Below are 72,089 nucleotides of genomic sequence, written 5' to 3'. Positions count from 1 at the left end.
ATGAGGCCAAGGGAAGAATTAAGAATAAACCCAGTCTGATGCCTGGCTGGCTGCTGGTGCCATCAACTAAAATAGAAAATCTGGGAGAGAAAAATATTTGAGGAGAGTGTAGTAAGTTATAAACATAACATAGATTTGGACATAGGAAGTTTAATATGCCGTTGAGACTGAAGGTAAATATACAACTCTTGAGAGTTAGCATTAGAAAGATGGGGGAGTTATCCACATAGGATTTTGTCTACAATGGCAGTGCCACTGAATGGCTTGGGGAGTGAAAACATGTTAATTCTCAGCCATACTTTAAATTCAAGCTTAAATAAAAAGAATGGTAATTTTTTCCTGTGAAAATGTATACTTTCTTAAATTTATGTAAAGGCCAAATGAAATTTTATAAAATATTAGTATTTTAAAAATTGATATTTTATTGACTATCTTATAGTCAATAAAATGCAGAACAGTGGATTTGTTCTGTATAGTCAATAAAATAGAGGGCAGTATATTTGCTCTGTAAATGCAGCTTCAACACAAGACCCCTGGCTTAGCTGGATTTCTGCCTTGAAGCCCCACATATGTAGAATTTTGAAGCTACCACTGGATGTCTAATGTATACATTTCTAGATTCCACTTTCATTAAGGATATTCAAGACTTTGCTGGATACAAATTCAGTACGTTTTTTTTTTTTTAAAGATTTGATTTATTTATTCATGAGAGACAGAGAGAGAGGCAGAGGGAGAAGCAGGCTCCCAAGGAGCAGGGAGCCTGATGTGGGACTCGATCCCAGGACCCTGGGATCATGACCTGAGCCGAAGGCAGACGCTTAACCATCTGAGCCACCCAGGCGCCCACAAATTCAGTACGTATTAAGAGGAAGTTCTACTTTTACTTACAGTTGGACTAAAATTACAGGGTCAATAGAACAGAACAGAAGTAAAGTGTTATGTGTTTCTGAAACTCAATCTTGTGCCCACCATTTGCAGTAATGTCAGAACTTATAAAATGTCATCAGTTTAAAAATACTTACAGATGATAATTTTAATACTTTATTGACTAGTTAATCAAAGACAATATATGTATTTAGTCATAACATGCTTGCTATGTAAGGTGGTTTTACTACCTGCCTCACTTCTACTTATATCATATTATTTTGTATTCAATAATATGATTTTTACATAAAATTAGGTCATGGGGGGGCGCCTGGGTGGCTCAGTCGTTAAGCGTCTGCCTTCGGCTCAGGTCATGATCCCAGGGTCCTGGGATCGAGCCCCGCATCGGGCTCCCTGCTCCGCGGGAAGCCTGCTTCTCCCCCTCCCGCTCCCCCTGCTTGTGTTCCCTCTTTCACTGTGTCTCTCTCTGTCAAATAAATAAATAAAAAATCTTAAAAAAAAAAATTAGGTCATGGGTTAAGAGAAAGAAAGGAGACTCCTTACTCTATGAATGGAGAATGATTATACATTATGTTTTCAGAATGGTATTTTGTAAAGTTTTCCTAGAGTGCTATGAAATTAAAGAATAATTAGTATGTAACTTCTTTCTTATAAACTTCAAAATTTCTATTGAAGATTCAATTAAGTCTTAGTGATCATTGAAAGCATAATTTCAATAATAATCATTTGTGCCAAAATATCCTCTTCTACCTATAATCTTTCAATAAGCTTTCCTGTATACATATTTGGTCCTAATCTTTTAGCATCTTTCTTCTTATGGAATGCAAGCAAGGTGTCATCTATGGTGCCACTAGGACCCTCTGCACAGCTGGATAGGTGGGACCCTAGCATAAGGGTCAGTCCTGGCTTTACTATGAAACGTTTGACTTCCGTCATTTGGAAAATTATTTTTACGCTTAGTGGTTATAACTCTTCTTTTCTTCTAAGATGTATATGCCCTACTGCACGCTAAACATTTTTAATAATATGCTCGTGTGTTGTGTTGCTTGATGGTAGGGAGTGCATCTTTTCATTTTGGGTAACACCTGGTACAATTCCTAGCATGTAATAGGTGCTTTATAGTATGTGTGAACTAATGGAAGAGTTTTGGGTTTTTTTCATATTTATGGGGTATGATTCTCAAGTTATCTTGTTGCTGTTGCTGTGAATTCTCTGGTATTACAAAAATATGCCCACTTTAGAAAAGAACCACTGGCTATGCAGTTTTAAACTGAGCCACTCCTAAAAATATTTTAACGAATATTCCTTTTTTCCTTTTAGATTCAGCTCAAAGGTTATCTCTTCTGGGAAGCATAATTTTTAAGTCAGAATCAATCATTCACCTTTAGCTACATGGCAAATGTTTAATGGGATCTCTATGTTGAATATTATTCCTGTGGCTTACTCCTTTGCTTTTGTGAGCTCTAATCCATTGAAGAGATCTTTCTGCTTTGATGTAGGTTAAGATTTCTTCCAAAAGGAATGAAAAGGAAAAGAAAGAAGTAGTAATTAGTATTCAAGAGTAGAATGTATGGCAAGGTAATAGTCTGGATTTCAGTGATTGAGAATTGGAGTTTCCAAATTCCATTATGTCTATCATTAACACAGACTTAGGGACCTAGTCCATAGATATTTATGTAAGTTTTCTAGACAGGAAGAGGATGGAGAAAAAAACCTGTCCCTTTCTAATCCTAGAGAAATGTGACAAGAAAAGAGAGAATGGGAGAATATGCTGAACAGATATATCCCTCCTATGAGTAAAGATATCACTGCAAAGAGTAAGGCTTTCCCGATTGAGACTATGGGTGGAGTGGCTCTCATACTCTTTCTTGTACCATTCTGGCTGGGGCTCAGCTATAACAGAGTAATTTTGAAGGCACAGCCTGAAATTTTATTTTTCCAATTCACTCTTACCCTTTCCTGTGTATTATAGGCCCCCTGGGTAGCTAAGAGTTTGACTGGCGACTTGCCAAGACTTGGCAGTGTGATGTATTTCTGTGAGTGGACCACCTAGGCTGGTACTGAATAGGATATTCAGCTCAGTGTTTATAGCAGCAATATGAGTAAAAGTGAGGCTGAACCTACTAGGGGAGCAATCTGCACATTGGAGAAGCCAAGAGAATGGTTCACCATTTACTTGCTCAGATTTCAGCATGGGAGGACCATAGAGCACCCAGAAACTAGGCAATTAAGGAGCATCACTGGGAGCTGGAGGAGCCAGACAACCTCATCCAAGGAATGTCCCCCCACCCCCGCCACCCTTCCCCCACACCCAGATGTCATGTTGGAGAAGAGCCTGGGAAGTGGTACAAAGAGTAAGAAATCTGAGAGACTAAACATTTCCCAGAGTTGTTGAATATTATCCAAACATGTTATTTCTATTGTCATATTGGTCTAAGTTTTAAAATGGGTTGGACAGTTAGTTAATGCTTCTCCCAACAAACCACAGATGGGGCCTCTTGAAGACTAGATTAGTTACAGACAAAAATAAAGAAACTGTATATTCTCTAGGAATTAAATTTTGTAACCCATCTTCATATTTTTATTAAAGTAAGTTAAAATTTATTCTTCCCATATATTTGTGCATCTGTTAGTTCTTTTCATATTCTTTTATAGAAAATGACATATGTATCTGTCTCTGTATTAGCCTGCTAGGGCTGCCCTAAAAGAATACTATAGACTGGGTGACTTAAACAATAGAAATTTATTTTTGCACAGTTATGGAGCCTGGAAGTCCAAGATCAAGGTGTCAGCAGGGTTGGTTTCTACTGAGACCACTTTTGTCGGTTTTTAGATGGCTGTTTCTCACTATCTTTTCACATGACCTTTTCTCCGTGCTTGCACACTCCTAGCGCCCCTTGCTCTTCTCATAAGGACACCAATCCTACTGGATTAGAGCTACTCTGATGACCTCATTTAATCTTAATTGCCTTCTTAAAGACCCTATCTCCAAATACAGTCACATTGAGGGTTAGGTGTTCAACATATAAATTTGGAGGGGACATAATTCTGTCCACAGCAGTCTCCATCACTGTATCAGTTATCTGAAAACAGGGACCTTGTCATTATATTCTGAATCCCTAGCATGGTGACTGAAGATAGTAATGTTTAATAAATGATGAGAAAATACAAAGGAAAGTAATACATGCACAGTGTAGTATAAGGTGGTGAGAAAAGTCACAGACTTTTGAGACTTTGTGTTCTACTTCCAGCTATGCCTCTTATCCAGACCCAGTTTCTAAATCTGTAAAGTAGGCATAATAATAACACCTCTTTTTTAATTATTAGAAGATTAAATGCATGTCCAGTAAATTATACATGCTCAATAAATGTTAGTTATGATTGTTAACATTTAAACATTTCATTTGATCAAACTACTTTCATTTGTGCATCAGCTAAAACCAGCACCTGTCCTGTCTGACCAGCAGGATCAGCACACCCTGGGTTATAATCAAGGGCTGCAGACATGGCAGTAGAGTGAGCATGTCACAGAGCCATCATTCTGGGCCCTTGTTCTCTAGGGACTGTTAGGGACTGTTTCTGTCTGCTTGGGGTTGGTATTTTGGCCCTCGTGATGGGTCATATTCTTAGTGTTTTCAGACAAAGTTAGGCTGAATTAATTTTAGAACTGACCCACTTACATATTTTTAAACTTTAGACTACGGCAGCTGAACAGCTAAGTTGGACAATTTACAAACTGTATTATGGCTTATATGGGGCAGGCTACCCTCGAAATAGGACCAAGAGGCTCAAGAGTCCAAATGAGGGGTTCTTGACAGATTCAAAATATCAATTAAATCCTTAAGCCTTGGTCGTCTGCTGCAAGTCTAGCAGTTTAGAGGGGGAAGTAAAGAAACATACTATACAGTCTGGCTGTGGAATTAAAAACAAAAAATGAAAAATCAAATCTAGACTATCATAGAATAGTTAAATAGAAGTTTGGACAGGTTTCCATTACACTGAACTATAATTACTGGCCAAATTTCGATTTTAATACTTGGATTAATTTGGTAAACTTGCAGGCTTTTCATGTGTTCAGGAAATGGCATAAGACTCATTCTTCACCTCAAAACAATATTTGTGAAATCTTTTACCATTTCCTCCATGAATCTTAAAGTAATCCTTTGAATTAAAATTCTCTCCCCTAAACCCCTAAACTGATTAGAACTTTGTCTGTTCTCCTCATATGTAACATTTATCATTCAGTTCATTTGATTTGGTTTACCTCTTCTTCCTCCCTCACCCTGCTGCCTTCCTGAAGTCAAGGGCGGTAACTGATTTATCTCTGTGTCTCTTGCAGTGATGTTCAGAGCCCTACACATAGTAGGTGCTGAATAAATATTAATGAAATCCATAGTAACCAGCACCTATTCAGAGCTTACTCCCTGCTTCTTGGTCTCATTCAAGATTTTACCATAACATTTTTCCTACTGAGTTGAATTTGGACCTACAATTTTTCTCAACACAGTGCTCCTGGGAGATACTATCTGCCAGTTATTCTTGGTATAAGAACCAAACATCTTTGCTATTCTGGCTCTTGAGTTTCTAGCCAGAGATTTTGCCTTGAATTGTAGTCATTCATCTAGACCCTTGTTAAGGATAAATGAAGTGAGGTGTTTTAAAATGAGGTCAAAGCTATCATTGGTACCTAAAAAATAACTCCTATATTCTATGTGTATTGATAATAGGTCAGGAACATGATTTTATTGTGGGAAAGATGACCAGCTCCTATCAATAGTTGTGACTAAATAAGAGTATAAGTGTGAAATAATTACTATCAAGTATTCTGAGTTATATTAGGTCAAATCAATTGCTTTGATAATTAAACATAAGAATAGCCCTTGTTTTTGATGGTTTTTATTCAGTTCAGTGTGAAATAACTCCATGTTGCCCTATCATTCCCACTGGAGAAGTTAGTTTATTGACCACTGTTTTAAAGATTATGGAGTTTTCCTTTAATCTTTATTTAGTTTAAATTATTTTAAAAGGGAGCACCTGGGTGGCACAGGCGGCTAAGCCTCCGACTCTTGGTTTCACCTTAGGTCATGATCTCAGGGCCATGAGATCAAGCCCCATGTCAGGCTTCATGCTCAGCGTGGAGTCAGCTTGAGATTCTCCCACTCTTCCTCTCCCTGTGCCCCTCCCCTTTTGTGCTCTCTCTCTCTCTCTCAAATAAATACATCTTTAAAAAAGGATAAAAAATAAATTATTTTAAAAGCATTTGACACTACTATAAGGTTTCTAAGAGTAGTTATAGACCTTTGCTTCAAAATAAATGATTTCACTCTTTTAAAAATTTTGGACAATATTTATCCTGCTATTTACTTTTATGTGCATGGAAATCTATTTCTCTTATCTCCACCTCAGGGAAAAAATTGGGATCATGTGTGCATGTCGAGGGGAGTTATGAACACTTGGCCACACTCAAGGAGATACAGGGGAGGCAGCCCTTCCTGACTAGACCCTGTGCTCTCTGTTGATCAGAATTAAGAAGACTACTCTTCCTAAAATTCTTCTAGTCAGTGAGAGCCTGTTTGGGGTTAAGTGGAGAAGGCTGGAGAAATGATCAGCTACTTTCCCCATTATGTGATGCCTTTATACATATAGTCCCTAATGCTATTACTGCACTTGCTAGTAGCTTTGATACAAGAAAGAAATAAAGACAAAAGACTACCTGGTCAAGAAAGAATAATGAAACTGGAATAAATAAATGCTCACAATCAAATCTGAAAGTAGTAGTATAACTTCAAAGAGCTGCAACATACATAGAAGGTTTTATCCATTTTTCTTAGAAGATACAATACAAAATGGAACTATATTAACTACATGTTTACTACCACAAAGAACTACTATATTTAGAAGGAAATTTAAAGATTTAGAATTTTGTTTCAGCAACCAAACTAAAGAGTAAATTAATTTCACACTAGGATTTATTTATTGGCAAATAGTTTCTTCCTGTCAAAATTCTATCAGGATCTGATTTTCTAAGCCTATTAAAAATAATAGGTAAGTCAATAATAATTTAGTGAACTTCTTTCCACTTCAACCTCCTTCACATAAAATGAATAAAAACATTCCATTTAACCACTTATTGAAAGAGAAAGTCATAATTTATTGACATAGAATCAATTTCTCTTGTTTTGCCTGGGTCCTGCTTTTTTATCTAAGACAAGGAGATATTACCATGTGAAAATATTTTAGTTTAAGCATATGTATTTTAAAATTAATTGTAAGGCTTTCTATTAACTAGAGGTAAGTCATAAAAGGGACACTTTATGGCTGCCAACATTCTGCTAATAGTGAATACTGTGGTCAAAAAACCTGAAGTCATACAAATGTTCTGCGTGTTTATCAATAGTATTGAATTAATATCTGATTATGGATCACATTTTGATAGCATGTTACTAGTAACAGCTCTACATAGTTCTAATACCAAGAAAATATTTCAAGGATGCGTTCATAATTATGGTGATTTACTATTTATTATCTATATTGCGTGAGAAACATTTCTAAAATATTTACCAATATAGATTAAAACCAATAATCACTAATGATTGATGGAGAAAATTGCCTACAACTTTGCACTTACCAATGACAAAATAAAAATTGTATTATTAAAAAATGGAAGCATAAATGCCATTCAAAACTAAAATTTCTAAAAAATTTATACAAACCCTTCTCCAAGTGCAGGCTGTTTTTATTCTTAATGGAGAAATCATGGGATAAAAATTCACTTCTTCATTGAAGTATCAGTATGCCACATCTTTTATCTCCCTTAGAAAAATAACTGAAAACTAAAATCTCATCCAAAGTTCCCAACTTTGTTTCTGTAACTGTTAAGAAAATGTAAAGTACTACCTTACTTCTAAGCCTAACGAGACATTTTGAGAGTTTTAATTTATGCTAGTTGTAAAGTTCTATTTGCTTATTATGCATGATGTTTTTTTATAATTGTTTAGGTAGGTGAATGAAACATGTAAAAGGCAGAAGGATCCCAAAGGACCAAAGGACTCTCGAACACCAACATTCAACTCCCCTATGCCTGATACCCTGTCTTGCTTTTAGTCCCAGTTCTATTTTCGGTTCTGTCTTTGTTCTTATGACATATTTCGAACTCCATATGAAGACCGTATGGGGCGTCCATGCATGGAGCATGCCTGCCACATGCTGGGCAAATAGAACTCCCTGTAATTATCTCTATTTTATAAGGGATGAAACTGAGCTGCAGAAAGGTTAAGCCATTTGTGAGAAACTACATATAAGTAAGCATTCTTTGAGATGGAGATAGAAACCTTTAATCAAGAAGAGGTTAAAATGTCACGATTCCAAATCTGAAATAGAGGGTCTGAAATGGCACATTCTTAAGAGAGAATAATTAAAGGAGTTGATGCCTCATTGTCTTTAACGATATTCCTTGCTGTTCCATCAAATCATTGAATAGATAAGAAGTGAGCAGTAAGTTTCAAGCTGATCTTTTGTATAGCCAGATAATTTAGACAAAAGCTCATAGGGATGGTGTGGAAAGTAAATTCACCTACCTGGCCTCCAAACTCCAACTTTCAGTAGAGGGCGAATGAGTGACACCTGGACACATGGAGTAGAAGAAAATTACTCTGTATATTCTGGTTTCCTTTTTGAAATTTGCAGTGTCAGGCCACAGACCATGTATGCTATGATAATTGTAGTAATTTGAGCCTTGGAAACAGAGATTGCTATGCCACTCCTGAATTTTAGGCTGGGCAGATGAACTTTATTCATATTCTATTTTCACTTCACCTATGTTCAGAAGATTTAACCTATAATTATATAAGATGGTTAATCCTAATTCTTTCCTACAGTGGCCATAAGTTTCAGTGTTTAAAGGGTGAAAGAAAATATCACCTTCCAAGCCGGCTAACACATATTTTTGACCCCTCTCTCCATGTCTGGGAAAGTTCTAGATAGGAAATCTTATGAGGCACCTCCTCGCCCCCAATTTAAATTCCGATTACTCTCCTGGGGAAAGGAAATAGGCCATTCCTAAATTTAAAATTTTTGTAACCAGGGAGAAGTAGTGACAGTATATATTTATCACATCTCCTCTAATGGTTCTAATTCCCTGATATTGGTTTTTAATGGATCATTTCCCTCACATCTTTATATTTTATGTGAAACTATACTTGAAAATGATCTAATGTAGTCTACTTCTTCATGGATAAGTCTCTTTTCTTTTGTGCTCTATTATTCTTTAAGGTTTTTCCAAGTAAGTCTATATAATACACGATGGAAATTTATCCTATAGGGCTTCTTATATAAATGAGTATGATAAGCAACTTCATACATATGAGACCTTCTGTGGCGACTGTTAATACATTAAACCTGTTCAGTCGTTCTTTTAAAGAGGTTTTCAGAAATACACAAAGCACTCTTCCTTAGACTCCAGATAGGAAGTGGAGAAATCACCTCCAAGTGAGGATAAGCAGAGAAATGATGATATATCAGTGATATAGGACTCCTTTATCAATTGAGGAATCACCTGTAGACTTTTTCATCGTCTTGGAGTATGATAAAGATCCCAGTGTGATTGCTTGGGTAAAGAGGATAGATACCGCTCCCTTTTAGGGGACTGGACTGATCCTCAGAGTTAGAGTTTAAATACCATCCCAGTCTTACGTATGGATGCAATAAAAATATTTAGAAAAGAAGGGTTCAGCTGCTTATCAGGACACCTTCAGGAGTGGCAGAGGGACACATTTTAAGCACTTCTTTTGAATATTAAACAAGATTTACTTAAAGGGTTTGAGGGGGAAGACCACTGAATTGTGAGCCAGCTGACCAAATGCTAGCTTTGCCTATGCTGCTAGTGCTCTCATAAGAGGAGGGGAAAAATTTTCCCTTCTTCCTTGTAGACATGCTTCTTTTACAATACAAGGCAGCAGAGGGGCGCCTGGGTGGCTCAGTCGTTAAGCGTCTGCCTTCGGCTCAGATCGTGATCCCAGGGTCCTGGGATCAAGCCCCGATCGGGCTCCCTGCTCACCGGGGAGCCTGCTTCTCCCTCTCCCACTCCCCCTGCTCATGTTCCCTCTCTCGCTGTGTCTCTCTCTGTCAAATAAATAAATAAATAAATAAAATCTTTAAAAAAAAAAACCCAAAAACAATACAACATAGCAGAGGGTCTACAGACTTTCTAGAATCCCTTCCCGCTTATATATATTGTAGTATACAAACATCTTCTGGTAAGGCTGTGCGCTTGGAGCTGTGGGAGACATGATACCATATAAATTCTTTTCCAGCTCTTCAACAGCTAGCCCTCCTTTACTTCATGCTATGAAAATAGTACAGAAAATTGAGCTGAAATTTTGAGTCAATCCTGCAATAGTATGCAAGTAAGAACCCAATAATGCTGTCTGATGTGAATTTGATGATAACTACAATACTATATCTTCATGGTCTGTTTCTTGGGCATGCAGATTGCCTGTAAAGAGTGAAATGCCATTCACTCTAGCAATCTAGTGTGGTTCAGCCAGATGTATATGTGATGTACACAAATTACCTAAATAATGTGTGGAAAGCTATCAACTAAAACTTTTAAAATTAAAGTCACAGGCTGATACACTTTTTTTTTTAAAGATTTTATTTATTTATTTGACAGAGAGAGACACAGCGAGAGAGGGAACACAAGCAGGGGGAGTGGGAGAGGGAGAAGCAGGCTTCCCGCAGAGCAGGGAGCCCGATGTGGAACTCGATCCCAGGACCCTGGGATCATGACCCGAGCTGAAGGCAGTCGCTTAACCAACTGAGCCACCCAGGCGCCCCAGGCTGATACACTTTTAAGGAAGTAAAAGGATGAACACTAATTGTGGTATCCTAAAAAAACTGTCTAATTCATAATGGAGAAGTTAAGTTACACGTCCTGTTATAAAAAGGCAAGGGCACTTTCTTATCCACCCTGGCAGAGGGTAAGAGTATTAATATTTACTGAAGTGAGCCTTACAAAATGGAAGTTTGGGGAGTCAATCGATAGTGCCTGTCCCAACACACACATTTACTCACACAATGAACAAACAGGCACAATTCAACACACAAGTTTAAGCACATTGCAATAAACTTCATGGGTCATAAGAGTCAGATTTAGAAAATTAAAAAGGACCTTGGGGATCGTCTAATTGTTTTATGATATTGAAATTTTATTTTAATGAGAGAACATGACTAGAAATCATATTCTCATTCTGTGGGAGCTAGGGATGTGAAAGAATTTATGTTTAACCTTTCTGAGGGAATTACCAAATTAAAATAAGTTTAAATTCCAGAAGTGTAGAAAGGATATTATCAGATTCTTCCTATCCCTGTCTGTTTACCCTTTAGGCCTCTAGAAACTTCTTAGGTTCTTTTGGGTTATTTTGGTATGGTTTGTGTGAGTGTTTTTCAGATGGGCTTATGGGATTTGGGGGTGGGAGACAGAAAAATTGGGAGTTGACATCTCCAATGGAAAAAAATACAACATTTACAACTCTTCTTTCTCTTCTGTGGTTATTCAAGTGCAAAGTGAACACTGTAAGGTACTGTCTTTAAAAGGAAGTTACACAAGCAAAAAGAGAAGAAAGCATTCATTACAAAAGCAATAATATCTAGTGAATTTGTGCTTTGAAAAGTGTAATATTTTACAAGTTTATTTATTTATTTTTAAAAAGATTTTTGTTTATTTATTTGTCAGAGAGAGAGAGGGAAAGAGAGAGAGAGTGTGCACACACAGCAGGGGGAGCGACAGGGAGAGGGAGAAGCAGGCTCCCCAATGAGCAAGGAGCCTGATGTGGGACTCGATCCCAGGACCCTGGAATCATGACCTGAGCTGAAGGCAGACACTTAACTGACTGAGCCACCCAGGCATCCCCATGAACCATATTTTAAATAGAATTTTCTTGACTCAAGTGTTCTTTTCATAATGTGCTGCTCTCTCCTCTGTGGATTTTATTGAATTGAATTTATTGTAAAGTGGTGAGTAGATGAAGGGTACTAGCTTTGGGACTAATTCCATCCTTTACTAATTAGCTGTGATGAATTTGGTTCCATTTAACTTAAGCTCAAAAACCAGAAAACTAATCAGTGGTGTGAGAAGTCACCATGGTGGCTACTTTTGTGAAGCAGTTATTGGGAATGAATAGGAGACGGATTTCTGGCTGGAGCACTGGTAATCTATTTTTTCATACTAGTTGGTGGTTAAATGGCTAAGTTCACTTTGGGAAAAATTCAATGAGCTGTACACTAATAATTTGTGAACTTTTCTGCATGAATATAATACTTCAAAAGTTTTGCTTCAGTTGACATTTTTATGAAGATTTTGATTAGCATAGTAAGTTTTTATGAGAATATCAAATGCTGCTTCCAAAATCAAAATAAAAAAGCAAAAACTAATGTAAATTAGATTGTGGCATGAAACGACAAAGAACTCTTTATTAGTTTTTTTCAAAAGTGGAATATGTTGCCTTATGAAGCAGTTTGCTATCACTAAATTCATCTAAGATAAAGATAGAAACATGCCTATTAATAAATCTTTTTTTTAAAAAAGATTTTATTTATTTATTTGACAGAGACATAGTGAGAGAGGGAACACAAGCAGGGGGAGTGGGAGAGGGAGAAGCAGGCTCTCTGTGGAGCAGGGAGCCCAATGTGGGACTCGACCCAGGACCCTGGGACCATGACCTGAGCCGAAGGCAGATGCTTAATGACTGAGCCACCCAGGCGCCCTCCTATTAATAAATCTTAAAAGGGAGTCTTTAAAGGGTGGAGGTAGACAGAATGATTTCTAGGGAGCTTTCCTACTCTAGGAGATACAATTTTAACCCATAATGAATAAACACATGCTCCCAAATGTGTTCTACCAAATAACTTTCCAAACACTGATCATCAGTGAGCAAATCATTTAAACTTTCAAGCTGATTCCACCTGGAAGAACATATATTTCTAATTTCCTTACATATTTTACAATTCTTTGTTATAGGATTTAAAAAATATAGATGACTAAGCTACTGGGTTAAGCAAGAGATTATGTCTAGATTTCTTTTTTATTCTTAAGAAAAATCTAAAAGAATCCAAAACAGTTGGCTACTCTATTGATAAAAGATGATTTGCCATGAGAAAATTTAAAATGATGCTAATATATTTATTCACTGTACCGGGAGTGCCTTATGAAAAATTAAGCAAGTTCTATTTATTTCTCACCTAAATAGTCAGATTAGATATGCATAATGTGTGTATGTGTTCATATAAACATCATCATGTATTTTTCATATTGCATAGCAAAGAGATTTTTATAATGGGTACTGATTCAGTTTGGGCTGAACTTGAGGTGCATGAAAGGGACAGACTGGCACATATTCTACTTGTAATTCACAGGACCGCCTCCTCCTGATTGTCAAATCATCATTTGCAGATATCAATCATTCTTAAAACTTTGGCTCAGAGACCCAGGAAGTAAATTTTGTATACTCAACACAGTTAAATGTAGACATGCACAAATTTAACATATAATTTTAGAGAATTTTCAGATCCTTTGTTTTCCATCCCCTTACCCTGCAAGGTCTATATACCACAGGTTCCGAGCTCCTAGCCTGTTAAACTAATATGTACAGTTGAGACAACTACAGCTAAGCAATGCTGACAGTGTTGCTGGCTTTTTTATAATATTAAACACTATTAAGCACCGTAACCTGCACGGCAAATTCAGCTTAAGATTCTTTAAGTTGTTACTGAGGTATTAGGTATTCATCTTTACCCAAAACTGTGCCAAACATTGCATAAAGCAAATACGTATCTTTGGAACTTTGGGAGAAAGCCATAGTAAATGCTAAATTTTTGCCTATATTAAGTAACCCAAATGACCCATAAGCATCAATTAAAAATTTATTAAGATATTACTAGGTTATACTTGTCTTTGAGAAGCTTTTAATATATTTTCCTTCTAGGGCTAGTGCTGGATTCATCCATACCCCAAGGTAAGAGTCCAGCTTAGATTTCAATGTTCTTATATGTAAAATGAAGTGTTTAGCCTTGATGCTTGCTTGCTTAGCAAACTTCGAACTCTAGATTTCTTTAACTCTGTATTTATACGTTTTTATTTCAATCAAAGGAGTTTAAAGCGCATTATTTAATCCATATAAAATAAGCACTTGGTGCTTGAATATTATACTAGTTTTTCTTTTGTAAATTAAGCTAAAGAATGAGGATGCTGCTTTTGGTGACAAACTCTTCTGCTATAACATGATCAATTACCTACACTGAATCATTCATCTCTCCATGGGATAAACGACACGTACCTTTAAAAATTTATCTTCACCTGGCAAAATTTCCACTTTCTGCTGATTTATCTGTGCATCCTCTATTGGTAGATATGCACCTTTACAGAGGATTTTTTCCAGTAATTGCCATCTGATGAGCCAACCTGTGTCTTTAACTAATAGTCCTTTAAAATACTAAGTATCAATATTAGTTATCAAAAGATCATATAATTCATTTTTATAACTTAGATCAGTAATTCCCAAATAGGAGTACAGCAGAGTCTCTGAGGGAGAGAGAGGACAGTGTAAGATGTTATATGTACCAAAGGCAGCAAAGGTTAAAAAAGGTTGAGAGACTCTGTCATAAAGAAAAATTATCTGGACACTCTGGAGATCTTTCATCAAATGGAAAAAAGAAAGTTCAAAAAAGTTAATTGATTTAAAAAAATAAACTGGATTAGAACAAATGAATTTTAATGTCTATTTTTTCAAAAAAATGATTACTTTGTTAATTTTGAATTCTAAAGCTAAAAGTTGGTGAATGTATGGGATAATATGGAGAACACTGGACTCAAAGCAAGAGAGAGCTGAGATCAAGTCCCAGCTCAGTTACTAAATGATGGGATCATCATTGTTTCAGATTTCAGTTTTCTTATGTGAAAGTGAGGGGACCAGCCTAAATGATCGCTAAGTGCCTTAAAGTTCTGCTACTCTATAACTCTACTAAATTTTTATGTCATTTTTTATAAAAGTTATTTTATAGACTCTATACAAAAAAAAAAAAAGCACAGGGGTGCCTTGGTGGCTCAGTTGGTTAAGCGTCTGACTCTTGATTTTGGCTCAGGTCATGATCTCAGGGTAGTGAGCTGGAGCCCCACATTGGCTCAGTGTGGAGCCTGCTTAAGATTCTCTCTCTCCCTCTGCCTCCCCCCACCCGACTTGTGCGCATGTTCTCTCTGTGTCTCTCAAAAAAACAAAACAAAACCCCCCCAAAAAACCAAACAAACAAAAAACAAAAAAACCTAAAACAAACCGCATAATACTTGAGGGATGATAGCTATGATTCTTTCTAACTAGAACATAAGTCCCTGACTCCTTGACCCTATAGGGTCCAAAAGACTCACAGATCATGCATCTTCACCAATCTTTAACAGAATCACTTGTGCATTATCACCAACCTGGAAGTTCTATTCAGTGCTCTATTCGGTAGATCTGATGATGCACCTGAGCCTGTGTAGTTTGAACACCTCTTAGTGATTTTGATATGTATCTTTGGTTAAAAATCACTCTTCTGGGTTCTCTTTTGACAAAATATTTCTTGAGTTTAGGTTGCAAAGATTTATGCCAACAGGAAACAAATGTGACATTATAACTAGTCTCAAAAAAGATTACTTCTTTCTTAGCCATCTGTGGATAAACTCAGTATTTCTTATTTATGACTTCCACTGGATCAGTTTACGAATGCTAGATATTTCAAATTTTCTGGCTGTAACAATAAAATATCAGGTAACAGGAACTCAGTTAGCATTGAGATAGAATATGTATTAAGCAAGAGGAACATATATGCATATTTTAAATTATATATGTTTAAACATAATGTATAAGCATGTAATGATAACTGAATAATAAACTTTTAATTTCTGATATCTTTGTTTGATCCTCCAAATCCACTTGCTACTTTTTTTCACCCTTCTCCATCCTGCTGTCTATACCAGGAGGCTGACCTGAATGAATTGTTATAGTCCCCGTAGCCTCTGGCCAATGTGTAGCCCTGGTAGGACATCACAGGAAAGGAGAAGAGTAAGTTCAGTGTATTTTTGTTCCTGGATCTCTGTTGGCAAGGTCATATTTGGTTGGCAGTGTCCCTTGACCAAAGATCATTGATCCTCTTCAGCCAGTAGGGAGCTCAGGGCACTCTTTGTTTTTGGGTTCAGATGATTGTCCCTTTCCTCATCCCTTGAAGGATGGTAACAATGCTGATGCGACTGGCCCCCTGTTTACCGCACTAGTCCTTAGGGCTTTTCTGCATTTATACTTTCTAAATAGACGCTTGTAAATAAGCCCTTCTGGAAGGAATTATCTTATTTTGAGCATGATGTTGATTTCCCACTTCCTGGGATCCTGACTGATACAGTCCTTTAAGTTAAAGTTACCTTTGAGAATCTTTGATTAATACAAAGAAGTGGAATACGTGAAAACTTGAGCTGTAGTTTGTTAAGGGAAAAAAAAAGGCCCTAGTTCTGTTAAAAAAAAAAAAAAGTACACCTAAGCAGTTGAAGAAGAGTACGGTACAAGTCATGTTAAAATTGAAGTAGTGGTGGGGCGCCTGGGTGGCTCAGTTGGTTAAGCGACTGCCTTTGGCTCAGGTCATGATCCTGGAGTCCCAGGATCGAGTCCCGCATCGGGCTCCCTGCTCAGCAGGGAGTCTGCTTCTCCCTCTGGCCCTCTTCCCTCTCATGCTCTCTGTCTCTCATTCTCTCTGTCTCAAATAAATAAATAAAATCTTTAAAAAAAAAAAATTGAAGTAGTGGTGAATATGAGAAAATGGGATGTTGATCTGATCTATGATGTGCAAAAGAAGCAAGGTGATGTGAATTTTAACTGAATACAAACACCAAGTCACAAGGCTGAAACCAGTATTGTTTCTTTACATGCTCCAGAGACAGTGGATCTGTGATACTGCATTCATCTGGGGGCAGTTCATTAACAGAATAATATAGGTAAGCTGGAAGGGGTTCATAGAGGAGTAACAAAATGATAGAAAGAGCTGGAGGATTGACATGTGAGAAGAGATTAAAAATCACTGGGCTTTAGCTAAGTGGTGACTAAGGGGGAACATTCAACTGTCTACAATTATGCAAAGGTTATAAACTGCAAAAGAGAGGCAGTGATTACTACAAATCAAGGGAGCAGTGCTCTGGGTAAAGACACAAAGTAAGAAGAGAAAAGTTTAGTTCAAATAATAGGACCATTTTCTAAAGTAGAGCTATTTTATGTCTTATAAAGTTAAGTGTTACATACTCGAGTCTTTGAAAAACACAAAAATCAAATTATAGATTATTACTTAATATTATATATGTGGATTCTCTATGGTCTATTATCTATCAATGTGTCTTAGAAATCAGCCTTTCACAAGCGTATTTAGAAATAAAAATAATGCCTGCCACTGTTACTGTAGGTTTTGTGCTAGACATTTAACATGCAACTCATTTAATTGTTAACATTGCATTTTAACAATGAAAGAAAATGAGGGTTAAAAAGTTTGAGCAAAATTCTGAACATCACCCAGCTAATAAGTAGCAGAGACAGAATACAACCCCAGGGGTCTTTAGCTCTATGCCTCTGCTTGTAACCCTCAAATAGTTAGATTACTTTGGTACATCATTGTATCTGTGAATTTTCATTCTTCAATTTTTTACATGACTGTATGGATTATTGACTAATTCTATAAATTATTTTGTTACTAATTTCTTTGAATACCTAGTGATATATATTGTAGGTACCTCGGAATATTGCTACTCAAAGCTCACGGTCATTAACTTTGCAAGGGATAGCCATTTTCCATTCTTGAACAATACATGAGGTCACCACTCATTCTTGCTATAGGGATGAGGTAAGGCCCAAATAATTTCATTTCCTTATTCTAGACACCGCTCATTTTTAATTTTAAAAAATAATTTCGTGAGCCACTATTTATGCAATTCAAATTGTCCAATAAGTTATAATGTATTTACAAAGCTGTAATTTTAAAGAAATCCCATTGGGCAGCTTTCTTTTTTTTAAAAAAAAATTAATCTCCTTTCACAATTTAATTAATTGAGTGAAGAATAGGAATCTCCTTTCCCCTATGACCTTCAGCCTCTATGATCAGAGATAACCACTGCTAACAATTTCTTTTGTCTTTCTAGGAATTTTCTAGGCACATATCTGTGCACACTTTCTTTTCTCACTTACCAATTCATCTTAGTTATCTTTCTGCATCAACATATAAAGTGCTACGTTAGCCTTTTTAATGACTATAAAACATTTTATTGTATGGGTGTCACATTTTTTATCCAGTTTCCTGTGGGTGGATATTTGGATAATTTCTAGAGTTTTTAAAATAATCAATTGTTATGAACATATATCTATATTTATCTTTGTATACTTACAGTGATAGGGTAAATTTCTAGCTGGAAACTTTCAGGGTCAAAGCATATGTATGTTTAAAATTTTTTTTATAGGTATTTACATGATTGTCATTCCAGAGTGGATTTTACATTAACACAAAAAATGTGGTGGTCTAAACAGGCTGCTCACACTTTAAAACTCACATCAAACTCCAAGATGTCATGGTATTAACTTCTGTTTTGTGGGCATAAAAATGGCAGTTTGCCAAAGATGAACACTTTATTCTACTTAAATATTTCACTCCTGGGCCAGGCCTACCATTGCCCATTTATATTTTCAAGGCAATAACATATTACTTGCGTATATTTTTCCATAGATTAATTAAAAGAAACTTACAAATGTTTAAAATAACAGATTTGATTAATTATTTGTTCTAGGCCTTGGCGCAGTCCATTTCTTCCACCTGGAAAATCCACCTCACTCCAGCCCTGCATGTCTATATCCTACCTACCCTTCACGGTTTATTTCAAATGATACCTTCTTCATCTAAATCATGTTTCCTCAGGACTCCCAGTGCCTCTATTTAACCCTTTTATAGTTCACATTTTACATTGAAGGTCCCTGTTAAATAGTAGCTATCATTACTATTAGGCACTGGATTCTTCCCCACTCTATAAATGCTCTTCTTTTCTCCTGTCTGCCCTTGTCTGCTACAATGGATTGATTTAGCTCAAAACTACATGTTAGTATTGGATACTACTTTTATTTTCTTTAAAATAAGGCGTCCATGTTTTTATTTTTAAGATCAACTGGTTAAAACAATTTTTTAAATTCTAAATAGAGTTTCAGATTTTTCAACACAGCAAAAAATGATTTAAATTGTCTTTTTGGAACTCAGCTCATAAACACATGCAAATTTAAAAACAGTTAAATCTGAAACATACTGGTGAGAGTAACATGGATGCTATCATATTAAAGGCCTTTGGAGGCAAGCTAGCATAGTTTACACGCCATTGGACCTATTTATAGAGCTGACTCCTCTCTGCAATGTCAACTGTAACATAATACTTATTTTAAGCCTCAGTATCTCAAATATCAGCCTCTACTAGTTGTACAGTCCTCCCTTATTTGATATCAGAGAGCCCAATGGAGCCTTCTGAAGAACCTAGTCAGATTAGCAAAGATAACTTTTTAGAAGTTCCTAATTTATCTGATTCTCTTTCTGAAGATGAGGAAGTTAAAGCTACTTTCAAACCTGGCTTCTCGCCTCAACCTAGTAGACGAGGTTCTGATTCTTTTGAAGATATGTACCTGGACACTCCATCTTCAGGTGCAAGAAGAGTTTCATTCGCTGACACCTTTGGATTCAATCTTGTGTCTGTCAAAGAATTTGATTGCTGGGATTTACCAAGTGTTTCCACCGGTTTTGACTTAAGGAAGGACATTTTTCACACAGAAGAATATGTTTTATCTCCACTATTTGATTTGCCTTCTTCAAAAGAAGATCTTATGCAGCAACTTCAAGTACAGAAAGCAATCCTGGAGTCAACTGAGTATCCTCCTGGGTCTACAAGTATGAAGGGCATTATTCGAGTTTTGAATATTTCTTTTGAGAAGTTAGTATATGTGAGAATGTCCTTGGATGACTGGCAGACACATTATGACATTTTAGCAGAATATGTCCCAAATTCATGTGATGGTGAAACTGACCAGTTCTCCTTTAAGATTTTATTGGTTCCCCCTTATCAAAAAGATGGCAGTAAAGTTGAGTTTTGTATACGTTATGAAACTTCTGTTGGTACATTTTGGTCAAATAATAATGGCACAAATTATATACTGATTTGTCAAAAGAAAGAACAAGAGCCGAAGCCTGTAAAACCACGGGAAGAAGTTCCTAATAGACAAATAAAAGGCTGTTTAAAGGTAAAATCAAGGTGAGGATCTATCTTACATTCTTTACTCTTCATAATCTTAAAGTCTTTTTATGTCATTCTTTATTTCTTGTGTTGTACGAAGTAGCCATTCTGTTTAAAAATATACCGTTCATCATATATAAAACAATGGTGCTAGGCTTTAACAAGGTCAGTGCTATTCAAATAATAGCACCATGTTATCGCTCCTCCAAATGCAAGGAAAAGTATGGGTATAATTTAGTAGGTGGGGGAGGAGGGGAGCACAATGTGCATATTGCTTGCCTAATGACTTACGAATTGTTAAGTTCAAACCATGGAATCTGGATTCTTAACATGTAACACTTCATTTTGACATTTATAGTATGTTTATTTTCAGTGGGTTTTAAATGTCTATGCAATACTTCAAAACATTTCTGATTAACATAAAACTGTGCTTCAAAATGCTCTTAGTACTCAGATATTCATAGGCTTCCCCCAAAATTTCTTAATGATTGAGTCATATAGGGCTGTTTGGAGTACATGTTAAGGTAAATCATAAGAGCTATGACTTTAGTGACAAACCAAGAGAAAGACAAAAGTATACGAGTTATGTATAAATTACACACAAAATTTTATAGTTACAACCAAATATAATATTATAGAACACAAAGAAGTATAAGTTAGTAAAAGCAAATGGAGAATTTAAAAAAAATGACCCAAATAGAAATAAGTATGTACAGCTTCACAGATTAGAGATTTGGGATATGATTCCTCATTAGTAACCCTGCTCTCCTGTTAATATAAAAAAAAAAAGAAAGAAAGAAAACTGCATTCAGCTCTCTCTATTGTAGAGTTGGCTAATTTCCATGACACCGGGTTAGCAGATAAAACATCCAGGAGGAGATAGATCACTTCTGCTCCTCAAAGTGTCTTAGTGGAAAAGTCCACATTGCTCCACAAGTCACAGGCAAATGTTGGACTGTCCTCTGGGTGGTCCATCCTAACTGTTACTAGACCTAAGATTCTAGCAACTGCACCAGAAATACTGTAATATGATGAAGAGTGAACTGTATTAGGAATCAAGACACTGAGATTCTAAGTGGAATTTAATAAAAACATAAGGAACGACATTGGAAAAATTTTAGCCTCTTTATGCTTTAATGCCTTGATCTATTATATGACAGTAAATAGTAACTACTAAGTGTGTTAGTCTCATGCATTAATGAACTAAATATAACATAGGTGGAAGCAATTCAATCATATAAAATATTTCTATTTTCATTATCCTTTAAAGTCATTTGAAAGATTGGCTTACTCAACTTTGTGAATTTTGCCAACTTTCTTAGTCCAAATAAAACTTTCTCAGATTTTAACTGATGCTATTAAGAGAATAATATAAACATAATCTCTACATGTGCTAAAATAGTAACTTAGATGTTTATGAAATTACTCAGGAACATGTTAGCTATATAGACAAAATAAACTCAATACTATTTAACAAACTGATTCATATACACAAACGTACACATTAAATACTTTACAAAAGAGATCATCAGTGAATATCTATTAAATGTGCTGCAACTTGTTCTCTTTGTTAGAGAGAAGCAAAATTTAGAAAAGTCATAGCCTTATTGTCAAAGAGCTAATAGAAGAAGTAGTGTTTAACTCAGAGGATTTTTCTGAAGTTAAAGATGCAGCTTTAAAATTACAAGCAATACATACTGAACTGGTAAAAATAGGGGATTCCTTTGATAGGCCAAAGTTGACTTGATTCCAAGAACAAAAATGGGCACTGATAGGCCTAATCTTCTACCCCACTCATGACATTATTGGAACTTCTCCTACTCTAAGATATGTATAACTATATATATCCATACACACATATGTATTCAGAACAGTAATCATTGGATTCAGAGCGGACACTGTTCAAGTTTTAATATTGCTTTGGGGAAAAACCTGAGAAGAACTAAACCACAAAATGGTCTAAAGGCCTGTAAAGTTTCCTAATGAGTTATAAAAATGGAAAAGATCTCTCTCCTTCAAAACCACAAATACATTTTCTGCACTTCTATAACTTAAAAATGACCAACATAATTCAAACCACATTTTGAAAAAAGCATTTGCCTCTGGAGGAGGCCTTTTGTGCAGAGTTTCAGTCCAACGTGAATTTTTATATCTGATTTATATACCACTCAAAATGGAGTGTATAAAGGAAATCCTGACAGATTCTTAGAACAGCATGTGCCGTAATAGAATATTTATACAGCTTTTCCATGATATAATTTATATGCAATGGGGTTTCAAATATTCCTAAAACTCACACAAGAGAGCATTATCAAATTTCTAAATGAATATTGCAGTTGGATTTCATTGTGAAGAATTTAGTTAGGGAAAAATAGCATACCTTATTAGTGTTATTTTACAAAATGTGTATTTGGCTAAAATAAAAGTGAACTAATACTGATTTGATCAAAAAGTGATAGCTTCTAAAACATCCTTCTCCCTCCAAAGAGTTACATAATTTAAATGGGTCTTTTTTGAATGTTTCCACACTTCCTCCATAGCTTAATTTGGAGGTCACTTCTCCCAACAGATAAATACAGAAGAGAAATTTATGTGGATTTTTGCTTCATACATGCAAGTAATTAACAATAGTGGGTTATATAACTCAGAGTTAAAGTGAAAATAAGCTGTCCTAATGTAGACAGTAACTTCTAACTTGAATTCCTCTTAATACCAAAGTTAATTTGCTATTAGTGTCCTGGAGATTGTATCTTCTGAAAGCATCAATAATCCCTTCTAATAAGTACAGAACCAACTGTGGGAATACACTTAGTGAGGTAGGATTTCTGTTGTGTCAATCACCCTAGACACTATGCTTTTTCTATGGAGATTTTTTTCAGGTCAGAATTTGTAAATCTCTACATTTTCTTTGATGTTTGTTAATCCATCCACTTCGACAGAAAGAAATATCTAGAGTGAGAGGAAAGCAGAGTTTGTTACTTGTAGACATGTGACTGAGAGTGACCCAGAGGTATTTAATTGCACCAAAAGGCCCACATCAGGAGATACTTGGTAAGTGTCACCACACACATGGCACAGTTGTATGTGCTAGCAAACAAACTAAGCAGATTGCTGATCCTCATCCCATGGACTTTATTTCAAAATAAATGACCAAAAGAAATAAATGACACAGATATAAATTACCTTAAATGTACATGGATAAATAAGCTAAAAATAGCATTCAGAAGCAGTTAAAATTATGGGCTTCCGAGTTAAACATATCTGGCTTTGAGTCCAAGCTCCACCATGCTAGCAGGTGACTTTGGGCAAGTTAAGCTTGGTTTCCTCATCTGTTTTGGGAATAACAATAGTACTATCTTAAAGGGTTGGCTGAGATTTCTGTGAAATAATACATATAAATTTTTGGCACAGTATCTGGAACATAGTAAATTATCAGTAAATGTTAATCAGTGTAAAAAGACAGGGCTAACTTTAGCTTTAGATGGATCTCAAAAACCCTGGAAAGGCTCATCCTGCCCCAAAATCTCCTTCCTCTTTCCTTCCAAGGTTCCTAAGTTTTCAGCTTTGGAGAGCCACTTCTTGGTCTCTTACAGGACTTTAATCATTAAGCAAAACTAATTATATTCTAACTTTTCCCGAGATGTGTGTCACCTTATATCTGAAACATCTTAAAACTGGTTATCTTAATGACTATTAAATATTCCACATTTACTAGATGATAAAATGGAGGACCAGATGGGAAGGGGTAAAAAAAGGCATGAAGTTTGGCATTGAACAGACTTGTATATTAATCCCAGTAAAATATATACTTATAGCTCTGTGACTGTGGACATACTACTTTACTTCGCAGCACCTCAGTTTATTCATCTGTAAAATAGGGGTAATGATGCTTGACATTGTGATAATTCAATTAACGTAAAATTAGATGTTCTTAAAGCTTTAAGTGCAGTGCTGGGCACATATAAAGTAGTCATCAAAAGCCAACTATAATTGCCATCATCATTATCAAACCTTGTTCAGCTAATTAATTTCTGATTCTTGGACTTGCATTATTTCTCCAGATATCATAGTCTACCTTGTTCAGGTTCCAAAACTCATTCAACAAGTGTTTATTAAGGACCTGAGTGTTGTTAGGCACCAGTATCCATGAGAAACATGGCTAAGAAACATGACCCTGCGAAGATGAGGAGAGGTCCCAAAGAAAAAGTCCTCACAGGGACTGAGAACAGAGAAAGCGACAAAGAATATCAACCCCAATTCTTTGGGTACACAATGGAAGCCATGCTTAAAAAATAAAATAAGAACCATTTACATTATGTTTCAGGTTTTCTAAAATATGTGATCTATAACTGATCTTGTGCATGGGCTAAGGGAGTGAACTTTTTTTCCCTCACCAGCTGCTAAATGTATGTTCCCAACCGTTGGGTACACAGACTGACTTCATCTGGTTTTGTATTTTATTAAGTGAAACCAATTTATTATTTTAAGTAAAGAAATGGCGTGATATAGGTGTTGGATGGTATTTATAACTTGGCCAGGTGAATGCAAATAAATTCCTGAAAGACTTCAATGCCAAAGGAAAAAATTGATCAGTCTTCAATTTTTGTGCATGAGAAATAGAATCAGGCACATTCAAGAAGGGAAAAGAAAGAAAGACTTTCTAAAGCATGATTTTAAGATTACAGAGTTTACCTTTCAGGGTGGTATAAAATCATTAAAATGAGGCCAAGAAAAGCACTGGAAAATGGAGCAGAAGATATGGTAATGTTGCATGTTCCAGTCAGAGGCATTGGATCGTGAGACTTCCTTAATTTACACTTACAGTATAATCTGGGATCCTGGAAATAGTCCAAAGAGGTGTAAATAGCCCCATGAGGCCTTTAGGACTTAATGTATTCCATAACTAACTTGTTGTGAGTCCGTACTAATTGTGGAAGCCAGGTCTGCTTAAGGGGGGGAGCTCTGGCAAGGCCATATGGAAACATAAAACACAGCTGCACAGGACCCGTCAAGAGGACCGTTTGGAAGCTGCCATCTGGTTGACAGCAAGGAGCCAAGTAGCTTAGTTCCTTGGAGATCTACCAGGGCTTTGTGGCTTCCTGGTTTTCTGTAAATCCATCCCCCTAGAAGCCCAGACTCCCTGGTGTAGTTTTGTCACCTTTTCTAAGAGAAGGGAAACAAGAGGGTCTCATCATTCTCAAGCTCTAGCTGAAGGGAATCACTATGGATGCCATTTCTTAACATGGATCCTCTGGATCTCCACAAACTTGAACTTCACACCCGAAGCCCATCTGCAAGGCTGTAAAAATTATTATTATTGTTTTTAGATTTTATTTATTTATTGGACAAAGACACAGAGAGCACAAGCAGGGAGAGCAGCAGAGGGAGAGGGAGAAGCAGACTTCTGCAGAGCAGGGAGCCCGATGCAGGGCTCGATCCCAGGACCCTGGGACCACGACCTGAGCCAAAGGCAGACGCTTAATGACTGAGCCACCCAGGCGCCCCAAGCCTATAAAAATTCTTATAGGGCCCAAGCACTCTGAGCCAGTAAAACTCTAGGCAAGAAAAAAAAAAAAGATTATGAATTGGGACACTTAGTTTTTCAACTTTTTCCAATTTTGCTGATTGTGACTCTTGTCCCTGTTCTAAGTTTTTAGATCAAAACCCCAACAGGAATAATGAGAAATGACTTCAGGAGCAGACCCCTGAGGTGGGCCTGACTGCTTAGTGACCTGATAGACTTAAAAGATCTTCTAAGCTCTGACACTTCACTTTGAAACCATGCCTGAAATTTTTATATACGTGTGTGCGTGTGTGTGCACGTGTGTGTGTGCGCGTGTGCGTGTGTGTGTGTGTTCAGCAGAAAAGGTGGATTCCATAAACAATGAAGCATAATGGAAACAGCATACCCTTTAAAGTGGGGCAGATTTGGGCTTTCAGTCTAATTACTAATTGTGTACACTTGGATAAATTATATTTTGTACCCTTTTTACAAAGGCCAAAATAGGGTTAATAATTTCTACTTGGCAGAGGTGCTATGAGAACTACATTAGCTAACATATATAAGGATCTGTCCCAGTTGATGACCCTCCATAGATACTCAAAATGACATTGGTGATAAATATCGCTTTTAAAACTTCTATATGGCTAGTCCTACGCTCAAGATTAAGGGAGGAATGCTTTATTTCCTTATTATCATTTCTGCTGCCAGGACCCAGGCTAATACAAAAGTTTCAAAATTAGTTGTATTATAGATTCAATAAGCTTTGGGGCACTAACCAGAGAAACTAGTATTTATACCATTGCTGCTAGGGGAAAATGATTCCCAAATTCCAGCAATTTCTGGGTTACAAAAAAATTTGGAACATTGCCTGTTCATAAGTTGAACACTACTTTTTTAAAAAAAATAAACTACAACATGTTTCTTCTTGAAATAGTTCTTAAAATAGTTCTTTTGGACTAAATAAATAAGATAGCTGCACACAACTTCACCTATCATCACTTTATACCTAGAAGGTGAAGTTGAATTTTACATAACTCTTTCCTCTAAGAAAATATATTATACACCATTGCATTTTGCTCATTCCTTTATTTTTTTAAATTTTTTAAAGAAGATTTTATTTATTTATTTGACAGAGACACAGCGAGAGAGGGAACACGAGCAGGGGGAGTGGGAGAGGGAGAAGCAGGCTTCCTGCTGAGCAAGGAGCCCGATATGGGGCTCAATCCCAGGACCCTGGGATCATGACCTGAGCAGACGCTTAACGACTGAGCCATGCAGGTGCCCCCATTCCTTTATTTTAAAGCGTTCTCTGTACCCCACCACTATATAAAAAAAGAAAAAGCTCCTCAAAACACATGTCTCGAATCTTTTCAGGTTTTTATTCTGCGTCTCTAATAGTTTTACTTGGGTAAACGGCATGGTAGTGTTATTATCTATTATATAAGTGATAACTGGTTTTGAAGGCTTAATTATATCATCCTGCTATTTAAAGATTTTATGACAAAATAGAAATCCCTAAATTGGACTGTTATACAGCATTGTTTGGTGATAGAGATCAGTTGTACATTACACAAAGCTGTCTTAGGTAATTTTACTACTCCTTCCCCCTCAAGTGAGGGGGTCTGAAATGGTCTGTCTGTGCTGCACTTAAACGCTATTCGAGTCACAAAGAGACATGAAATGCTAACATTGTAAGACCATGACTATCCTATGTGTGGCTCTGGATTTGAATTTTACTCACCCCTTTACTTACCAAAAGACAAAATATCCCCCAAATTTATATTTGTAAAGCATGCCAAATAGTAGATTCTTTTCTTAATTATGTGAAACAGATTTTATAGCCCATTTAACACTGATGGTATTCTGATTTGTTTTACAGATTTAAGCCATGATACAAATCAAGTAGACTCTAACTCTAAGAAAAACCCCAAGCTTATTCTCATTCTTAAAAATTACTGTGGATGTCTTCACACAATTACAAATCACATAGACTTGTGCAGGTAAATGTCAGCTTCATAAGCCATATAATGAAAGGAAGCTGGGAAAAATACATTTTACTAGTATCTCCTTTTGAGGATAAATACTTACAGATAATTTTATAATGTATTGTTATAACTTAAATCTTCTGGGTATTTGCCAATAGAAAAAATTACACAGATTTTAAAAATCACATTCAGATGCAGTAAAAAAAAAATGTAATTTTCACAAATATTCTAATAGGTGTATAAGACTATTGAGTTCGGGGCGCCTGGGCGGCTCAGTCATTAAGCGTCTGCCTTCGGCTCAGGTCGTGATTCCAGGTCCTGGGATCGAGCCCCGCATCGGGCTCCCTGCTCCGCGGGAAGTCTGCTTCTCCCTCTCCCACTCCCCCTGCTTGTGTTCCCTCTCTCGCTATGTCTCTCTCTGTCAAATAAATAAATAAAATCTTTAAAAAAAAAAAAAGACTATTGAGTTTGGTGTAAATAAAGTTCAATCATTGTTTCCAGTGTTAATACGACACTTGATTTCTGAATCATTTTCAATAAATCATATATTGTAGAAAAGACCATTTAATTCTATTTTTTGCTTTGAGGCAGATTTATTCTAAAAACTACCCAGGCCAAATGGTTATATATTCTCTCCTGAATCATCTTCTGGAAAGATTGTGTTCTTCAGTAATGTATTCTATCAGGAATTCTAGGTCTTTTATATAGCCATTCATATTGTTCTATGTCTTTAATCTTGTCATTTGTTTACTCTGATTCTCAGTTGAATTAAATGTTGGCGTCCCTACCCCTACAAAGTTAAGCAGAATCGTATTGTTTCTGTGATTGTTTCCTATTTTTCAGGTCAACTAACCTAATAACTTTAGATTTTTGCCCTGAGGTCCTAACTAGTAAACTAATAAACTAGTTTGTCATATTTTAATGCAAAATTCAGAGAAGAAAAAACTCATCCCAACTAGATTCTCTGACGGGGGAATGACATGACTATTACAAGGACTGTGCACTACGGGCACTAACATTCCAGGGGCTGCAGGGAATAACAGCAAGCTAGCTAAAGAGCTCTCCCAGGGCGCCTGGGTGGCTCAGCTGGTTGGGCGACTGCCTTCGGCTCAGGTCATGATCCTGGAGTCCCTGGATCGAGTCCCGCATCGGGCTCCCTGCTCGGCGGGGAGTCTGCTTCTCCCTCTGACCCTCCCCCCTCTCATGCTCTCTCTATCTCATTCTCTCTCTCAAATAAATAAATAAAATCTTTAAAAAAAAAAAAGGAGGGGCACCTGGGTGGCTCAGTTGGTTAAGCCACTGCCTTCGGCTCAGGTCATGATCCTGGAGTCCCGGGATCGAGTCCCGCATCGGGCTCCCTGCTCAGCAGGGAGCCTGCTTCTCCCTCTGACCCTCCCCCCTCTCACGTGCTCTCTCTCTCTCTCTCATTCTGTCTCAAATAAATAAATAAAATCTTTAGGGCGCCTGGGTGGCTCAGTTGGTTGGGCGACTGCCTTCAGCTCAGGTCATGATCCTGGAGTCCCTGGATCAAGTCCCGCATCGGGCTCCCTGCTCGGCGGGGAGTCTGCTTCTCCCTCTGACCCTCCCCCCTCTCATGTGCTCTCTGTCTCTCTCATTCTCTCTGTCTCAGATAAATTAAAAAAAAAAAAATCTTTAAAGAGCTCTCCCAGTCCTGCCATCATTAGCTTTGAGTTCTGAGTACTGGAGGGATTGTTGTTATTACTGTACTTCCTATGGGTGCCAGGGGAGAGAATTCAAAATATTTCAGAAGATTACTCGGTTTAGTTCTCAATTCTACCTAAAACGATGGCTGTTAGAATTTTTGAAACGCTCTTAGACAAATAATGAATAATTTCGAATAGCTATGTACTCTATTTTCTAGATATCTAATTTTTTAATAAAATTTCACTCAAGAATGTAACTGTATGAGACACTGAAAAATTTCAAATAGGTTTGCAAAAATCAAATGTAATATAGACCAACTGAAACTTAAATTGGTTCTAAGTGTATCGTTTTGTAGAAAGGTTAATACAATAGCGACAAGCAGAATTCACCCAAATAGATGTTAAATTTCTTGAACGTGTGTGTGTGTGTGTGTGTGTACAGTTTTAACTAAAAGCTATTTGTTCTAATCAAGGAATATGTGCAGAGAACTGGGACAGCCAATCCAGTTCATAATTTATTTAGTAAATTGAACATAGGGAGCAGTTAAGCAATACTGCCCATCTATATTTGAATTATTCTTAATGCATTGCCTTTTTGTGTGGAAAAACTACACACACACATCCGTATATATGAGCTTTTTAGTTAAACCTTATCTTGTTTGTGTGTATGTGTGTTATACATATAATAAAGGCATTCTTCAGATAGTTCATATGTTTTCTAATATTTTCTATTGTCTGTATTAGTAATAGCTCATTTAAAGCTAACTTTGGCAAACCAAGTTAAGTTTTTAGACAATGCTAGTTATAGGGACATTCAAGACATTTGTTTACAAATCTCATTAAATTCATGTAGTTCAACAGGACTCCTAGTCCTATTCCTGATTTAACCATATTATGGGATTGCTTTTGCCCTTATATTGCTTTGTTATTCTTCCTTTAAATTAAAATAATTCTGGCAATATTTTTTTCATGGAGTAGTTATTTCAAGGGTATAAAATAAAACAGCTTTCCTTAAATGAAAGGGTTGCTGTTTGCTGTATTTGCATCTGATGTAATTTATCTATAGGCAAAGAAATTAACATTTAACAAAAGACGTCCTGTTTTTCAGATATTTGTATGTCTGGAAGGAAGAGGACTTCCATCATATGGCCCTCTGTATCTGTTAAGTCAAAATGTTTATAAAGGTGCCATTTATAATAATGGCCTTTCCCTGCACTTAAAAAAACCTATGTGTGTGTCATCTTCCTAACTGGACTGCAAGTTCCTTGAGGCCAGGAATGATGTATTTATCTAAACATTATTCCCCACTGTAACTAATAAAAGGATTTGCATAGAAAAAGCTCTTAAAATTAATAATAAAGGCAACTGGTTTTCTCATTGATAACCCCGAGGCCTAGTAAAATCCAAAAGCACCTTCTGAATAATTGAAGAATGAATTATACTTGTTACAGTTTTAATGATGAGTATTTTCATTGTTTTCACAGTCTTTAAAAATCAGATGCCTTCTGAACATCTCCATCTGGATATCCAGGTGGCAAATTAATTCCCTTAATGTCTCACACCAAAGTTACATATTTCCTCATATCCTAACTCTTCTTCCTTTATTCTATGTTTTGTTTAAAATCATAGTCATCATCCCTGCGATGTAAATAAAAAACTTCAAAATAATAACTGATTTCTCTTTTGCTGGTTCTTATTAATTCTATACCCATATTATATTCTATGGCTATGAGGTAATGATTGTTCATTGGATCAAAAATAAAAATTACTTTAAAAATTAAAAATAGGATAAAATATAGAAAGACTATATTTATAGATCATAAAAACAACAGATAAAAAGGAAATTTGTCCCTGCAATAACCACGTATTTGTTACCTAAATCAACTTAAAATTAAATATAGAAATGAACACATTAACCATTATACAGTCTTATAGACAATCTAAATTTAGATGGTTACTTTCAGTTATTAAGGTATCAATAAGAGATCAAATTGAGAAATAAATTAACATGCCTACTATGGGATACTCTCATTATTGTCTTTCCTTCTATCCTAAGTCTTCTAAAGAGCTGATTCATGGAGTCATCATAATATTACTTTGAAGTAATGTCAAATAATCTTAACATCTCAAATAAAATAAATACTCACGGGTTAGCCTTTGGCTTTCTTCATACCACACTCCAGACCAGTGGGACCAGAACCAGAAAAATCTAACAGGCTGAATAATGAAAGACCAAAGGCAGATATTGTGTGTCTACTGATCAGAACACAGTCATTCATTCTTCCTTCTTGCCAGGGCCAGGATCACGGCCAATATTTGTAGTAGTGCTCATATGATGTTCCCTGATTCTGACACCTGTGGATTCTCGGCCCACCTTCTGTCCTATCTGCTTTTCTTTACCTTAATGTCTTCCCTTGACTGGGCCTTTTGCCTCTACCAGATTCCTCCTGTGTACCTAAACCTAAACTTTATTAAGTCATACAGTACTGTCACCTCTGTCTTGGGATTGCATGCCTGGTCTTCCCCTACAGGAAACCAAAAAACAAAAGTATTTAAGAGGAGTAATGCAATGTGTCTACATGTTTAACCTTAAAACTTAACAAAAAGGAAGTGTGATGGATCTGCTACACTCTACTGAATAGCATGTACAATTTTTTTGGATATAATTTTATATTTAAAGAAGAGTTGCAGGAAGAATATGAAGACTTCCCATATTCTTATATACATGTGTTTTAAAACTATATAGCAGAGGGGTCCAGTTGCATTGATTCTTATAGGCAAGAGCTTTAACTTTTGAAAACTTTAAGTAATGGTAACTTTCTAGTTCACAGGTAATTACTGATTTTGCAGAATATAAAATACATTTAAAGTATCTTGTGAAAATGTTAAACTCAAACTGAAGTAGTACCGTCATCAGACATTACAATGTCTGTATTGTAATTGACAATTATTGACAACTTTAATTCTATGATATTTACTACTTTAATAAGTTACCTTGTTCTTTTTTTAGAAATTTCTAATTATATGTCTACAATTCAATTTTCAAAAAAATTTTAAACTTTAAAAATTATATTATTTTTCTTTTTATGGCAGTAAGAATTGGGAAACCAACATGTTTTAGGAAATTAGCATAAATAATTATATTTTTATTATTGGCAAAAATAATATGCTCCCCTATACTGATATAGGAATTAGTTCTTACATTACCACCCTCAACTAACATCTCATAGTTTTCATTAAGAGTTTTACTATAATTTTCCTAATATCCTATAGAACTTTATTATGTAAAAGCTAAGGTCACAACCCAAGTAAAAAAAAGGTAGGTAATGCATAGCATTTGTAAATTTTTTTTTTAATTTTTATTTTTTTTTACTTTCTATGAAGTTTTTAAATGAAGTTGGCTGGAAATTAAAGTTTTACCATTTAAATTTATTGTTTTCCAATTAACTTTCAATATACAAGTGGAGATGGGTTCCACTGAAATGTTATTTGTGAGACTGAATTAAACATTTTCTGGGTAAGGCTTAGCTGTTGAGAAATTGGGGGGTTATTTTTTTTTAGTACAATAAAATATACTTGTCTGTGATGAATTGTAACCTCTAAGGAAATTAATTTTTTAGAAATCCTTTTCAAAATTATGTTGGCATGATTATAAAGGTCAATTGTGTGTGTGTGTGTGTGTGTGTGTATTCTCCAATTCCTAGGGAATTCCTTGACCACTTATGGTATGAAATTCCTTTCATTCGTCTAATTTTGTATCTAAGGATCTGTAACATTAATTAGAACTTGGCTACAAAACTAGGCAGGACTTTCATGTCATGTATGGACTATACCTTATTGACAACTTTAATTCTATGATATTTACTACTTTAATAAGTTACCTTGTTCTTTTTTTAGAAATTTCTAATTATATAAGCTTAAGGAATACGTGTTTTAAATCTATCATCATTTCTTAAGTGATACAAAGTTATTTCCCATTAGATCACCTTTGTACATTGTAGTAAGCAACACCAGCCCCATTTGACATAAGAAGAGATTTAGGCATGGGCGCCTGGGTGGCTCAGTCGGTTAAGCGACTGCCTTCGGCTCAGGTCATGATCCTGGAGTCCCTGGATCGAGTCCCGCATCGGGCTCCCTGCTCAGCGGGGAGTCTGCTTCTCCCTCTGACCCTCCTCCCTCTCGTGCTCTCTGTCTCTCATTCTCTCTCTCGCAAATAAATAAATAAAATCTTTAAAAAAAAAGAAGAGATTTAGGCAAAGGGATTTATTTGATCAAATCCAGAAAATATTTAATAGAAGAAACTGGGTTTGTGATTTAAATTCTTTAATCTCCTATGGCTCTGAACCACAATGCCTCGATAAGACACTTATTCATAAAGAAATAATAGAGTTCTTATTTTACGTAGAACACTCCTAGGTAGCTTCTATCTTCAAGCATGAATTTGGTTAAGGAATAATATTTATATACATGAAAAGTTAGCTATCAACGTAATGTGTGCCAAATGGAATAACACATACTCAGAGGAAATCACAGGAGATACAGAGCAATAGGCATTCAAGAAAGGACTATTATGCAGGCTGCCCTCATTAGGAAGAGCATCAGAGAGGAACTGAACTTGACCTTGAAATGGTAAAACTTGGGTAAGTGGAGAAGAAGCAGGGGAGCATTACAGAGAGTAAAAAATATGTGTGGAAATGGCAGTGCAAAGGACAACTTGGGGATTTTGTTAGTCAATTAGATTGCCTAGAATGGATGGAATTGTGGAAGTCAAACTTGAAAAATAAAGTTGGTGACGGGTATTAAGGAGGACACGTATTGCTGGAGCACTTGGTGTTATACGGAAACAATGACTCATGGAACACTACATCAAAAACTAATGATGTACTGTATGGTGACTAACATAACATAATAAAAAAAATAAAACAATTAAAAAAAGCTGGAAAAGAACTGTACACTCTTGCTAGGCTGAAAATTTGACCTTTAGTCTCCCTGTTCAAGGATAGAGTAGTATTTTATATTAATTCAGAAAGTATTCAGAGTAAATTAATGAAAAGTATGAACTAGGTTGCTAACTATAAGAAACGAGATTGATGTAATTGTAAGTGTTGAGCATAATTTCCCCAATGTTTCTCTCCTAACATGCTTTCCACTAATCGTGTTTTATGAAAGATTCTTTATTGCCTTGAAAAACTGCTTATGGTACTTAGGAATACCATCATACTTCTGCTTGTGTTTGGGAGTCTCATGTTTAAAAACCTTTTCTATGTTTTTAACCGTTTTTTACTTACTGTCTCTTTCTGTATTTGGAATGGTTAAATACAGGTTTTATCCTTTTCTTATTACCAATATTAGTTATTTAATTTTGCTAGAGGTCATCTTTAATATAAAAAGCAGATATGTATGATGGCATGCATTTTTAGGTATTCCTATACCTATTTCATGGGTGACTCATCTTACTGCTCTAGTCGTGCTCAGGGAAAATTTCTTTTTGTAATTAGTTTATCCAAATTCTTCCTTTAAAATCTAAGGTTTATGTTTTAACTTAGTGAGAAAGATTAGTCCAGGCATCTCAATGTTTTTCCTTGTGGATGGGTATATGGAAATTACACTAGTATGGTTCCTTCTAATACCAGTGACCTCAAGATTGAGAGAGTATGTGTCTTGGTTGACTTGAAAGAAAAAAATCATCAAGATACCAGTAGCAAAGTTCTTACTGTGTCCTTTAGCTTGTGCACTGATAGAGAATAAACAAACAAAAACCACAAGTGACTGGAGAAAAGAATAAAGGGTCTTCATGCATTCAACCACAGTTATTGAGCACATACTATGTGCCAGGTACTGTTCTAAACGCTGGGGATACATTAGTGAAAAAATGACGATCTCTTTCCTTGGTTAGATGAAATTCTAATGGAAGGGAAAACTAATAAGTAGTTAACATAAAAAATAAGTAAGTTATGTTAAAAAATGGTAAATGCAATTGAGAGTACAAAATGCAATACCACAGAAGAAGGAGGAGTAAAGATTGCACATCACTGAGAAAATGACAGCTGATCAGAGACGTGAAGAGAGTCAGTCATGAAGAAATCTGGGGGAACAGGGTTCCATGATGAACAAAGCCACAAGGGCAATACTTGAAGCAATTTCAAGTGATGGACCTTTCCCCTCTGTTTGCATTAGGTGCTCATGCTCCTTATGCCTCCTATAGATTCTTGGGCATACCAGTCACTACCTAGCCACAGGGTCTCATGCAGGAAAGGCACAGAAACAGTTTCTCTTTGACACCAGACCTCTTTAGGATCCCTTTCTCCTTTCTCTGGCTGCTCTCTGGCTTCCCAGAGTCTCATTCCTATCTTTCTAGGTCCATCTTTTCCACTGGTGCACCGTGTTGGAGCTGAGCTACAGTTAATCAAAGAAGGAATTCAACATTTGAGTTATTGGAGTTAAAAAGTACTAAATAATTTTATCTATCATTATTTTTATTTTCCATTATTGTGATTATCCTGACTATAGATTTCTGCAATCTGCAATCTGCAGAATAAGCAAGAGTAGGAACATTATATAGGTATCCTGATCATAGTATTATACATATGGAATAAGCTTATGTAAATTGAGACATGTAAAAAGAAATTTTTTTCATAAAATCAACACTATATACATATTAATGAAGCAAACTGTTGTAAAATGCTGATCCTCAAAGATAGGAAGTGCAATCTTGCAAGTGCCCTCACTTACACACCAAATCAGGAAAAAAGAAGACCAGAATATATGTGGTTGTGGTATTTTTATATGAAACATTCTCTTATACATGATAAACTCCAAACACATTAAAATACCAGCATTATCCACAAACTTATGTTTAAACTATTATATTGCAAGTTCTACCTTTTTCAATAACTGTCATCTCATTTCTATTATTTTTACCTCAAGACTCTAATTGTTTCTTTTATAGGATCTAACCTACTAGTGTCCTTGGCAATACACTTTATGGTGTTTGCATTTGCAATAATTATTTGGACAATTTGCCACATAGTACAACCGGAAAACGTTTTACTAGTTCAGGTCTAAAGTCTTACAAAAACTAGCAGTTTTATAATGAGCAATGTAGCTGTGAAAGTAGAAACGATGAATGTCTTTTACCCTAAACAGCATGTAGGTTTCTTTTCAGTTAAAAAAAAAAAAGTAAATTTAAATGCACTGAAGTATGGGTGGGTAATCTCCATGATAAATGAAAATTGTTTTATAGACTTAACAGTAGCAAAAGTACAATTTGTATAAAATTTAGGGCGCCTGGGTGGCTCAGATGGTTAAGCATCTGCCTTCGGCTCAGGTCATGATCCCAGGGTGCTGGGATGGAGTCCCGCATCGGGCTCTCTGCTCCTTGGGAGCCTGCTTCTCCCTCTGCCTCTCTCTCTCTCTCTGTCTCTCATGAATAAATAAATAAAATCTTAAAAAAATAAAATTAAAAAATAAATAAATAAATAAATAAAATTTACATTAATGCTAGCCCATTTGATTATGTATACCTTCTTCTCTCCCCACCCCATGGAAACTCTTAATAGCAGAGTATTTTTACTGGAGGACTTAATTTCACACTGACCATACCTTTGTAGAGTAGAAGCCAGTGTGGAATAGTAGCGTAAACCGGTGTTTTTCAAGCTTGGCTGCACACAGGGAAGGGAAAAATAAGAGACCCATACACAGGCCCCACTGCAAAGACTAACTGAACTGGTCTGGGGCAGGGCTCAGGCATAGGTATTGTTTAAAAATCTCCCCAGGTGATTCTGATGTGCCCCAGGATTGGGAATAACCAGTGTAAACAAAAGATCTAAACACAGGTGTTCTGAATTACAATTATTAAAAAAAATTGGAAATCATTTAGTCTCAATACGTACCAAAAGAGTAATACTATTTAAACAAAAAGAAAATCAGTCAATCTAAATGAAATAATGCTTTTGCAGGTATGGTGAGAGGGTTAAGCAAGAGCAGGAACACTAAGGATCAAGTTAATTGCCATTTAGGATGAAGTCAACTTTTAAGAGTTTTCTTTTAAAACAGTTTTCCTTCTTGAAAAAAAATGTATATTTTAGGATTCAGAAAATCACGCTTTTAAATATGATCTGCAATCAGATTGCAGGATCTGACCTCCTTCCAGTCTGACGTCTCTTTACAAGCCCACATATGTGCCAGATGCTACTGCCTTCATTGAGTTTGGGATAGTGTTCCTAGTATTTTTTTCTGTAGGGCCCCATGCTTCCCCATTCGTGAATGGTACAGTTGTGATTTTTAAACTGCTGGTTTGTATTTATCTTTCTTTAGACTGTAAACTTTATGAAGGCAGAGCTTGTTTAATCTTGGCTTGTGCTCATGGTTTAACTTCTAGTATAATGCCTAGCAAATATTAAATATTTGTTGAATGAATACACACTGAGTTTTGTCTAACATTATTCTGAATTAGCATGATGTCCAATAGAAGGACTGGGTCCTTTAAGCCCACCTGATAAAAGTATTCTTCAGAGTGTTGACTGCAGAGTCTGCTGTTGCCTTAAGACTGTGGCAGAGATCTTCATCTTTGGCAATGTAGCTGAGTCTCAGCAGAATTTGGCTCTTATCCCAGACTCCTTCTGCAACCCCGTCTGTGGCCCAACGTCTTCAGTCAAAAGACTCCTTGCCTTTTGGTTCATATCTGGCTCTCAACTAGTCCTTCCCAAGTACCGTATTGCTCTTGTACTGATCTCCAACCATAGTTTTATCTTACTGAGCCCTTCTCATTTCATCTACTTAGGATTTCCTGGTAATAAACTTTGCTCTATTTAATCAGGGATCTAAAGGCCTTCAACTGGGAGAGTCATCTTGGCACTGATGAGCTCCTCCCTGCTTATTCTATCTCTTCTAGCTGTAGGCTCCAGAGAAAATAGCATGTTTGTACCGTGAGCTTCCTAAATCAGTTGGACTTCTTTCCTTGAATTTACGTGTTCATTTGCAGCATTTCTGAATCTGCTTACATCTACTTCAGTCTAGAACCTGGGTAGGACCAATAACTGTTGAATGTTTTCTAGCATTTAGTATTGAAATTAACATTAGAAGAATGTGAAGTATAATTAGCTGCTTGTGATAATTATATTAATAAAGATTATTTATGTTAAAAATATTGTCTCCTATTTAAAGAGATTCAATCAAACAAAGTCTATGTAGGGGGCACCTGGGTGGCTCAGTCTGTTAAGCATCTGACTTCAGTGCAGGTCATGATCGCGGGGTCCTGGGATCAAGCCCCATGTAGGGCTCCCTGCTCAGCAGGGAGTCCACTTGTCCTTCTCCCTCTGCCCCTCCCCCTGTTGTGCTCACTCTTTCTCTCAAATAAATAAATGAAGTCTTAAAAAAAAAAGACAACCCACATAGTGGAGAAAATGATATATCCAGTAAGTGACTTATATCTAGAAGAACTCAATTTTAAAATAAGCTAAGCCGGTGCCTGGGTGGCTCAGTTGGTTAAGTGACTACCTTGGGCTCAGGTCATGATCCTGGAGTCCCAGGATCGAGTCCCGCATCGGGCTCCCTGCTCAGCAGGGAGTCTGCTTCTCCCCCTGACCCTCCCCCCTTTCATGTGCTCTCTCTCTCTCTCATTCTCTCTCTCAAATAAATAAATAAAATCTTAAAAAAATAAAAATAAAATAAGCTAAGCATCTGAATATTCTCTAAAGAAGCTATTTTAATGACCTATAAGCACATAAAACAATATTCAACATCATTAGGAATGCAAAAACCACAATAAGGTATCACTTCACACCCACTAGAATTATTATGATCAATAAGAGGTAATAAATGTTGGTGAGGACTTGAAATTAAAACCTTCATGCACTAGTGGTGGGATTATAAAATGGTGCAGCCACTTTATAGGAAAATAGTATGACAGTTTCTTAATATGTGAAATATGGAATGACCATAGCCCAGCAATTTCACATCTAGGTTTCTACCCAAGGGAAATGAAAACATATGCCCACACAAATGTAAATGTTTATAGAAGTACTATCCACAAGTACCAAAAGGTGGAAAAATCCAAATGCCCAACAACTGGTGAATGAATAAACAAAGTGTGTTATATCTATATAATGGAATACTATTAAGCAATAAAAAGAAAGTACTGATACATGCTACAACATCGATGAGCCTCAAAACATTATGCTCTGTGAAAGAAGCCAGACATGAAAGGACACATATTGCATAATTCCACTTGTATAAAATGTCCAAATTAGGCAAATATATAGAGACAGGAAGATTAGTGTCTCTAAGGCTGGGGTTGAGAAATGAAGAGTGATTCCAAAGGACATGAGGTTTCTTTTTGGGATACTGGAAATGTTTTAAGGTTAGTTTTTGGTGATGGCTGCACGATTCTGAAAATATACTAAATATGCTAAAAATTATTATATTGTACACTTAAAGTGGGTGAATTTTATGGCATATATAATTCGATAAAGCTGTTAGCTTTAAAAAATGTTACTGATTTTGTATGGAGATATGAAATTTATGATAAATAGTCTTCTGTAGACCTACTGCAGAGTTGAGGGCTAATGGAAATTAGAAATAGAGTCTGTTTCTCCTGAAGTTTAGCAGAGAAGGTATTGTGTTTTAGACAAGGTTAGAATAGTAGAGTGGCAAGAAAATGAATATAGGTAGTATATAAAGTCCCACATGAAAGGGTATATTAAAACATAGTTTCTATACATGAAATCTGGATAAGTTTCAAAGGATGCCTGAGTACCTCTCCATGAATGCTGTAGCTAATTCTGTTGTAGGAATAAAGAATATGTTTGATTCCCTCATTATGGTATGTTAATTTATAGATGGAACAACTTTCACTCAGTAACATTTTTCTTATTGTTTCAATAGGAAATGTGGATATTAACTTTTTCTTTGTGCAGAGTGCAAAATGCCAACATAATAATAACAGCTAATACTTATTGATTGCTTGCTGTATGCCAGACATTGAGTGGTTTAAATCCATTTCTTCATTTAATGTATTACATTGGTATGAATACTTACTCTTCCTACTTGGTTTAATTAAACTTTTTTTTCTTGTGTCTTCTTTCTTGGGCTTTTCTCAGCTCTCTTTTTCTCTTTCCCTTCCCACCTTCAGTATAAATGATAGTATTAATGTTTCAGAGTCTCATTTCTTAAAAACAACCACTTTGTTCACATTGCCCTGACTTTAGCCAAAAACCAATTTGACATTGGAGAAATATATCAAATCAGATTTTATGCTGAATTTTTACTGATTTATTCAAAATGTTCAAGGGGTTTGTATATGTGGACCTGCAATAAATCCCAGAAAGGTGGGCTGAAGGGGAGGAGGTCTTTGAATGTGAAGTGGTAGATTCCATAGGAGTACGGCATCTTTTGTGAAGGGATCTGCAACAGAGGATGGAAAAAAGAAAACAGTTCACAAAAGGTGTGGGTAAAGGGTGGCAAAGAAGATATGTAATGCAAAATGAGGACATTTGTGAGGGATGCCTCAATGCATTGCATTAATAATTTGCATATTAAGAAGTCATGAGTCTTCGCGTTAATGAATCCCTAACTAGTCTCTGACACAATAGACTGAACCGTCCCTGGAGGAGTCATTATGGCCTATCATGTCAATGAGCCGCATATTAATGATTCTCTTACATGCTCATCAACAGGTAGCCTAATAGGCTCCCATTGAGTTCTTTTTCATTTGCTTTTTAAATGTATCCTCTTTTCCCTTCCTTTTGTAACACTATTGTGAAGAATTGACAAAAAGGTGCATTAAGATGATTTTAATGTGTGACGTAAGTTCACAAAAGCATTAAATTCAGAAATAATGCTTTAAGTCTTACTCCTCTGCCTAGAAAACTTCTCAAATGCAGTTAAACACAAATCCAGTTGGATAATAGGGTTCTTATTTGGATTTTAACATAAACCATCCAACCCAATTTACCATATTTCTCTTTTCCCTGATATATCAATTCATGCTGTGATTAGCGTAAGTAGAATAGCTAGTTTGGAAATATGTTTGTGAAACTGAATTGCTTGAACATGGAAATGAATTAGAACAGATTTCATATCATAAACACTCATTAAAACCAAAGCAGTAGCTGATAGTATAAAAAATTAAAAATAAAGAGGAAATAGCAGACATATATTAATTTCATAGCAATAAAGAAATGAGCTAAGAAATTACTTTATAACTTTTAAATTTAACAATTCAAGGTAGTCGCAGGAAGGCACAATTTTAACTTTTCTAACTTGCTTTGGCAAGTTGGTCCCAATTACTCTATTTAAGATATCTGGTGCTTTTTTACAAACATAAAATCTATGATCTCCTATAAAAAAATACTGAAGAATTGTTCTTCCAGTATTTCTACTGAATTACACACCATCTCGCCTGATTTACTTTCCAGATGAAGGAAAGAGTATTGACACATGCTTGAGATCCTTTGTCAGGAGACAGGAATGGGTAGAACTGGGGGAAAAAGTTGGAGAAGTTTCTTAGCACTTTGTTCCCCATAAAAAAAAAAATAACAAATGAACAACCACTTGTAAACATTGCTATTTTGAGAAAATTGAGGGCAAAGATGCTCAGATGAGCAGCTACAGGTTGGTACTCTGACCTCATACCTGTCACCCTCCATTTGGCAACAATTCCTTCTGAGAGGTGCCACTTCTTGAATGATTTGATTTCAAAGTCTGGAAGTCTCATGCTCCTTTGTGTTGACTCTGCCTCCTAACCCTTCCAAACATACACTGGATATATCAATTTACATTTTAAATTATTTTTTCTTAAAACAGTTTCAAAACAATAAGTAACACAAATGCTAAAGAGCTTGTATGTCAAAGCTCAGTATTTAACAAACCAAATAGCTTAGCAATACTCACACATAGATTCCACAAAGAAAGCGTGTTTAATCAGAGTTTCTGTAATTTCAGTTAGCTGGCTCAGTAGTCATGACTCTGCGATAGTGACTTTTTACACAACCACAGATAAATCAACATCGTTATGAAAAAAAAGAATGCCTGCAACTTAGTATCCTTAGGGAAAAAATACACACGACAATACTCTGATAATTTTTGGAAGACGGAGATGGTATAAAACTCTTAGTCGCTTTGCAGGGGAACTCTGGAGAATAAGGATGTCCGACTTTGGAAGTAGCAGGACTCTCAGCTGAACAATCACTCGTTTCTTGTCACCCACCTACTCCATGGGTGACAATTACTTCCTTTAAGAACTCAAGTAAAATAAGGCCTTTGGGCCAATAAGTTTAAGAACTTTTTCTGATATCCCTCTGATGTGTATTCTTTAGTTTTTCCAGTACTCATTGCTTAAAAACAATCACATTTTTCTCTCAATGGAATATAACTGGCAGGTTGTGGCGGAGTCATTCCTTGAGCCAGGTTTACCTATAAGTCTTCTTTACTTAAAATTCATGGATTCTGCTTATAATTCTATCTCCTCCCAAAGCAACCTACAATTTTTGGTTCACACATGGACCTCCAAGAGGCTACTTAATTCTTCACTAGATGCTCACAATGTAGTACCTCTTGAGAAAATACACATTGCCACAAAATGCACATGTTGCCCAGATTCAATCACAGAACTAAATCTAAACAGTCTTTTTTTTTTTGTCCTGATTCCTGTGAGGTGAGGTGAGCAGAAAAAATAGCACCCAGCACTTTGACATGGCAAGGCAGATTTGAATGGGCAATCCTTAGTAGGCAACCAAGTTATGAAATGAAGAAACTTTGGAAAAGAAACTTACCAAAGGATTCTTCAACAAAGGTATGTTTTTCAGTTATTGAAATTTCCTGTATTGAGAAGGCATAGTACAATTGTTTTCAGTACGTTCTCAAGATCAAGCACCGAGGCAATGGGCAATGCTCTAATTGAGAAATAGAAATAGAAAAGATTTTTAAGAATGTAGTAAATCAGCTTTATGGAAAACAGGAAAATGACTCAATAAAACCATCTGGTCCCTAATGTCGTGGCATGTGCTTAGTTTCTTGAATGCTTGAGCTGTTCACTAGAGTTTACTCAAGGGTCTTGTGGTTTGCCATGGTTTATGATTACATTTTATAAGTAATAAATGAGCCTATATGATAGGTATTATCCAATACATTTGTTTATCCAACCAGTTGTGATATATGTAATGTTCTGTTATTTGAAAAGTTTTACATGGACATAAGTAAAATGATGTGGAAGTAAATGATTCTGTAATCTTTACTACAAATAATATAAGATTAGCTCACAAACTGTGCAGGTAGGATTTCTATCAATTTGAACTGATAATGCTGACCATAAGATTTTTACCAAGAGTTTATTTTTGACTGTGTTGAAATTTTGAGTTAGCAGCTATTTCTACTGATTCTGCTAGCATTTTTATTTTTTTAATAGTTTAAGAAATTTCCAAATAAAACATTTCAAAATTATATTCATAAATACTCCTATTAGTTATATAAATATAGAACTCTAAAACTGGAAGGCATGTTATTTAATAGCAAAACTGAGAAGAGCAAGTTCATTCCAATTTGAGCAATAAAAGGGTTGATGGGTAGTGGCTGCCTGGCTGTGTGGAGAAGATTCATTGAGTTGAATCTGGTCTCAGCAAGGAAATCCCTTGATCTGTTATCAGTCCTTGCCATGGGTGCTAGAGAGAGAGGCCAGCATGAGGGTATTGTATTTGATATCCCTAATCTAATCCAGAGCCTTTACTTCGAAGATAAGGAATGTGATGCCCACAAAAACCATATTCCTTACCATATTAGTTATTAGTCTCCAGATTCAGGATTGAAGGGAATATAAAGCCATTTAAAAATGTTGATGTTTTCTCTTTGAGATTATTTCTTGCTTCTTTCAATCCCTGTTAATAATGCAGAGCTGTCTTCATTTTATTGTCCTTTCTTTATCATCAAGGAACTGAATATAATTTGTCTTTTCAATCTAAATTCCTTCTGCATCATGCCTTTAAATCTTTTTTCCTTAGATACTTCCGCTCACAATTAGAAATTTATCTCTTTAATTCTCTGTCTTTTGATCAAATATTTCACTGCTGTTTTCGGTTTTACTCCGGATCAAGAGAAGACTACTGGTATTGTAACACCAAAGGGACAGATATTAAGCTCTAGTAGTTAATGTATTTTCAACATTACCTCTCGTTAAGTACAAGCTTTTGCTTTCCCCCATCCGCCAATTCAGAAGTGGCTAAAAAAAAAGTCAGAATACTAGAAAGTGAATTTTTAGGAAAATATCACCATAAGATTATGAAAATAAATAGTATACAATATGTAATTATTATCCCAGGAAAGCCTTTTCAGTATTTCTAGGAGTAGCCATTTGTCAGTGTCAATGCCAATGTTGATGCACTCTTTTTAAGTGTCTTAAAAAAAAATCTCAAAGAGGTGCCTATTTTTTCTAATTTAAAAGCTCTCCATTTATTTTCCTTTCTTTCTTTAAGGGAGGAGGATAGAGGAAACAAAATGAGACCAAAGAGGACAGGCTGAACTGCTTGAGGAGTTCAACATTTATGCATTTTTTAGCTGTTTCTCTGAGTGAAAGGTGGTGCCCAAGAATTCCAAGTATGGTGCTCTCTGAGCAATGCCGAGCATCTTGCAGCAGTGTTAGGGAGACACAAATACAAGTCATGACCACTTTGGAAATGATCCTTTTTTATGACAACTTTTTTATTGCTCTTGGAACAGAGTTACACTTTTGCTGCCTGCAACCCAATCCTGACATTTACCCGGACTGGTTGGGTAATTCCATCACATCAGACTCGGATTGTGTGGAACAGGTCTCTGAGAGGTTTTACTCATATTTTAAGAGACATATGAGCTTTTTAGCACAATGGCATTATAGGACCTTAGGAAAATCATATCATTACTTATACAAAAACGACTACATTTCAACAGTGTTAAAATTAACTCCAAAAGCAGAAGTGTCACATACGCAGAAACTGCAGTAATGTGGTAATATTAACATGGTGCCTAAATCTCGACACTGAATAAATAAAAGAAAGTGTGGTTTAACATTCCCGTGCACACTGTATTTGGAGAGGACACTTTTCAATAAAAGGTTACTTTTACTGAAGATCTAGTGATTTTTCTTTGGAGGATGGTCCTCTGAGAAGGGCATTGTAAAAACAACTAAGCAAGTATGCTATCATGGGTTACAAATTTTACTCTTGAAAGTAGCTTGTGAATTAAAGGTATGAGAGAATATAGGGTAAACATTAAAAACTACAGATAACTCCAAGTGAAAGGAAAGGCATGGCACTTGGGTACCATGGTAGCATAAATTTGTGTTTATCACACATCACTAATAACAATAATAATAATAATAACAATAGTGATAATAACGATAAATTTATTAAACACTTCCATGTATTGAGAACTGTGCTAAATAATTGCCCTGTATAAGGAGGAGGCAATATTTTGGAGAAAATTGAGGCATAGAGAGGTTGAGTATCATGTCCGAGGTCACGTGGCTATTATATTTCATATGGATCATTATTGATCATTATTGATTGGAAACCATTAATTTCTTTATATATTCAAAACATATTTATTATCTACTTGAGGCCATCGCACAAAATTTCAATGTTATGTCCCATTTCTTTGAAGTGGGGGAAAATTTAAATTGTAAAGATGATGCAAGCCTTTGTGCAATGATATTATAAGAGAGGAAAAAAACAATAAAATCTGGGCATTTTTCATTCAATAAACACTAATTTTCACTTCCCATTTGGTCAAAAGCCCAAAGACCTTCTAAGCCTAACACATTTCCTCAATGAAACTCATTGCTTTTCTTCACCCTTGTTTCGCCTCCTGAATTCTCTATTTCAGGTGATGCTAGTTCCATCCTTTTAAATTCTCAAACTAGAAACCTCTGCATTAGCCTTTATTTCTCTCCACTCTTAAGTGTTTTCTAAATAGTAGGAAAGCATGTGACAAAGTCATAGCAAACTAACAAGGAGTAGGGGAACCAGGTTTGGGACCAGGAGGACCAACTAAAGCAGAGAAATGACTCTCCCCACTGCCTATCATTGAGGGAAGGGGCAGTCTGCATAGCTAGACTCAATGGACTCAGCGCACTGAGATACATCACATCTTTATTGGGTTTACAAATCTGGCCTCACATCAAAATCATCTTGGGAGTTTCTCCCAAGCATAACTTGTGGGTCCCCTGTCCAAGCATGTGAGATTAGGGAAGAAGGTGCTTCTCATGGGTACCTCAGAAGCAGATCACCCAGCCCATAAGAGATCAGAAACCACGCTGCAGATTAATTCAACACCTTCCTGACTTGTAGTGCAGGGGCCCCAGTTAACTTCCAGATTTAACTCTTCCTTGCTTAGGTCTTAGGAGGGAAAACAGTAGATTTCTAAATCTCATGAATGCAACTAACGTCAGGCAGAGAGAGTCATTTTTAAAATCTATCTACAGGGAATTGATCAACAAATCATATTTTTGCCACATCAAAAGTTGTAACTCAAATTTGATTCCTCTCCTCTTTCCTTGCCGTCACCTTTAACCCTCATCATATTTGTGCCTGAAATATTGTAGTCTTCTCGTGGCTAGTCTACCTGCCCCACCGTGGCTCATTCAGGTTCTCCTTAGAGAAGTCCCTAAATGTACCTCCAGAGATTGGTTCTAAAATGGACATCTGATCATGTCTCTCTCCCATTGAACTCCCTTTCCCCACCACCCCCTGCAGTGGTTAAAAAGTGCATAAAGAATTCAGCCCCACTCTGCTTGGCATGCTAAGCCCTTTAAAACCTACTCAAAAACAAACTGATGATTACCAGAGGGGGGGTGGGCTGAGGGATGGGTTAAATAGGTGATGGGGATTAAGGAGGGCATTTGTGACGAGCACCGGATGTTGTAAGTGTTGAATCACTAAACTGTACACCTGAAATTAATATTACACTGTATGTTAACTGACTGGAATTTAAATAAAAACTTACTAAAAAAACAAAACAACACCAAAACCTATTCAAACTAACTCTAGTTCTGTTCCTCGGCATTCTTTCCCCCCAATACAATTTGAACCGTCTGAACATTTCATTGTTTCTGAATGTGTCTCTGTCTTTTGTGCTTTCTTACCCTAAAATCTTTTACCACTTGTTATTGCCTCTGTCTGGAATGACCATACCATTCTTCTCTAATTGCCAAACTCTTACTTTCCTCAATAACTCAGTGACTCAAAATATTACTTCCTTTGTAAAAAATTCCATGATTTCCCCACAGAGTACCCTCCTTGTTTCTGTCCTCCCTTTTTTTCTTAGAGAATATGTTTCATATTCCATAATGTATTATAATACTTATCACTTATTATAGTGATTATAATAATTGCCTGTTGATGTGTCTGTTTCCATCCTTACATTTTAGCTTCCTAAAAGTAAGACGTTATGATATCCCAGTGTTTATTATTAAGTTATGAGAGTGGGTGATCAAAATATCTTCTAGAAGAATGAATGACCCTTCTTATGATTAAATAATACAAAAGGCTATATTATATGATTTAAGATGCACTGGAAATAAACTTTCTCCACAAAATACATATCTTTTTGACTTTTTAATTTCTAAGTTTATAAGATTTTAAAATGTTGGTTAATTATTTGACATCATAATTAAAAACATTGTCCTGAGCTTTGGAAGGGGTGAAACTTTAATCATTAAAAGACAAAGAGGTAAAGAGAAGGGAAGAGTAGAAAGGATGTTGTGCATTTATTCAACAGCCACTAGTATGGGTCAGGCACTGTTTTAGCCCCTGGGAATACAAAGAAATAAGAAACTTCCTTGCTTAAAAGAGCTCAGGTAACATGAAAGGGAGACCCAAAATATTCAATAATGCTTTTCATTTCTATGACAATTGTGTAGTTCTGGGCCCTATCATCAACCATCAGGTGCTTTTTTTTTTTTTTAAGATTTTATTTATTTATTTGAGAGAGAGAATGAGAGACAGAGAGCATGAGAGGGAGGAGGGTCAGAGGGAGAAGCAGACTCCCCGCCGAGCAGGGAGCCCGATGCGGGACTTGATCCAGGGACTCCAGGATCATGACCTGAGCTGAAGGCAGTCGCCCAACCAACTGAGCCACCCAGGCGCCCTAAAGATTTTATTTATTTATTTGAGACAGAATGAGAGAGAGAGAGAGAGCACGTGAGAGGGGGGAGGGTCAGAGGGAGAAGCAGACCCCCCCGCCGAGCAGGGAGCCCGATGCGGGACTCGATCCAGGGACTCCAGGATCATGACCTGAGCCGAAGGCAGTCGCTTAACCAACTGAGCCACCCAGGCGCCCTGGTGCTTTGTTTTTATCCTCAATTCTTCTAAAGTTGTTTTAATTATACTCTTTAGATGTAACTGGTCATATGACTGGCACTTTGAATTTCAGAGTGGGATTTTATCTAAAGACATCCTCTAATCTAAGCCAGAGAGTAAGCCATTTGTCTTAATAAATTATCTGAAATTAGAATTTAACTAGATATTTTAAATAATGTAATAAGCACCTGCAAAACTACCACTCAAAACAACAACCAAATTCTAATCACTTCCTTTCCTCATCCCTTACCCCAACTTGCCCCACCTGACGTAACCATAATCTTTAAAATCAAGCTTTCTTGTTTATATAACTTTTTAGTATATTCTGTTTTCCTTGATATATATATATATATTCAAATTATTTTAGTAGTTTTTAGCTTATAAAAAAGAACATCCTCTGATGTAATGTTTTGGAACTATTCATTTAATGCGATGTTACTAAGATTTATCCATATTGTTGTATGTCTCTGTGGTTTATTAATTTTGAGTGCTATGTAATATTTCTTTTTATGATATGCCATAGTTCTGTGTGTCTCTTCTGTTGGTGGGCATTTAGATTGTTTCAAGTTTGTGTACTTGATAGCAATTTTTATCAATTAAATGGATATTAAAATAATATCTCCTTGTGGTTTTGATTTACATTTCTCTGTTCTCTAACAATACTGCCTATCCTTTTATGTGCTTACTGGCTATATGAAGTTTCTCTTCAGTGAAATGTCTGTCCCTCTCCCCTGAGTCTATGAAAATGTTCTTGCTTTCTTATTGATTTTCTTATATATTATTGATGCTTTTTTGTGTTGATTTCATGTAACACATGCATTCTATCCTAGTTTGTAATTTATATTTTTCTCTTATATATCTGTCTTTTAATGAACAAGTTTTAAATTTCAATATACTTAAACTGACAATCTTTTTTTTATAGCCACTTTTTTTCTTCTTATTTAAGAAAACATTTCCAACTCTGAAGTCTGTAAGATATTCACACGTATTTTCTATTAAGAATTTCAAGGTTTTGGGGTGCCTGGGTGGCACAGTGGGTCGAGTGTCCAACTCTTGGTTTTGGCTCAGGTCATAATCTTAGGGTAGTGAGATTGAGCCCCTCGTTTGGCTCCATGCTCAGTGTGGAGTCTGCTTGATGATTTCTCTCCCTTTTCATCTGCCCCTCCTCCCGCTCGTGCTCTCTTTCTCTCTAAAATAAAGAAAGAATTGATACTAAGCGTAATTCTGATAACTAGGTCAGTGACAATTGCAATTTAATTCCATCAAAGTAAAACCTGTTAAACAGATACCAGAAGTATACAGGAGTAAAAATAAACCTCTACTGGTCAATTTAATCAAACTGGTTGTATAAATTTCACATTTCAACAGAACACTGGCAAAAAAGAATATTCTGGCTTTATATACTTAAATCAGATGCTAGATTTTTTTTTTCTTTTCTTTTCTTTTTTTTTAAAAGATTTTATTTCATTTATTTGACAGAGAGAGACACAGCAAGAGAGGGAACACAAGCAGGGGGTAGTGAGGGAGGGAGAAGCAGGCTTCCCGCAGAGCAGGGAGCCTGATGTGGGGCTCGATCCCAGGACCCCGGGATCATGACCTGAGCCAAAGGCAGACGCTTAATGACTGAGCCCCCCAGGTGCCCCTAGATTTTTTTTCTGAATTAAGGAAATATTTTGTTATAGAGGATACACAGATTTCTAATTTTATCTGAACTTCTGGGTTCATTAGACATCAGTTGCATTACTGCCAATGTTTTTGTTGGTTCTAATTAAGTATGATTTAGTATATTGCTTAAGCTATTCATAGAGACAGATTTAAATCTTAGATTTTGTTGTTGTTGTTGTTTAAAACATTTTCAAAAGAATAAATGACTTTAAAATTCAAATTGTTTATATTTCAGCATTCCTTAGTGGAACATTTCTGTGTTATTTTCCAAATGTGGTAATAGTAAATTTAAGTTTCAAGGGTAAATTTCTTGAACAGTTTTACTTATATTTGTTCATTATACCTATTTAGGAAACCAGACTTTTCATGAGCATGCACAATGTTTACAGAAAGAGGTTTATCTAGTTTAGAGCATGCTATAATAAAAGCTGTGTTTTGGGAAAATTACATCATGAGTTCACTTACTATTTTTTCATATAGAATTACAGAAATACAGAATACAATTAAATCATCTAGATTCTTTTTATATTTTGCATAAGTATGATTCCAGATGGCTAAATTATTTTAGGATACTATTAGTCTAACAAGCAGAAATAAAAGCAATACGAACACTTCTGCTGTATATGGGTCCTGCTGGAGAAGTTAATGTAAGGTCATAAACATTGGTCTTACACAGTATTGGCCACAAATGTTAAAATAAAAATGCATGTATATATTTGAAAAATAAAATTAAAATAAAATAAAAAATAAATCTTTTTAAAAAAAGAATTTCAAGATTTTTGACATTTCAGATATTAATCCATCTGGAGTTCATTTCTGAATATATGTTGTGCTGATTTCATCTTTTCTCATAGAAGCAGCCATTTTCCCTATCTTCATTTTTGAACAATCCCTTATTACCTGCTATATGATATACCATGTTTGTCATATACCCAAGTTCTAGATATGTGCAAATCTGTCACTATGCTCTCAATCCTTATCTGTCTGTCTCCATACCACCATAACTGTCTTAAAAAACTAAAACTTCATATGATCTCTTGAAATCAGGTAGAGCAGGTTTCTCCTCACAGTTACTTCTCAAAAATATTTTATCTACCTTCAGTCCTTTAGTCTTCTCTTTAAGATCCTATTTTCAAATTTTGTAAAAAAAAAAAAAAACCTGTTGTGGATTTTTATTTATTTGAGAGAGAGAGAGAGGGAGAGAGAGCAAGAAAGAGAGCCCAAGAGGAGGAGAGGCAGAGGGAGAGGGAGAAGCAGGCTCCTGATGTGGGGCTCGATCCCAGGACCCCAAGATCATGACCTGAGCCAAAGGCAGATGCTTAACTGACTGAGCCACCTAGGAGCCCCAAAAACTGTTGTGGGACTTTGATTAGAATTGGATTGAATCAATTTGGGAGAGAATTAATAATTTAATATATATTCTTCCTATCTATGAACATGGTATGTATCTCAATTTTTCTAGGTTTTTAGTATTTCTTTTTTTTAAAAATTTTTTTATTGTTACGTTAATCCCCATACATTACATCATTAGTTTTAGATGTAGGATTCCATGATTCATTGTTTGTGCATAACACCCAGTGCTCCATGCAGAACGTGCCCTCTTTAATACCCATCACCAGGCTAACCCATCCTCCCCCCCTCCCCTCTAGAACCCTCAGTTTGTTTTTCAGAGTCCATCGTCTCTCATGGTTTGTCTACCCCTCCGATTTCCCCCCTTCATTCTTCCCCTCCTGCTATCTTCTTCTTTTTTTTTTTCTTAACATATATTGCATTATTTGTTTCAGAGGTACAGATCTGAGATTCAACAGTCTTGCACAATTCACAGCGCTTACCAGAGCACATACCCTCCCCAGTGTCTATCACCCAGTCAGCCCATCCCTCCCACCCCACCCCCAACTCTAGCAACCCTCAGTTTGTTTCCTGAGATTAAGAATTCCTCCTATCAGTGAGGTCATATGATACATGTCTTTCTCTGATTGACTTATTTCGCTCAGCATAATACCTTCCACTTCCATCCACATCATTGCAAATGGCAAGATCTCATTCCTTTTGATGGCTGCATAATATTCCATTGTATATATATACCACATCTTCTTTATCCATTCATCTGTCGATGGACATCTTGGCTCTTTCCACAGTTTGGCTATTGTGGACATTGCTGCTATAAATATCGGGGTGCACATACCCCTTCAGATCCCTACACTTGTATCTTTGGGGTAAATACCCAGTAGTGCAATTGCTGGATCATATGGTAGCTCTATTTTCAACTTTTTGGGGAACCTCCATACTGTTTTCCAGAGTGGTTGCACCAGCTTGCATTCCCACCAACAGTGTAGGAGGGTTCCCCTTTCTCCGCATCTCCGCCAACAGCTGTCGTTTCCTGACTTGTTAATTTTAGCCATTCTGACTGGTGTGAGGTGGTATCTCATTGAGGTTTTGATTTGGATTTCCCTGATGCCGAGCGATATTGAGCACTTTTTCATGTGTCTGTTGGCCATTTGGATGTCTTCTTTGGGAAAATGTCTGTTCATGTCTTCTGTCCATTTCTTGATTGGATTCTTTGTTCTTTGGGTGTTGAGTTTGATGAGTTCTTTATAGATTTTGGATACTAGCCCTTTATCTGATATGTCATTTGCAAATATCTTCTCCCATTCTGTCGGTTGTCTTTTGGTTTTGTTGACTGTTTCCTTTGCTGTGCAAAAGCTTTTTATCTTGATGAAGTCCCAATAGTTCATTTTTGCCCTTGCTTCCCTTGCCTTTGGCGATGTTTCTAGGAAGAAGTTGCTTCAGCTGAGGTTGAAGAGGTTGCTGCCTGTGTTCTCCTTTAGGATTTTGAGGGACTTCTGTCTCACACTGAGGTCTTTCAACCATTTGGAATCTATTTTTGTGTGTGGTGGAAGGAAATGGTCCAGTTTCATTCTTCTGCATGTGGCTGTCCAATTTTCCCAACACCATTTGTTGAAGAGACTGTCTTTTTTCCCTTGGACCTTCTTTCCTGCTTTGTCAAAGATTAGTTGACCATAGAGTTGAGGGTCCATTTCTGGGCTCTCTATTCTGTTCCACTGATCTATGTGTCTGTTTTTGTGCCAGTACCATACTGTCTTGATGATGACAGCTTTGTAATAGAGCTGGAAGTCCGGAATTGTGATGCCGCCAGCTTTGCTTTTCTTTTTCAACATTCCTCTGGCTATTCGGGGTTTTTTCTGATTCCATACAAATTTTAGGATTATTTGTTCCATTTCTTTGAAAAAAGGGGATGGTATTTTGATGGGGATTGCACTGAATGTGTAGATTGCTCTAGGTAGCATTGACATCTTCACAATATTTGTTCTTCTGATCCATGAGCATGGAACGTTTTTCCATTTCTTTGTGTCTTCCTCAATTTCTTTCATGAGTATTTTATAGTTTTCTGAGTACAGATCCTTTGCCTCTTTGGTTAGATTTATTCCTAGGTATCTTATGGTTTTGGGTGCAATTGTAAATGGGATCGACTCCTTAATTTCTCTTTCTTCTGTCTTGTTGTTGGTGTATAGGAATGCCACTGATTTCTGTGCATTGATTTTATATCCTGCCACTTTACTGAATTCCTGTATGAGTTCTAGCAGTTTTGGGGTGGAGTCTTTGGGGTTTTCGACATAAAGTATCATATCATCTGCAAAGAGTGAGAGTTTGACTTCTTCTTTGCCGATTTGGATGCCTTTGATTTCTTTTTGTTGTCTGATTGCTGTGGCTAGGACTTCTAATACTATGTTGAATAGCAGTGGTGATAGTGCACATCTCTGCCGTGTTCCTGACCTTAGGGGGAAAGCTCTCAGTTTTCCCCATTGAGAATGATATTCGCTGTAGGTTTTTCATAGATCGCTTTTATGATATTGAGGTATGTACCCTCCATGCCTATACTCTGAAAAGTTTTGATCAAGAAAGGATGCTGTACTTTGTCAAATGCTTTTTCTGCATCTATTGAGAGGATCATATGGTTCTTGTTCTTTCTTTTGTTAATGTATTGTATCACGTTGATTGATTTGTGGATGTTGAACCAACCTTGCAGCCCAGGGATAAATCCCACTTGGTCGTGGTGAATAATCCTTTAATGTACTGTTGGATCCTATTGGCTAGTATTTTGGTGAGAATTTTTGCATCCATGTTCATCAGGGATATTGGTCTGTAATTCTCCTTTTTGATGAGGTCTTTGTCTGGTTTTGGGATCAAGGTAATGGTGGCCTCATAAAATGAGTTTGGAAGTTTTCCTTCCATTTCTATTTTTTGGAACAGTTTCAGAAGAATAGGTATTAATTCTTCTTTAAATGTTTGGTAGAATTCCCCTGGGAAGCCATCTGGCCTTAGGCTTTTGTTTTTTGGGAGATTTTTGATGACTGCTTCAATTTCCTTAGTGGTTATAGGTCTGTTCAGGTTTTCTATTTCTTCCTGGTTCAGTTTTGGTAGTTGATACACCTCTAGGAATGCATCCATTTCTTCCAGGTTATCTAATTTGCTGGCATAGAGTTGCTCATAATATGGTCTTATAATTGTTTGTATTTCTTTGGTGTTGGTTGTGATCTCTCCTCTTTCATTCATGATTTTGTTGATTTGGGTCATTTCTCTTTTCTTTTTCATAAGTCTGTCCAGGGGTTTATCAATCTTGTTAATTCTTTCAAAGAACCAGCTCCTAGTTTCGTTGATCTGTTCTACTGTTCTTTTAGTTTCTATCTCATTGATTTCTGCTCTGATCTTTATTATTTCTCTTCTCCTGCTGGGTTTAGGCTTTATTTGCTGTTCTTTCTCCAGCTCCTTTAGGTGTAGAGTTAGGTTGTGTACTTGAGACCTTTCTTGTTTCTTGAGAAAGGCTTGTATTGCTATATACTTTCCTCTTAGGACTGCCTTTGCTGCATCCCAAAGATTTTGAACAGTTGTGTTTTCATTTTCATTGGTTTCCATGTATTTTTTTAATTCTTCTTTAATTTCCTGGTTGACCCATTTGTTCTTTAGTAGGATGCTCTTTAGCCTCCATGTATTTGAGTTCTTTCTGACTTTCCTCTTGTGATTGAGTTCTAGTTTCAAAGCAATGTGGTCTGAAAATAGGCAGGGAATGATCCCAATCTTTTGGTACTGGTTGAGACCTGATTTATGACCTAGGATGTGATCGATTCTGGAGAATGTTCCATGGGCACTACAGAAGAATGTGTATTCCATTGCTTTGGGATGGAATGTTCTGAATGTGTCTGTGAAGTCCATTTGATCCAGTATGTCATTTAAAGCCTTTATTTCCTTGTTGATCTTTTGCTTAGACGATCTGTCCATTTCAGCGAGGGGGGTGTTAAAGTCCCCCACTATTATTGTACTGCTGTCAATGTGTTTCTTTGCTTTTGTTATTAATTGGCTTATATAATTGGCTGCTCCCATGTTAGGGGCATAGATATTTACAATTGTTAGATCTTCTTGTTGGATAGACCCTTTAAGTAGGATATAGTGTCCTTCCTCATCTCTTATTACAGTCTTTGGTTTAAAACCTAATTTGTCTGATATAAGGATTGCCACCCCAGCTTTCTTTTGGTGTCCATTAGCATGGTAAATGGTTTTCCACCCCCTCACTTTCAATCTGGGGTGTCTTTGGGTCTAAAATGAGTCTCTTGCAGACAGCATATCGATGAGTCTTGTTTTTTAATCCAATCTGATAGCCTGTGTCTTTTGATTGGGGCATTTAGCCCATTTACATTCAGGGTAACTATTGAAAGATAGGAATTTAGTGCCATTGTATTGCCTGTAAGGTGACTGTTACTGTATATTGTCTGTGTTCCTTTCTCTTCTATGTTGCTTTTAGGGTCTCTCTTTGCTTAGAGGACCCCTTTCAAGATTTCTTGTAGGATTGGTTTTGTGTTTGCAAATTCCTTTAGTTTTTGTTTGTCCTGGAAGCTTTTTATCTCTCCTTCTATTTTCAATGACAGCCTAGCTGGATATAGTAGTCTTGGCTGCATATTTTTCCCATTTAGTGCTCTGAATATATCCTGCCAGTCCTTTCTGGCCTGCCAGGTCTCTGTGGATAGGTCTGTTGCCAATCTAATGTTTCTACCATTGTAAGTACAGATCTCTTCTCCCGAGCTGCTTTCAGGATTTTCTCTTTGTCTCTGAGACTTGTAAGTTTTACTATTAGATGTCGGGGTGTTGACCTATTTTTATTGATTTTGAGAGGGGTTCTCTGTGCCTCCTGGATTTTGATGCCTGTTTCCTTCCCCAAATTAGGGAAGTTCTCTGCTATAATTTGCTCCATTATACCTTCTGCCCCTCTCTCTTTCTTCTTCTTCTGGGATCCCAATTATTCTAATGTTGTTTCGTCTTCTGGTATCGCTTATCTCTTGAATTCTGCCCTCGTGATCTAGTAGTTCTTTATCTCTCTTTTTCTCAGCTTCTTTATTTTCCATCATTTGGTCTTCTATATCAGTGATTCTCTCTTCTGCCTCATTTATCCTAGCAGTTAGTGCCCCCATTTTTGATTGCACCTCATTAGGTATAACCAAGCCTTTTTGATTTCAACTTGGTTAGATTTTAGTTCTTTTACTTCTCCAGAAAGGGTTTCTCTAATAACTTCCATGTTTTCTTCAAGCCCAGCTAGTATCTTTAAAGTGATGATTCTGAACTCTAGATCTGACATCGTACTAATGTCCATATTGAGTAGGTCCCTGGCAGTTGGTACTACCTCTTGTTCTTTTTGTTGAGGTGATTTTTTCCATCTTGTCATTTTGTCCAGAGGAGAATAGATTATTGAGAGAACAAAATGCTAACAGGGTAACAAGGGCCCCAGAAAATATACTCTAAACAAATCAGAAAAGACCTGAAGCAGTGGGAAGAGAAAGGGAAAGAGAGAAAAAGGGAAAAAGAAAAAAAAAAAAGAAAAAGATAAAGATAAAAACAAACAAAAACAGAACAAAACAAAAAAAACAGAATATGATCAAATATGATAAGGCTGGTATATAGATTAGTGCCACACACTAGATTTTGGGTGTATTTTGGTCTGTTAGAAGAAAGTGCCTCCCAAAATTTTAAAGAAAGAAAAACTTATATATGTACAAAAATAAGGGTTGATATGATGAAGGGATGGAATATGACTGTAAAGATGGAAATTATAAAAAATTTTATAAAAGGAATTGATAAGAAGTTGTTTGAAAAAAGAAAGAAGAGGATTTAAAAAAAAAAAGAAAAAGGAGAGAATGTGATCAGGCAGGGGAGTAGAAAAAAAACATACACTAGAGATTTAGGGTATATTTTGATCTGTTAGAAGAAACTATCTCAAAATTTTAAAGAGAGAACAACTTATATATATATGCCAAAAATATGGGTAACTACTATGAAGGGATAGAATATGACTCTAAAAATGAAAAATAAAAATGTTTTTTTAAAAAAGGGATTGATAAGATGTTGGTTGAAAAAGGGAAAAAGAAAAATTCAAAAAGAAAAAAAGAAAAAAGACAGTTAAAAAAAAATTAACTTTGAAAGACTACAGAATCATGGTAAAAAAGCCATGGATTCTATGTGCAGTATTCCCCTAGTGCTGGAGTTCTGCGTTCTCATTGATCGGTAAACTTGGTCTTGGCTGGCTGTTCTTGCTGATCTTCTGGGGGAGGGGCCTGTTGCCGTGGTTCCCAAATGTCTTTGCCGGAGGCGGAATTGCCCCGCCCTTGCCCGGTCCGGGCTAAGTAATCTGCTCGGGTTTGCTCTCCGGGGCTTTTGTTCCCTTCGAGCTTTCCGTACAGCTTTGGAGGCGGAGAGTGAAAATGGCGGCCTCCCAATCTCCACCGCGGAGGAGCAGGGAACTTGGGGCCCCGCTTCTCAGTGAGCCCCCAGAGAAAAGCCGTCAGTCACTCCTGTCTCCCCGGTCTCTGGCCTCACTCCGTGCTCACCCGGCCTGTGACTGCACATTTCTATCGCTGACACCCGACCCCGTGTGGAGTCTCCAAGCCCCGCAGATCCCTGTGGTGCACTCCCCTGCCTCTCCTCCCAGGGGAAGAAGGTGAGTCTCCCCAGATCTGCTGCTTGTTGGGTCCCTGCTGGAGGAGCAGTGGCCCGACTGTGCTGCGGATCACGGTTTATGGCAACCCCGAGCTGAGAGCCCGCGCCTGGGCTCCGCCTCTGCAGCCGGCTTCCCTGCTCCGATACCTGGGAGCTCTGCCACACTCAGGCACCCCCAGTCTTTCTGTGACCCGTGGGTCCTGAGACCACACTGTCCCGGAGGGTTCCACCCCCCGCTTAGCCACCAGAGTGACGTCCCTCAGTGGAGCAGACTTTTAAAAGTTCCGATTTTGTGCTCCGCGGCTCTATCGTTTGCCAGAAGCGGCCGCCGGAGGCCCCTCCCCCGCCGTCTATCCTCCCGAATATCGCCTCAGATTCACTTCTCCGCACATCCTACCTTCCAGAAAGTGGTCGCTTTTCTGTTCAGAGAGTTGTTGCTATTCTTTTCTTCGATCTCCTGTTGAGTTTGTAGGTGTTCAGAATGGTTTGATCCCTATCCAGCTGAATTCCTGAGACCAGACGAAATCCAGGTCTCCTACTCCTCCGCCATCTTGTTCCGCCCCCCGGTTTTTAGTGTTTCTTGATACAACTTTATTGTTTTCCTTGTAGGAATCTTACACATCTTCTATTATTTTTCTTCATAGATATTTGGTATAATATTTAAATTTCATGTATTTCAGCTTCTCTTTCTTGTATTTATCCCTGAATCTAAGATTTCTCTCCTATATTTATGTATTTACATGTTTTATAAGACACCAATATAATAATACAGTTTAGTACCTAATTTTTTGTCCCCCAAATTAGTTAAAAGCAGATTTATTTCCTTTTGATGCAATAATTTTTTAAAAATTGAAGTACCTTAGAGAATTAAGTTAGAAAAATGATTGATAGCATTTTGGTTAGTCAAAAACAGAAGGCTTAAATGGCTATGGTTTTCCTTTACAAATGAGATTTTCAACACTGTTATGCAGGTAAAGAGGAAGCAGGAACAACTAAATGATGTTTAATGGTTTATATATTTTTAAGCTCCTATATATCATGTATTTGGAGAAGGAAAAATGCACCAACTTGCAGTTAGATTCCACAAAAATAAATCTTTGCATAGTTATTGGCCTCATTAAACAATACAGATTTATAGATTCAGTATCAATTATGTAAATACTGTATTTTTCCAATGATATTTTATGTATGTAGAAACATTATTTTCTTTCATGGACCCACTGGAAAATACCAAATATTTTTGGTAAAGTTAAATTAAACATATAAATATAAACAAAACTGAATTACCTTTTTGTGTAGTCCAGATGGAAGAATTTGCTAGTTTTCTCATGATTTGTTGAAAAAAGATGGGCTTTCCTGGTATTTGGATCAACATTATCCATGCAATGAAGAGTAGACTCCATTACACAACTTTATCAGCAATTGCCAACTCTCTAGATGCATTTTACTGGAGAAAAAAAGTCATTGAGAAAAGTCATTATAAGAAAATTCAGCCGAGACAATACAAGAAAATGTGGACACTGGGCCAATCATTTCTGATAGATTGACTTGTGACATAACTATACACAAAGTGAGCTTTTTCACTAACAGTTTTCTTGCTGAGTCTCATGGACAAATCTAAATTCTAATGATGCCACACATAAACCTACAAGTAGAGTACATTTGAAAGAAAAATATATTTATCTTCCTTAATCACTATGCAGAAAATTATCGTAAAGGAAGTATAACCCAAATCATTTTAAAGAAAGAAAACACATGCTTTCATATGAGCAATCTGAAGTCTTGGTTGTAAAATTAGCCCGTGGTAATACACACATAAAGTCTTTGAACTGAGTATAAATTTAGCTGCCTTTCAGTTTTTAGTAAGTTTGTTTATTTCTCCTTTCTTGGAGAGAGAGAGAGTTAATGTTATATCCACCCAACTGAAAGAATTTTGAATAAAATGGAACACACAAAAAATTAATAATTGGAACGTTAAAAAGCAACTTCCATGACCACAAATGGACTGTCAGTTCATAAAACTTTATCATTTAAACCAACAGAAAAATAGTCTCACTTGCAAAGACTAAATTCATGAATGATGGACTAATCAACATTTACATATATTTTTACTTTGGTTATGTAAGTTTTAAATATAGGCAACACAATCTTATTTAGAAATATGGCATTGTGGAAATTATTTTAAAATTTTTCTACTACTAGTAATTTACTATTGAATTATTCTAAGAGATCAATTTTATTTAAAAAGCATACCAAGTAATGCAAGAAAATATGAAAGGTTATATAATATTTATTTGGCTTGTTATTTGTTTGAATTTTCCCCTGTACAAAAATACTTAGAAGAGTCTCAGAAAACATTTATAACATTTTGTTTTAAATTTGACAGTAAAGAAGAATCATTAGTAACCTCAGGCGAGAATAACTTTGAGAATTCAAAGATTACAGGTAATATTTTTATTTGATTTTTTCAATTTAATTTTTAAACAAAATCTGTGTCTTTTGTTAAAGCCTACAATGATAACAATCTTACACAGACACAATTGTATTAACTTTGCAGATACCTATATCCCAACAATTGTTTGTTCTCATGAGGACAAGGCAGCCTTGGAAACCAGTAATCGAAATGTAAAAGATGTAAACAGGGAACATGATGAACATAATGAAAAAGAATTAGAGTTGATGGTAAGTGTTCTGGTTGCCACGGTATTACAGACGATGAATCCATTTATGCTTCAAAGATGCTGCAATGCCTGCCTTTCAATAGTTTCAACTAATATAATTTGCAAATGTGAAAGCACGCCTATTCTGTCCTTGCATCTCTAGCTTGATCAACAAGGCACTTTGATTTCAGTATGTTGCTTCTGGTCTCTGCAGTGGTAAATTAATGACATTCATTTCTTATCTCTTCACCAGCGGCTCTGAGTAATAGTTTGTAGGAATTATAGAAGAGGTAGCACTATCCTGATGTGCATTTCTAATCTTTGTGACAAGTGTACACTTAGCATAAACTCGTCTGTAAAATGAGAGGGCTGGGCTAGATGGTTGTTAGAGTCTGTCCAGCTTTTCAAGTCTGATTCTTGCATTTAGCAGCATTTTTTTAAAACTTACTTCCATCTTTGTGAGAATCTCACAGTTCTATATCATTGGAAAGTATTAAATTACCGAATGAGGAGAAAATAGCCTGTGCTATATTTTTTAAACAGGAAACAAATTCAGTACTGTACAATTTAGTATTAAATTTGTTATCATAAATTTCACACTTGGTGAACATTCAATCTATTTGGAATTTTTGGGGGGATGGTTTAGATAGCATTTTTATCACAAAGGAAGAAATGGGAGTAAATGAGTCACATAATGCAATTTATCCTTTACTGTGTTTGGCTGGAGCTCATATCATTAGGATACATGGATTCATAATCATCGAAGATTAAAATGACATTTCCTCTTCAAGTGTCAGTGCTGAAACAGAAAAGAAATAGAGCTCATCTCTTTCCCCACGTTTTCCACATTTTCTATAGTGATATGGAAGCTGCATCACTAAAGTATGCAATTTACTTTGCTCCAACTTTAAGAAACTACAAAGTTGTCACCCATTGTGAGAATTCTCACCAGCTGAAAGTTAACATCACCATTTTTTTTCAAACCACAGAATATAATGAAAGGGCCCTGAAAAATCACATGCTTCACCAATACACCTCATTACAACGAGCAGGCTCAAATATAAAAGTTTGTTTAGAAGTTACTGAGATTGTACATCCAATAAATGAACAGGGAGCTGTAATTTAGATGCTAATTTGCTCCATGCTGACGTTAATGCATAAAACAATGAAGCTCTATAATAGATGGAAATACAACCAAATCTGTGGAACCCACAGGCATTGGCTTACAAGACAGCTGTGCAGTTGACAAGTAACATGAGCCTTATGTGAGAAGAAGGGGAAAACGTAAGATTTGCATATAATTATTGAGCTCATGCAAATGTCAGTTATAAGGAGAAAAAAAAAAAACCACAGGCATCTCACTGTTAAATCCTGACAGTTGGCATCACTGAAGAGCTCAAATACATTTGAGTACCAGTTGGCAGAGGGTCATTAAAACAGAATTTGCAGACATTAACTCCCTCACTTTTCTTTGAGTGACGTTTTGCTATTAATAGTTTGCAGAGGCTTTGCAGAAAACATATTAATAAGAGAAACTGTAATAGGGGCACCTATAGCAAGTGTAAATGCAGCAAGGGGCACCCAGGAAGCTGCTCTCTAATTGATTAGCATGGAGCTATCAATGTGTATAACCTAAGTGAGGAGAAAGTGCAATGACAAGCAAGAATAGTTGAATAATACAATGTGATATTTGGAAACTGGGAAGGAGAGTGATTAATTTTGGTCCCTTTTCTTATTAATCTCATTCCCAAGTCATAGCCTAAAAGGATCCCCCCAAAACATCCGGCTTTCAGAATTTATACAAAATCCACAAATGAAATGAATCAAGGAAATCTACCAGTTAATTGCTAGCCTCACTAATGAAATCTAATTCATTTTGTATATTTAAAATCATTTGATCATTATCTGTTTTGTTTTGTTTTTTATCCCTTAAGATAAATCAATGCTTAATAAGAAGTACTGCTTCCAGAGATGAAAAGAATACATTTGCAATAGATCCGGTCAATTTTCCAAATAAAGCTGAGGGGTTAGAGAAGAAGCAAATCCATGGTGAAGTACACCCTGACTTGTTTAAAAGGCCTTTGTCTCCAAGTTCATCAGCAGAAAGCTCCTTAAAGGGAGATTTTTACTGCAAAGAAGAATATTCCTCAGAAAATAAGTGTAGACATCAACCTTCAGAGGAAATTACTTCAGATATAGGAGAAATCAAGCCACCATTGGGAGATACTAGTAGTGATGAATTAGTGCAATTACACATTGGCAGCAAAGAAGTACTGGATAATAATGCTAATCCAGCAGAAGGGAGAGGCAGAGTGCAAATATCTAGTCCTTCCTCAGATCAACTAGTCGCAGACAATCTTAATAAAAAACATGAAGGAAGAGCTGAGAAAATTGAAATAAGAGATTGGGAATGTTTAAGAGGAGATTTCAATTTGGATTTGCATTCAGAAGAATCAATGGAAAAGGGATCTTCTAAGAAAGATTATGGCAATGGTAAGACTGAGGAGGAGGAGCAAAGAATACATTTAGGTGTTAATGTAAAACAAAGCAAAAATTTTCATTCATTCTTACATGACCAAGAAAGGAAGATGGGCCAGTCTGAAATCAGTATGGAAGGAACAGAAACTAGCAACAGAGACCTAACTGTCCTGCTGAGTAAAGATACCACAATTCCCGACCAGGCAATCACAGCAGATATGTTTCATTCACCAAGGATAAGTCTAAGTTGGGAAAACGCTGTGTTAACAACTCCAGAGCATGATCTCTTGACTAGTGAAGGCACTACTTTACGAGGGATGCCTGGTCAAGTTTGTTCACCAAGAAGTGGAAATGTTTTGAGGAATGATTGTCTTTTCCAAGTTGAAGAAGAAAAATCAGATTGGATTAATCCTGAGGATCAGAATAAGAATGCACAACAGAAACAAAGTTGGAATGTTCTAGAAAGTCAGAGAAAAGCAAGAGAGAGTAAGACATATAGAACAGAACAGAACAAGGAACAATCTGCTTGTGAAGACATGTGGGGAAAAAGAGATAATACAAGGAATTTGAAAGCTACTCCTATGGAAGAATTGTTTACCTGCCAAGAAACAGTGAGCTGTGAACTGTCTTCTCTAGCTGATCATGGTGTTACTGAGAAAGCAGAAGCAGGTACAGCTTATATAATTAAGACAACATCAGAAAGTGCTCTAGAAAGCATGTCTGCTAGAGAAAAAGCAATAATTGCTAAGCTACCTCAAGAGACAGCACGAAGTGACAGGTCCATCGAGGTAAAGGAAACAGCGTTTGATCCACATGAAGGGGGAAATGATGATTCACATTATACCCTTTGTCAACGAGATACAGGAGGTGTAATCTATGACAATGATTTTGAAAAGGAATCACGTTTAGGTATTTGTAATGTACATGTAGATGAAATGGAGAAAGAAGAAACCATATCTATGTACAATCCCGGGAAGACACATGACAGGAAGAAACGTGGCATTGGAAATATCACATCTGTAGAAGAATCCTTCCAGGTCATTACAGGCAATCAAAAAGCAACCTCAGAACTGGATTTACATTTGGGAATGTTACCAAAAGACAAAAAAACATTTCCAGAAAATAGAGATGATAAACAGGTCCAAGAATTATCAAAGAAAACAGACAGAGATGCTATTATTCATTCTACTTTAAACTCAGACACTAACAGAGCTTCTCAGAATGTCTCTCACGTTTCCAATCACCATGCTAAAACCTCAGTGCCATCTCATGAACAGGCAATTGCTGTAGAGAATATAATTACTACCATGACTCTCCAATCTATTTCTACTAAATCAGAATATAATTGTAATCCAACAAGTGAAATCCAGGGTATTGAGAAGCACCCTCATCTTGGGTCTATACCTGAAGAAGTTTCCAAAAGTTCAGGAACAGAGACCTCAGGTAGTAGCAGAGAAAGATTTAAAAGCCAGATTTTTCAACAAGAACACGGTGTGGAAAAATCTCTACAGCCAACGATTTTTGTCAGTGAAGCTATTGAGACCGTGGAAGAGGCCAGGCATGAAAATGAAGGATTAGCGTCTGGACAATCACTGGGCTCTTCAGGTGACAAGGAATCCGAGAGCTCTGCTTCTGCTAGTCTCCCTGCCCAGGAAGGTCAAACTGAAAGCAACCAATCTCTGCTTTCGAAATACACCAACTCTAAAGTACCGTATGTCCTTTTGTTTGTCATATTTCTTGTAACCATCTACCAGTATGACTTAATGATTGGCCTGGCATTCTACCTTTTTTCATTGTACTGGCTATCTTGGGAAGGGGGGAGACAAAAAGAGTCTGTCAAAAAGAAGTAACCTCACCACTATTATTATTTTCTCCTAAAAGATAAGCTTTTTAGCCCCAAACGTTTGGATTGGTGAAAGAGATTACTCATTGTTCAAAGAGCCAGCGCAGTTTTTCTCTTGAAGGATCATTTAAAAAGGAATGCGTATGAAGTTTGCTCCTTCATATAAGTAATTATTCTATATAGGACCATTATGTTTGGATCATTAAATACCTATATGAATATGAGATCTGAAGCACGTCAAGTTGAAATTAGGTACAGCTGTTGCTCCTTAGCAGGCTATGAAGTTGCAATGCTTCACGTCTCTTCACTACTTAAAGTGCCATTTCTTGCATTCATTTCTTTTGCAGTAAAGCTTCATTTTTTTTTTCCCTAGAGTATTTTTCCTTCTGCGGTTTTTTAAAAAATAGATAAAACATGAACAATGGCAGAGGACTTTTTTTTTTGTCTTTTGGTATTGACCATGAAATTTGCATTTATCCCTATATCATTTATCAGCACATTTTGATGGATCAAATCTTTCAACTTTGATTTCATATTTTTAAGAACAACACCTATGTATATTGAAATGCATAAACTTAAAGAAAGACCTTGTTTGCTTGAATAATACTTTATACACAGATATCTTCTACCTCCCTTATATCTACAAAGTTAGAGCACTCATAAGCCAAATCTGACAAAGACTGAAACAATTGGGAGATGATCTCTCAATCTACAAAATTTTGTGGGGGGCCTGTCTATAAGCAATGTTTTTCTCTTATAAGAAGAGAAAGTATAACACAGCTGAACAATTTTTATGTCAATTATTCAGTTGAAGTTTTAAAATTAAAAGTCACAAGCATTGCTTCAGAACGAATTTGTACCTATAAAGCATCAAATATTAAATAATAATAATAATTTAAAAAATATTTCCAAATGAACTATTTTACTTGGTAGTATTTTTTGTCTTCAAACAAATTTTTATTTTTTGTTATAGGACAATGAATTATTTTCCAAGGTGCATATAGAGACGAAATAATCATTGGTGATTGTTATATAATCATCAGGTTGTTAGATGATAACTCAAGTTTTTAGTGGGCAAATAAGTAGATATGGCAATCTACTCAGGGAGAAATGAATATCCAGTGTAGCAGTGACTTTAGCTACTGTTATTTTCTATGGCTAAGTATGTGAAAAAATGGAACTAATCATTTTGGTCACATAGTGGGAATGCAAAGATTTTTATATAAGATTTCAACAACCATTTATTAAATGATTGCTAGATGCAAAAATCCTGTGCTCTGGTCTATGGCACAGTACTTCCTTTGATACCCTGAATGGCTACTTTCCAGGGAGGAGGCATACGTACTTTTGATTTGGCCAGGAATATGGAAGAGAGTAACTGTGGGAGTCCATTTGGGTGATTTCTTTTTCATAGGAACTTCCTTCATAGAGTACGTAACATGATCTTCAGAGAGAAAAGAGCATCTATTTACCTGTAAAGGTAAATTCAATGAATAAAACTTGCATATATCATCCCATACTTCTAAGAAACATGCATTTATGGGAATAAATAATGAGAACAAAGCATTTAAACTGACTTTCATGTAGTAGTAAATGATTTCCCTAATCTTCATTAGGTACACAGCTATTTCCAAATCCCTAATTGTATGCTTGTCTCAAGTCCCATTGAAATTGAATGCTTGACTTTAACTTTTTAGTTGAACAAATACAAACATCCTGAAGTAGAACTTAGGGCAAATACTTGATTGCTTAAAAAAGCACATTTTCATTAAATACAAGTAGAACACTGTAGGCCATACCTAGAATATTATCTCTAAAATTGCTATCCTGATAATTTTGTTGACAGGTCTAAATTACAGCGGAGTTAAGGTTAGTATTTCTTCAGATCTTAATGGCTTGGTTTTTGCATTCTACCTTTAAGAGTTTCGGTCAATATGCCATATCTTATTAATGCAAAGAAACTACATTACTTATTAACACAGGTGCCCGAACTATAATTATTCCCTTATACATAAAGGAATGTAATTTTTTTAATCTCTTTTACTTGACTTTGGTAACATTAACTTACTAAACCTTCTCATTGTGTATTTGTAATACGACAATAGAAGTTTCAAAGAATTTAAAATATTTAATTGTGTATTTCTCTGCATGCAGTGAAGAAATAATTGGTGATTTAACTGACTTTCCAAACATTTCTTATGAAGAATTTGAGATAAAGTCTTAAGAACTTAGGAAACTACTGCTAGGTGGAGAGGTAGATTTTTGCAACCCATTTTGATCGCAGCATTATGATAAGCAAGAGAAATGGATCTCAGAAAGAACTGGGAGCCCCTGGTTAATAAAGATTTGACTGTGAATCATCATGACAAGGTAATCTTTATAAGTATAGCTGCCTTCACTGTGTCCCCCCTAAATATGGGTTAAGGGCCAAAAGAGAGGGTGTGGCATGAAAATAGGCAAAGAGAACTGCATTGCACATCTGCCTCCTATAGTGGCTAAGAAATGTGATATAACTATCACCTTTTATTTTGCTGGGCTTCTGACTATTAGAAACAAAATTCTGAAAATTAATTGGCAAGTATAGGTAGTAAAATCAACTATCTTAAAAAAAATCACATCTGCATAAGTCATCAATATCCCAATAGATTTTCCACATAAAAGGAAATGAATCAGTGAAATGACTCACCTCCCAACATTCAAGAACGTTGGGTTAATGCAGTTCTGCTTCCCTGCTGAGTTCTAATATTTTGATAATGAAATAGTGACCATTGTGAACCATTTGTGAGAGAAACAGGATCATCTTTTACTTGTTATCTTAAACTAGTCTGCTATGTAAATGGAAACTTAAAAATATGCAGACCAAATTTGGGGACATAAACTATTTTATTTTTCCCAGACAGCATTCATGGCACTTTCTTGATAATTTTTTTCAGTCATGAGTGTTATTTGGTATTGCCAGGACTGTTGCCTTTTGTATTTGGCTGACTTTTGCATATAAATGAATAAAAAAAGCACACAAAGCAAAAAAACAAACTAGCAGAACTAGTAAAGACACAGGCAGGAGGACTGTCATCCCCAGGGCCAGTTCATCCACTGATTCCTGTTACCAGGATCTCTGCCCTTTCTTTCAAATTTTCACCGAGTGAATACAGAAATCAAACTATGCAATAAGCACTGTCTTTTATTCTTTGAATCCTGTCTCAGCCAGTTCTTGTGGAACTGAGGAATAGGGTCAAACTGGATTCTACAACAAGGTATGAAAGAAATATGGGAGGTCATGCTCTTCCAGTGTCTTCACAGTTGTACACATGTATGAAGAGAACAGCTAAGAAAGTTACTTCTATTTATTTAATTAAGTTGCCTATTCTTTTCTCTTTTCAGAAATAGATCATAATAAAAATCATAGCAACATAATCTACTTTTCATCTTTTAAAAATAGATTTGTCATTAATCTAATACATTTCCATAACTTTATCCGAACCTCTTTAAACAGCAAATTAAATTTTCACTAGCCTAGCTTTGAACACTCATATGTTTTCATGAGATGTCGTCATTGTAGTATGCTAAAAACTTATTAAACAAACAACTCTTTAAAAAGTTCAGCATTTTTGTTTTGTGTCATTTCTATATTTGTTCAATGCATATATATTACCTTCATTTTTTTTTTTTTTTTAACTTAAGTAGGCTCCACGCCCAGCATGGAGCCCAACACAGGGGCTTGAACTCACGACCCAGAGATCAAGACCTGAGCTGAAATCAAGAGTTGGACACTCAACTGATAAAGCCACCCAGGCGCTACACCTTCATTTTTCAATGTGAAACAATATATTATGTGAAAATTTAAGGAAAAATTCCCTAAGTTTTTCCCCTAATATATCCAATTCTCTATACTCATGATAATAAAGAGTGGTATGGGTAAATCAATAGTGGATTACAGAGAACTGATTTTTATTTGGCTGAGATGCCTCCACAATCTGATATTGCAGCACATTTCATTCAATGCCTAATCAAGTTACTGGTCTTGGTTTAGTGCATCATCCTTATCACCCCACCTGAACCACGAGGCCTTATTTCCCACTGCTCTCTGCCTTAAGTCCTCTGTCAGTCAAGCAAGTCATATTGTCCCTAGAACATGCCATGTACATCTGTTCCTCTGTGGCTGCTCATGTACACCCCTCTGTCTAGGGCACTTTCAGGCATCTTTACTCTTCGTATCCAACTCTGCACATTTTTTCTATATACACCTCAAGCCCCTATTCTTTTGAAGTCTCCTCCTAGTTCAGGTTGTGGGATCTCTTTGTTTTCAGATCTCTTTTGACACTCATCTTCCTGCATGCAGTGGGCATTTGAGTAATTATCCTAACTGGACCGCTGCTTGTTCAGGATAGGGACAATGGTTTCTTCTTCCCTCCCATCACCTCACAAGGCCTAGTCTGTAGGAATCCTCACTTAGTACTCATGGATAGAATTGAATTGCAGTGATGTCTCCTTCCTATCCTATTTCTAAAATGTAGACAGGATACTCTGAAGTCTGATTTTAAAATGAATAAACTTAATCAAAACAAAGTCAGGATGGTTTAGTAAACTAGCAAAGACCACATAGAGAGGGGAAAGAGAATAACAAGACAGAGTAATGCAGTGGGTTTAGGATGTGGGAAAGAGAGAAACAATCCTTTTTCTCTGTTTCTCTTAATAATTAAATTGATTCTCTATATTTAGAAATTCTTCTTAGCACAGGAAACATTCCCTTTATTCTATTTCATGGGAAATAATATAAAGATTGTAAATTAAAAGAATAATAATGCATACCTTAATTCACTACTGTGAAAACTGATAAAACAAGACCTGCTATTTTCAACTTTTTGAGGAACCTCCATACCGTTTTCCAGAGTGGTTGCACGAGCTTGCACTCCCACCAACAGTGTAGGGGGGTTCCCCTTTCTCAGCATCCCTGCCAACATCTGTCATTTCCTGACTTGTAATTTTAGCCATTCTGACTGGTGTGAGGTGGTATCTCATTGAGGTCTTGATTTGGATTTCCCTGATGCCGAGCAATGTTGAACACTTTTTCATGTGTCTGTTGGCCATTTGGATGTCTTCTTTGGGAAAATGTCTGTTCATGTCTTCTGCCCATTTCTTGGTTGGATTCTTTGTTCTTTGGGTGTTGAGTTTGATAAGTTCTTTATAGATTTTGGATACTAGCCCTTTATCTGATATGTCATTTGCAAATATCTTCTCCCATTCTGTCAGTTGTCTTTTGGTTTTGTTGACTGTTTCTTTTGCTGTGCAAAAGCTTTTTATCTTGATGAAGTCCCAATAGTTCATTTTTGCCCTTGCTTCCCGTGCCTTTGGCGAAGTTTCTAGGAAGAAGTTGCTGCGTCTGAGGTCGAAGAGGTTGCTGCCTGTGTTCTCCTTTAGGATGTTGATGGACTCCTGTCTCACATTTAGGTCTTTCAACCATTTGGAGTCTATTTTTGTGTGTGGTGGAAGGAAATGGTCCAGTTTCATTCTTCTGCATGTGGCTATCCACAACATAACAACCGCTGGGTGTTATGCACAAACAATGAATCATGGAACACTACATCAAAAACTAATGATGTAATGTATGGTGATTAACATAACAATAGAAAATTTAAAAAAATACAAAAAAAAAAAGAACAAGACCTGCTTTCAGATAAAGTAGTGCAGTAGCTTAAAAACCAACAAACATCACAAGGTATAAAGTGTAAGAAACTCAATCTTCTCAACTGCTGCCATGCCCTTTGAAAATGGCTGATCTCTCAATTTCACACCTGTTCTGCATGTCAACTTTTCGGGTTAAGCAACTAACACAACCAGCAAAAATAGTCACTGGATTTTTTTTTAAAGAAAACATTTGCCTTATTAACATATAAAAGAGTATGTATATATATATATATATACAAACTCTTGTGAATATATATATATATTCACAAATACACTCACACAAGCACACAGGCACATGCACACACACAGATACATGGGTATTCCAACATCTGACAAATAACACTAATGGCAGTGAAGATAGTCTACTAACACAATGTGTAGTGATGCAGATGATATAACATGTAAAAGATTTATCCTTTCCTTGAAGACACTCATATATTAGATATGAAATTAAAACAGTAACATAAAAATATGCCTATTTTTGCAGCAGAGTCTAAAGGAAAGCAGTATATGGCCTAGAAATGTAGTATCATGTCACATAACAGCTTGAGACTATCAGCAATTAGTCTCTTAAAACTTAAAGTAAGATACACATCTACCAGGGTGCCTGGGTGGCTCAGTCGTTAAGCGTCTGTCTTCAGCTCAGGTCATGATCCCAGGGTCCTGGGTTCGAGCCCCACATCAGGTTCCCTGCTCAGCGGGAAGCCTGCTTCTCCCTCTCCCACTCCCCTGCTTGTGTTCCCTCTCTCGCTGTGTCTCTCTCTGTCAAATAAATAAAATCTTAAAAGAAAAAAAAAGATACACATCTACTGCATTGTAGAATTCATCAATGTTATGTATTTATTTGGTTCTGAGTGGAAACAGATTTAAAATTTCCTAAAGACAAACTCTGTAAAACATAATCTCAAACAGCAGAGAGGTAGTACTTAAAAATCACTGTAAGAAATTAAACATTCTCTTTGTAAACACTTAAATAAACCATAATCTACTTTTAATAGTTTTATGTAGGAGGCTTTTAATGTTCAATTTATAAAATATTTTTAGCAAGGAGCATTTATGAAAATATCACACATTTAA

The 72,089-nt window shown here is 36.3% G+C and overlaps 1 protein-coding gene across 1 annotated transcript; it reads left to right on the top strand.

Annotated features, from left to right (window-relative positions):
- The first annotated feature begins 19,433 nt into the window (after nucleotides 1–19,433).
- On the top strand, nucleotides 19,434–65,334 carry PPP1R3A (protein phosphatase 1 regulatory subunit 3A). The gene is made up of 4 exons (XM_021699406.1): nucleotides 19,434–20,221; nucleotides 60,733–60,791; nucleotides 60,904–61,028; nucleotides 62,941–65,334. The coding sequence occupies exons 1-4, from the start codon at nucleotides 19,434–19,436 to the stop codon at nucleotides 65,332–65,334; spliced, it is 3,366 nt and encodes a 1,121-aa protein (XP_021555081.1).
- The last annotated feature ends 6,755 nt before the right edge of the window (nucleotides 65,335–72,089 follow it).

The sequence above is a fragment of the Neomonachus schauinslandi genome, chromosome 12, assembly GCF_002201575.2.
Source record: "Neomonachus schauinslandi chromosome 12, ASM220157v2, whole genome shotgun sequence".
Taxonomy (NCBI): domain Eukaryota; kingdom Metazoa; phylum Chordata; class Mammalia; order Carnivora; family Phocidae; genus Neomonachus; species Neomonachus schauinslandi.
This window is presented reverse-complemented; position numbering and strand designations above follow the sequence as displayed.

Excerpts from the sequence above, each read along its gene's own strand:
- PPP1R3A (XM_021699406.1), top strand. The coding sequence starts at position 19,434 with ATGGAGCCTTCTGAAGAACCTAGTCAGATTAGCAAAGATAACTTTTTA. Across the intron at positions 60,792-60,903 it reads TGAGAATTCAAAGATTACAG|ATACCTATATCCCAACAATT; the intron begins GTAATATTTTTA and ends TTAACTTTGCAG. Across the intron at positions 61,029-62,940 it reads AAAAAGAATTAGAGTTGATG|ATAAATCAATGCTTAATAAG; the intron begins GTAAGTGTTCTG and ends TTATCCCTTAAG.